Source organism: Lissotriton vulgaris, chromosome 3_2 (genome assembly GCF_964263255.1).
Source record: "Lissotriton vulgaris chromosome 3_2, aLisVul1.2, whole genome shotgun sequence".
Classification (NCBI taxonomy): Eukaryota; Metazoa; Chordata; class Amphibia; order Caudata; family Salamandridae; genus Lissotriton; species Lissotriton vulgaris.
The window spans coordinates 320,929,230-321,001,318 of record NC_141690.1 but is presented as its reverse complement, the minus strand read 5'-3'; positions in this window follow the sequence as shown (position 1 = coordinate 321,001,318).

Below are 72,089 nucleotides of genomic sequence, written 5' to 3'. Positions count from 1 at the left end.
CATTTTATGACTGTTTCTTGTCATGGGTACTATGCCTACCCACACAAGTGAGGTACCATTTTTGTTGGGAGACTTTGGGAATGCTGGGTGGGTGAAAGTTTGAGGCTCCATGAAGGTCCCAGAACATTCCATCACAGAAATGTGAGGAAAATGTGTTTTATTTGACAACGTTTGAGGTTTGCAAGGGATTCTAGGTAATAGAATCTGACGCGAGCCACACAAGTCTCGCCACCCTTGATTACCCTGGATGTCTGGTTTTAAAACAATGCATAGGTTTTCTTAGGTACCAGCAGAGCTAGGATACAAAATATACAGCTAGGCACATTGCAAAAAAAGGGTCAGTTTTCACTGGAAAAATGTGATGTGTCCACATTGCGTTTAGGCTGCTTCCTGTAGGGGTACTAGACCTACCCACACAAGTGAGGTACCAATTGTAATTGGGGACTTTGGTGAATGCTGGGCAGGTGGACATTTGTGGCTCTCCACTGATTACAGAACATTCCAAATGGGTTTCTTTTTACAAAGTTTGAGGTTTGTAAGGTATTCTGGGTAACAGAACCTGGTGCGAGCAACACAGGTCACCCCATCCGGGATTTCTCTGGGAGTCTAGTTTTCAAAAATATACAGGTTTGCTAGGTTTCCCTAGGAGCCGGCTGAGCTAGGGTCCCAAACCCACAGCTAGGCACATTGCAAAAAAAGGATCAGTTTATGAGGAAACATGTGAGGTGTCCATGTTGTATTTTGGGCCATTTCCTGTCTTGTGTACTAGGCCTACCCATAAAAGTGAAGTATCATTGTTATTGGTAGACTTTCTGGAATGCTGGGTGAGGGGAAATTTGAGGCTCCCCAGAGATTCCAGAACTTTCCATCACAGAAATATGTGGAAAATGTGTTTTGTTTTACAAACGTTTGAAGTGTGTAAGAGACTCTGTGTAACAGAACCTGGTGAGAGCCACACAAGGCACCCAGTCCTGGATTTCCCTGGATGATTAGCTTTTAAAAATGTATTGCTTTGCTGGGTTTCCTCACGTGCCGGCAGAGCTAGTGTCCAAAATCCACAGCTAGACACAGCGCGAAAAAAAGGGTCATTTTTCACTGGAAAAATGTGATGTGTGTATGTTTTGTTTTGGGCTGTTTCCTGTCGCGGGTACTAGGCCTACCCACACAAGTGAGGTACCATTTTTTATTGGGAGACTTTGGGGAATGCTGGGTAGGTAGCAGTTTGTGGCCTCCTGCAGATTCCAGAACATTTTATCACAGAAATATGAGGAAAATGTGTTAGATTTCTTTAGCAAAGTTTGCGCTTTGCAAGGGATTCTGGGTAACAGAACCTGGTGAGAGCTACCCAAGCCAACCCATCCTGGTTTGCCCTGCAAATCTAGTTTTAAAACATTTTTGCTAGGGTTCCTTAGGTGCCAGCAGAGCAATGGTCCCAAATCCACAGCTAGGCACATTGCAAAACAAGCATTTACAATGTAACGGTTTTGCCTTTGAAAAAGTTAGAGCTATTGGCATTGTAAATGACAACATTTGTATTTATGTGTTGGTTTTCAAAACAGATAAATAAATGGCACTGTCATTTACAATACCAATAGCTTAATCTCTCGCAAATGCCACACACAAACACACAGACCCACAGAGTCCCACACACATCCATACCTGCAGAGCCACACGCAGAGCCACACACACAGAGCCACACACACACATACACAGAGCCACAGACACACACAGCCCCCCCCCACTCCCCCCCTTTGGGACGCACCATCCAGGGCCAGCATGGACGGGAAGTCCTTGCAGTTTGCATAAAATGGAAAAACGGTGATGTTTCAATTTTTCTAAAAGCAGTGCAATTACCACTCTTTCAACCACACACTGTGTTCCTCTGGCTGGAATTATGCCCGAAAAGCATATTATCGATCAGTTATCTTACAATCACTTTTCATTTGTAGGGATCGTTTTAAGCATGTTCTTATGTGAGGGTGTTGGTTATTGTGAACATAATACTTTGAAGCCTTTAATTTGCATCACAAATATTGCAGAGACCCCAGTTTCATTTGTACAAATAAAAGTCCTAGGGCCAGAGGTCTGCCACTGCAGCTGGCATTAACCACAGCTCCTCCAAATGCCAGTGTCTGTATTACTGTGGCAGCATTACTTACAGAAGCTGACATTTTGCGCAATTCCAGGTCGCCGAGTTTTAGGAAAGGCCCCAAAGTGCTATTTCTATTGATGTTTTTATAGTACATAGCATTGGTTTGCTAAAAAATAGAGAGACAGCGTCGCCTTGTGGTTTACTGTTCTAAATAATTGTTGGTGTTAGGAAACAAGCAACGGTGCCGATTATTGGCAAACACAGCTTTGAGATGCAACGCAGAGGGTGCAAGGGAAAGCGAACAACACCGAGTGAGAGCAACGCGTAGTGACTTGCGCAGAAAAGCAAATGGGGAGAAAGAAAGAGATGTGGAGCTGGGTAGGGACAAAAACAGGCGTGAAAGTTACACAGGGGTGGAAAGCAGACAAGGGTGATCACATCACAGAGTGGCTGGAAGAAGAACGCAGGCAAGAGAGTTCAACACAGAGCGCAGCGGGTGGAGAGAAGTACAAAAAGGGAGACAGCTAGAAAACACATGCACTCTAATGGCGTGCTTAACCAAAAATGAAAAAAGTAGCAATTTAAACGTGAGCAGTGGAAGGACACAAGTAATGCGTCTGTGCTCCAGGGGAGGGACAAACACAAGAAGAGGAAGGAAATGCCACAAAAGGTAACGAATAAGAAAGCCGAAAATGAGTGATAATAAAGCCAACCAAAGGTAAGCAATGGGCGGGCTCTAAATATACTATATGCTGCATGAGCGTAACTACCATTAGCGCACCAAGTGCAGTGGGATTGAGCCCACTAAACCCTGATACTTGCTTGATGCGTTACCCCAAGAACAGTCAAAGGGCCATTTTCCTTGCTTGCACTAGGGCACGTGGCAGCCTTACTACTCTACTGGTAAGCTGACAATAGGTCTTTTGCAGACACACAGCTTACGTTTGATAAGCAAGACCTAAAACCATACACACTCTCCGGGTGTTCCACGTTATTGCTCCTTTTCGTGGGGTGTGATGAGAAGAATATTAACAGAATAAACAACGCCAGTCATTAAAATAATATTGTATTATTTTTGGGATTAAATTCTCACAATGCACAGGTGTTGTATGTCTGCTATACATAAAATTGTATAAATAGACCAAGTTTCTAATTCTGTTCCCATTCATGGACTCTTACATGCTGCTAGAACTATTGAAATATCTCACGTGTCAGTCTAGATTAGAATGTGATGTGTTCATACAGCACTGTGCTGCAGTCGTGCGGCTACGGAGAGGTTTGTGTAACAGTTTACGCTATTTCCCGGGGAAGTGGCAGGAAAGGCAAATATGACCCTTGCGGGATTGGAACCAATGAGCTGCTGGTTGCATCAGAATCCTGCAACCGGCGCACTCACCACACAGGCTACCTTTCCGGCCTTTAAATATGAATTGGATTCACATTTTCTTGCAGAACCAGTCTGCTGCTGGCATCTCATAAACCTTTGTAAGTGAAGTGCGTGCATGAGTTAAAACGTGACTCAAGATACCTGTAAACCACAGGTTGTTACGAAAGAGTAGTTTGAAAGCTTTTCTTCGATACTTCACTAAAAATTACACTTTCTTTTTTTTACACTCCTATAGCATGCCACATCGACTCATCAACATGTTCAGTCACTCAGGAAATTAAACTTTCTATGGCTCCTGATGAACTAGTCTGAAGAACAGCCATTCTTAAAATCAACAACATTTCATCACGGAGTAGTAACAGTCCACTTCCGGGACCCACCCAGGCCTTTAACTGCTCGTTTACTGCTGCGTCCTGCCTTTGGCCATGTAGACACTATACAAATAACACATCGCTGTGCGTCAATGTTTACAACAACAAAAGCCACCCATGTGGTACCCCCCTCTCCGCCCATGCACAGCACCACACAGCTTGCCACACGTGCTTCCTCGGCGTAAGCTAGCATGATAGGCAGACCCAGCCCTGCAGGAAGTGGTGATGTCAGCACATCTGGTGCAGATCCAGGCTCGGAATGAGGTCATGTGTTTACTTCTCTTCCCAGTTTCACAAGCGTGGATGACACAAGGCGAGATTTAGAGCAGGAGGAAGCAAACGGGCGGGGGGGGGCAGGCACGGCGCAGCGCGAGGTAGACAAAGGCCGCATGTGTGTCTAGGATGAGTGAGAATGTCTAAGATATGACACAAGCTGCAGACAGACAACCCCACCCCGGAGTTTGCAGCATTTGTGGCCCCAAACCCTACATTTTGCGGCATTTCTGTTATAGACACAAAATGTGCCTTTCACAAACATACCTCTCGGCCTTTGGTATTTTACTGCTGAAGCCTCTGACAAGTGACACTGTCTGATCAGGCAGAGTCACGGAGAGGTTTGTGTAACAGCTTACGCCCACGCACGCACCACACAGCTTGCCACATGTGCTTCCTCGGCAGAAGCTAGCATGATAGGCAGACCCAGCCCTGCAGGAAGTGGTGATGTCAGCATATCCGGTGCAGATCCAGGCTCGGGATGAGGTCATGTGTTTACTTCTCTTCCCGGTTTCACAAGCGTGGATGACAAGGTGAGATTTAGAGCAGGAGGAAGCAAACGGGCGGGAGGGGGCAGGCACGGCGCAGCGCGAGGGGTAGACACAGGCCGCATGTGTGTCTAGGATGAGTGAGAATGTCTAAGATATGACCCAAGCTGCAGACAGACAACCCCACCCCGGAGTTTGCAGCATTTGTGGCCCCAAACCCTACATTTTGCGACATTTCTGTTAAAGACACAAAATGTGCCTTTCACAAACATACCTCTCGGCCTGTGGTATTTTACTGCTGAAGCCTCTGACAAGTGACACTGTCTGATCAGGCAGAGTCTTCTGCCCAAAGCGCTTAGAAGCCTACTAGCGTGCTGAGAAACAGGGGGCCATGCACACTCCCCCCTCAGACATGCCCCCATATAAACAAATACATTAATTCATACAGGCACTCCCCCACAAACAAATACATTCATTCATACAGGCACTCCCCCATAAACAAATACATTCATTCATACAGGCACTCCCCCACAAACAGGGGGGCAGAGGCTTACCTCCTGTCCTCGGTAGACGCTGCTCGGAAAGCACAGCGCGCCCTGTAGGGATTCGGGTGCGTGTTTTTCGTGCTCTCCCCTTCCCATTGGCTGGAAGGTAAAATTCCAGCCAATGGGAAGAGGAGAGGGCGGTACTTAAAAAAAGACACAGAAACGCCCCCGAATCGCGTTTTCACGGGGAAAACGTGATTGACAGCCAATCTCTTCCAATGGCTAGCCTCCATTTATGGAGCTAGCCAATGGAAGAAGGGGCGGATTCAAGTCCCCCATACTGTAAACAAAAGTTTTCGCCTGGGCGTAGCACTGCTTCGCAGTGCTATGGCCAGGTCGAAACCTAAAAAGGGTCAGTTTTCTTTGGAAAAATGTGATGTGTCCACATTGTGTTTTGAGCCATTTCCTGCCTCAGATACTTGGCCTACCACACAAGTGAGGTACCATTTTTATTGGGAGACTTTCCGGAATGCTGGGTGGGTGGAAGTGTGTGTCTCCCTGTCGATGCAAGTACTTTCAATCACAGAAATGTGAAGAAAATGAGTTTTTTAACAAAGTTTGAGGTTTGCAAGGGGTTTCGGGTAACAGAACCTGGTGAGATCCACACAAGTCACCTCATCCTGGATTTCCCTGAATAATTATTTTAAAAAAATCTATTGGTTCGCTGGGTTTCCTTGGATGCCAGTAGAGCCAGTGTCCAAAATCCACATCTAGGCACATCGTGAAAAATTGTTTTCACTGAAAAAACTGTGATGTGTCCACATTGCGTTTTGGGTTGCTTACTGTTGCGGTTTCTAGGCCTACACAAACAAGTGAGGATCCATTTGTATTGAGAGACATTGGGAATACTGGCTGGGTGGAAGGTTGTTGCTACTGCAGATTCCAGAACTTTTCATCACAGAAATGTGAGGAAATTGTGTTATATTTTCTTTACACAGTTTGGGTTTTACGAGGGATTCTGGGTAACAGAACCCCACACAAGTCACCCCTTCCTGGTTTGCCCAGGATATCTAGTTTTCAAAAATGTATATGCTATTAGGTTTTCTTGGTTGCCGGCAGAGCTATGGTCAAAAATCCACAGCTAGGCACCTGGCGAAAAAATGGTCGGTTCTCACTGGAAAAATGTGATGTGCCTTTGTTGCATTTTGGGCTGTTTCCTGTCGTGAGCACAAGGCCTACCCACACAAGTGAGGTACCATTTTTATTGGGAGACTTTGGGGAATTTTGGGCTGGTAGATGTATGTGGCTCCCCACAGATTCCAGAAGTTTCCATCACAGAAATGTGTGGAAAATGCATTTTATTTTACAAAGTTTGACGTTTGCAAGCGTTTCAGGGTAACAGAACCTGGTGAGGGCTGCACAAGTCACCCCATCATGAATTTTCCTGGATGTCTAGCTTTAAAAAATGAGTACTGTTGCGGGCAATAGCGGATACAGTGATTGCACTCCCCTGCTGTGTTCCCTTCGTGTTTGTTTTAAAGACAATCTGGCTGAGTGTGGACAAAAAAAATGTGTAGGTTTGCTGGGTTACCAAAGGTGCCGGCCGAGGTAGAGTTCAAAATCCACAGTTAGGCACAAAAGATGGTTAGCTTTACCTGGAAAAATGTGATGTGTCGATGTTGCATTTGGGGCTGTTTCCTGTCGTGGTTATTAAGTCTTCAATCTACTCGGAGCCGAGGGGGAAGAAAAGGAGAGGCCGCCCCCACTCACAACATTATAAACAACAAAGGGCCTCACCTAACATCAATGACAAGCCCAGGGTTTTCAATTCTTTTCTCGATTCCCTCGAGTGTGATCCATTCAACTACTCTGATTTGTCTCAATGTGTCACTGACTATCCTTAATGCAAAACAACAAATGCTACCATCCAGGCTCCTCACCTTCCACCACTGGAAAAAATGTGAGGGAAGAGAGAGAGTACCTCACGGTAGAACCGCCAACGGGGTTGCTGACTAACATTCGCCAGTTTACCCACTTCTCATTATCGACATCTCTCTCTCTGTGCAAGAAAGAAAAAAGAAAACAGTGTTTGTTCTCCTCTTCGAGAACCACAACAGAAAAATGTGGTGACACAGGTTAAAGTAAGGAAAAATTACCGTACTTACTATTGTGTATATGTGCCCAGTGAACCCCTGTGAGAAATAATGAACATCATTCTCACCATTGAAAACTGGTAAGGCTTGCTGCCCAACCAACTTTTATTCTGAGCTGCAAGCCCTCCAAATTAAAAAATGGTTCCCATCAAACCATATTTAATTCCATATTGCCAACATGTTTCGTTGCTACACCCTCTCGCAACTTCATCAGGGCCAATGGGGTTTCACCTTCTCAATCTTTACTTCATGTTTACTTAAAACCTGTGATGGTAGACAACAAAACACAACATAGAGCCAGTTGTAAAAATCCATCTGCCTTCTATAATGACATGGTGGATATTGAAATTTTAGCGGCACACAGTTTACTTGCAATATTATGATTAATCATTACATGCAGATTGCGGAATTACAGCTTACCTCCAACCCTCCTCACTGGGACCAACGTGTCAATAGATCACATGTCCCCTGGAAGGCCGTCCAATGTCAGGCCCTCTGTAATGGTATACAAACAAGATTTACATAGGAGATCATTGATAAACCACTACTCATATAACTTTTCTTCCAGGCCATTCATTCTGATTATGTACTCATACTCCTCTGGTTCACCATCCCCTATATTCATCCTAAAACAATGCCCAACTGCCCATATATCTCATTTACCTCAGCGATAGGGCAGCAACGCCTGCAGACTACTTTAGCCGGGGCTGCACACGACCATCAAATAGTACAATCTCCTTGCGCTTTTTTAAAAAAACAACATACTCTCATCCCGATTGTTCCAAAACCCATTGACAAGGCCATCTTCCTGCCCGGCTCGGTCCATCTTACCCGTGCAGCGTCCCTCCAGCGTATTTGGAGCTCCAGCTACGAGCTTCAGCCGCCATGTGTTTTTTACATTCGCAGTGGCCCCACCCTGACGTTGCATCATGGTTCTGGCCAGATAGTTAGAGTCCTGGCAGCCATCTTTTAAAAGGAAATATTCTGTATGAAGTATACTGCAGTACACATAGCCCACATAGCAAGTTCGAGTGGTATGTTCCTACCTGAACTTTGCGCTCATCAGGGGCAAAACTGATTAAAATCCCCAGATTCAAAAAAGTCAGAGCAGGTGGTAGATCCTTTGGGGCTGCAGCTGCAAAGCTCTGGAACACCTCCTCTTGAGCTTAGACAAATCAGTGATCTCCTTCCTTTTAGAAGGAGTTTAAAAACATGGTTGTTTCCTGAGATTTAGGGGTTTGGCTACAGTAGGGTCCAGCGGATGTATGTTATGCCGAGTTACTAGCACCAGGATGCCTGTCAGGTGACAAATCTTGTGTCAGTCATCACACAAGATTCGTATGTGCAGGATAAGACTGATATTTTAAACATCTTGAAGGACGTTGTGTTTGATCCTGAAAATTAATTGCTGGTGACTATTGATATTGAAGCACTTTACACCAGCATCCCCCAGGACGCCACGCTGGTGGCCGCAGCGCGGACACTGGGGGAATTAGAATGGTTTTATGACATACTAACATGTAGTCTTCATTAATCATTAAAATTAAAACACTTGTTAAAAAATGCTATATTTGAATAATATATATGTTTTGTTTGTAGTTACTTTAATGTTAAATTATATATTGTTATAGTTGTAGCTATTTTTAATGACCAACATTGTTTTCCAAGGACTTTTATGTTGAGGCCATACCACCCTACCACCATTATTTGCTATGGTAGGATGTTGCAGTACTAGTGGTTGGCCATGTGAGGTGCTTGACTCATTTCAGCTTTGAAGTGGACTACTTACTGTTTGCTCTTTGTCTCTTTTTGGCTGTAAAACTTTAGAAGTGCAATTTGTGAATAGCAATGGCCTTACTCTTCTGTGGTGCATCCCTCCCTGGACCCCTCAAAAACTCTCCCTTAAGCCATCCTTACTCCTCCGTAAACCTCTCCCATTTCAAGTAAAACTTTATTCGATTGCTATTTCAGACAATCATAAAAGCACACAAAAATACAATTCAATACACAGTAGAATTAGAAATAAACATCAAACTGATAACAGCATATGTGGGTACAAGTTAAAAAGGAGCATGGGCCTGGCCTATTGAAACAAATCAAAAGTTTTACAATCTAGGTTGGTGCTTAGGCTTTTCTCTTCAGGAATTCCAATGTTTGTATACTGGGTCAAATCTATAGCGAGCAAGAGAGCTAGTACCAGTAAGAGTACGAAATCCAGTTCCCATCATATGTTGGTATGCTGAGGTATGTGGTATACTTGGATAGAAATCGTACAGGTCCCAGATGGAAATGGGGCCGTCTCCATCTTTGGGCTGGGAGAGTCGTAACTGTGGGACAATGTTCCGATTCCTAAATTTCACCAGGATTAAATCCCCGGGGATTTCTTTAGGTAAGGACCCCAACCAGGCCACCCTTCTGACACCCATAATCCCACCGTCATGGTTGGGTGGAAGGGGTCTGTTTTTATTTAGCCAAAATGTGACTTTGTTCAAAAGGACCCTATGTCTTTCGGGTTTCCCAGGAGAGGGTGCCGACACTCCCGAAAGGACAAGGACAAAAGGGGCGGCTTCCGGGGGTAAATGAATACGCGTTTCTCTTTTTTGCTCCACTCTAGCCATAGGGAAGTTTGTAGAAACAAATTTGAGGGGAATTTTAAAAGCAGTTTGGGGTGGTATTTTGGAGTTTACACTTTCATTTAAGGTATGTTTCCTGATATTAATTGGCATAGGGGCGTCGGATGCAATCGGTAGGTTGGGATGCTTGAGTGTTGCTGTCTTTATGGGAGGTAAGGAGTTAGTTTTCATAGTTGTCTCTAGGTTTGTCAGCCTATCCCCCAAGATATTTATTTTTTCTATGAGGGGAGCTAGTGTTGATTTTAACATTTGCTCAAACTGAACTAATAGTGGCAACTGGGGCAATTGTACTTGGGCATTCAGACATTCATCACCCCCCTCAGGTACGGCGGAGTTCATAATGGGCGATGTAAGACCTACACCACCAGAAGAGTTCTGTATTTTGCATTCGATAGCCCCGTCGATTTTCCTTTTGATACTTAGACCCTGTGGCTGTACATCATCTTGAGAGTTGACCTCATTGAGTGGTGGGGGTGATTCGCACAGTCTGCCAGAAGGGTTATCGCTACAAAGGTTTTGTACAGGGGAGGGGGATGCTACTGGAACGAAAGTGGTACCACACAAGGCATTTAGTTCCTCCCAATAGGACATGGTTTGCGGGATTTCAGAGGTTAAAGGGGGTGATAGCGTACTATCTAGAGAATAGGCTGTTTTTGTTGGAGGGGTAGGGGTATTCGATCTCAAAGTTTTTTCCCCATTCCCCTTTCCCGAGCCCCTCAGGAGAAAGGAATTCTTTAATGCCTCCTTATACATCATGCTTGACGGGATGTATGCAAAGTGAAAAGGAGTACTTTGTACCTCAAGTAGTCAGGGAACCAAGGGAGGTGGCCCGTCCCGTCCTCATCCGGCCTCTGACGGCCACGGACGGCCTGCCCTCTGCCCGGGCTCAGCCCGGCGCCGCCCGCGCGCGTCCCGCGGGGCGGGAGGCTCTCGGTGCTCTTGTGGCGCCTCCGGGCGCGGGGAGAAGTGTCACGCCCTCTCCGGGGCTGCTGGGAGCGGTAGTCCGCAGGTGGACAGACAGGTGAGTTTGCCTGGAGCCGTTTCCCTCACGGCGGCGTCAGGCTGTGAAAATGCCCCCCAGGAGCGCTCGGCGCTTGGTGCTCTTGTGGCGCCTCCGGGCGCGGGGAGAAGTGTCACGCCCTCTCCGGGGCTGCTGGGAGCGGTAGTCCGCAGGTGGACAGACAGGTGAGTTTGCCTGGAGCCGTTTCCCTCACGGCGGCGTCAGGCTGTGAAAATGCCCCCCAGGAGCGCTCGGCGCTCGGTGCTCTTGTGGCGCCTCCGGGCGCGGGGAGAAGTGTCACGCCCTCTCCGGGGCTGCTGGGAGCGGTAGTCCGCAGGTGGACAGACAGGTGAGTTTGCCTGGAGCCGTTTCCCTCACGGCGGCGTCAGGCTGTGAAAATGCCCCCCAGGAGCGCTCGGCGCTCGGTGCTCTTGTGGCGCCTCCGGGCGCGGGGAGAAGTGTCACGCCCTCTCCGGGGCTGCTGGGAGCGGTAGTCCGCAGGTGGACAGACAGGTGAGTTTGCCTGGAGCCGTTTCCCTCACGGCGGCGTCAGGCTGTGAAAATGCCCCCCTGGAGCGCTCGGCGCTCGGTGCTCTTGTGGCGCCTCCGGGCGCGGGGAGAAGTGTCACGCCCTCTCCGGGGCTGCTGGGAGCGGTAGTCCGCAGGTGGACAGACAGGTGAGTTTGCCTGGAGCCGTTTCCCTCACGGCGGCGTCAGGCTGTGAAAATGCCCCCCAGGAGCGCTCGGCGCTCGGTGCTCTTGTGGCGCCTCCGGGCGCGGGGAGAAGTGTCACGCCCTCTCCGGGGCTGCTGGGAGCGGTAGTCCGCAGGTGGACAGACAGGTGAGTTTGCCTGGAGCCGTTTCCCTCACGGCGGCGTCAGGCTGTGAAAATGCCCTCTCCCATTTAGTTGCCAGAGGGGGAACACCAAGTAGCGTACCTGACTTCTTCGCCGACGAGCAGTGCCGTGAGGGAAACGGCGGAAGCACAGCACGCCGGGAGGCTGCAGGAGGCGTCCAGAGGTAACGGACCACACTCCCCAGCACCCTCTTGGCCGACAGCGCGCCCGTGACGCGCAAAGAGCGCCCGGAGGCGCCAGTAAAAGCCTGACACCCCCTCTCGCCCCGCGAGACGCGCGCGGGAGCGCCTGGGGCTAAGCCCGGGCAAAGGGCGGGCCCTCTGTGGCCCTCAGTGGTCAGCAGTGGTCGGTCGGGCCACCCCCCTTGTTTCTGCTTCACTTTATTTCGTGAGTACTGTTTACATTTAATTAGTTTTTAACTTGTTTCCTTGCACATACAAACCCCACTACCACTTGTATAATGCCTCCAAAGGAAAGTAAAGGGAAGAGTGACACTGTTGCTTTTACGGGAGCTATGGACCAATTTATCAAAAGAATGAACTGTGTGGTGGACGAAAGTATAAATATTATGGAAAGGAGGGTTTCGCGGGAATTGGACATTGCGAGAAGATCCTCTCTTGGGCCAATGGCATACGTTCAGACACCTATTTCTAAAGACAGAACTGAAATAGTAGGAAAGTCTATTGGTTCCAAAAGTAATGAAACCAACGTGGATATAATTACTAATAACGATATATTGAATGCCTCAGAGAGTAGTTCTCTAATTGTCTCAGAATCTATTTTAGAATCACCCAATAACTTACCTAATGTTCGTGCTGCACCGGTACCTGTTGAGCAAGCTAAGGTATATAACACCAGACAGCAGAAAGGGGTGAACGCAGGGGCTATTCCAAAGAGCAAACAATGGCCTATAACCAATATTAGTGGTAAGAGAAAGAAGGGTCCTAAGCATCCTGTGTCACCTAATATTAGTCTGGAAGGGGCTGCTGGTACAAACAAGGATATAGCAGGGATTGGCGCAGAAGGGGTGGATTCTGCTTCCACTGTTATACTTGAAGCACTACGACATATGCTCTGCCCATTAGAGGAGAGACTGAGTAAAATAGAGGTATCATTAAAACGTATAGAAAGGGACATAAAGGAGAGAATAGACAACCAACAGAGTAAGTCTAGTATCAATCCGCAATTAACATTGTCAACAGCTATTCCTGTAAAAACCCCAGATGTTATCCTAGCGCCAAAGGAAAAAGCAGCACCTAAACCAAATGTGGGGGACCCTATAACACCTAGAGATGTACCCAACAACCAACCACAAAAGCAAAGTACACCAAGCACAACAATAGGCAGTAAGGGGGTGATAAAAGGAAATAGACCAAGTAAAGATGAGGTAAAGGATGTACTCAATCTTCCTCCGGAGGTCTGTCCATTTGTGGCTATCTTGACTGGAGTTCCAGAGCTAGGCGAACAGGAGTTGGAAAGCTAATCTTACCTCTGGAAAAGGGTGACTCAATGGCTAAACACCAATAGGCCGCTACCCCCTGGCCTGAGGGGCAATATCCTAAGCATCAGGCGAGTACCCTGGGTGGGCTACTTGACGAAAGACATAGAAGGGGATAGCATAGTTATCAATTTTGACAATCCAAGAATAGTTAACTATATCTGTAATTGGAAGTACCCTAATCCAGACCCAGCCACTACCATACATCCATTTAAACTAACACATTTTTACCCACCCGGCCATTTTCATTCTAGAACTGATGGGTGGACTATGGTAAGACATCGTGGTAGGAAACACCAAGGAGGAGGTTGGTCAGGACAAAACCATCACCCCCACAACTTTTTCTCTTATAACCAATTTGATTGCCTCGAGTCAGTTGATTGACTACAGGTATTTTCACTGACCACTAGACCTGAGGAATCTTTATTAAATTATGTAAACCCCAAACCTAATGTTATACCTTTTAAGGAGAGTGGGGAGGTGAATATACCATTTAATCACCAGGAGATTGGCTGTGAAAAAGTTTGTAATAGTAACAAGATGGCAGGGAATGGCCATGAAGTAAATACGAGACCTCGTGACTCAAAGGAAGGAGAAAGTGATAACAGTGAGTTATTTGTGGATAGGTACGTAAACATCTGTACTACTGTCGATGAAAATCTACCTCCCACTGTTAAACCCAGTACCCATAGTTCAAAAGAGAGACCCTCATTGATAACTTTAGTTTCGTGGAATATCGCTGGAGTTGGTATAAAAATGTGTGATCCTGACTGGAATAGTTATATTAACTCATTTGACATCTGTGTGCTACAGGAAACCTGGGCCACGGATCAGGTCCATAGAATAGGATATAGAACCTACCAAGTGGCGGCCGTCTCTTCAGTAAGAGGGCGAGCCTCGGGAGGGTTGGTAATATGGATCAGTACAACTACCGATGTGGGGATAAAAATGTTAAATACCAATTCCTTAGACATACTTGGACTGAAACTAATCACAAGTGATAAGAGGGTAATAAACCTTATAAATGTGTACAATAGACCATGCCCCGCTAATAGGGAATCACCATGTATTGAGAAATTGGAAATGTTTATGGACACCTTAGATCAAGATGAAAGTATCATTTTATGTGGTGATCTGAATTGCAATTTTGAGCCGATTGTGGGGATGGTTAAACTGTATGAGGATGAGGACGTTGTTAATGGGATACCAGTACTTAATAATGGAACTGTTCCTGGGACCACTTTGGCCCTCCAGATCACTGGGCTGCTCACAGGTCATGGTTTAAGGGCTTGTAATGGGCGCATGCCATCAGACTCGCCGAGAGCATTTATCTTTAGTAGGGGGAACTGTAGGAGCAAGATAGATTATGTTTCTGTTTCTTTTAATTTGTGGCCATATACGAATGATTTAAAGGTTAGAGAACGTTTTGAGAGCGATCACTTCCCGTTGGAAATGAGTTTCTTGTCTAGTATGCTGAATGAACCTGGTGTTACTGAGGGTATCCATAGCTTAGAAGCCCCATTACCTTGGACAATGTCGTAGTAAGTAATAATCGAAGGGCCGTTAAATGGGCATACATTCTTGAAAGAAAAGATCTGTTGGCTAACATTTATTCCACATTTGTGAACACATTTGAATTCTATATTATGGATGAATGCAAACCTGGTGAACTTATTGGACTACATAAATCCTTTTGCAAACAACTGATTGATCTCATTACTAAAAAACCTAGGAAAGGGAACGGGTTGGCGAACGCAAAATCAGTAGGCAAACCTTGGTTTAACAAGGAATGCCGAGTAGCCAAGACCGACCTGATTAATGCGGTAAAAAGCAAAGGCTCTGTAGAACTTAAAGTAAAAAGGAAAATCTACAATAAAACAATAGCTGCTGCCAAATCATCCTGGGATGAGGATCTATGGTCTAGTATGTTATCAGCTGCAAAAACTAAAGATCACAGGCAGTTCTGGGAGTTGGTAGCTAAAGGGAATAAGCCAGATAAAGGCTCAAGGGAGGTTTTCCTAAATGAAGCTACATGGGTTGATCATTTTACATCATTATATGCAGCCCAAATTACAGAGGAAAAGCTTCCGGAAAACCCAAACCATATAATAACCCAGATAGCGAATGATGAAAACCCATTGGTTATCTTTGACATACAAGAGACTGAAACAGCAATTGCTTCTGTGAAGCAAGGGAAGGCACCTGGTCTGGATAAGATCCCTGGTGATCTTTATAAGCACAAAATGGAGATTTGGGCACCTTATCTAAATCATTTGTTTAATGTTATCGCAGCTGGTGACCAAATCCCTGATACATGGGATGGGGCTGAAATTATCACTATTTTTAAAAAGGGGGATAGAGGCGACCCAGCGAACTATCGCCCCATTAGTCTTTTAGATATAACACAGAAAATTTATGCCAGACACATTCTAAACCGCGTAAACACGTGGTTGGAGGAAAACTTGGTTTTATCCAAGTATCAGGCAGGGTTTAGGGAAAAGACCGGGACCATAGACCAGGTATTAAGGCTATGCTGCTTGTACTGGAAATATGTCATCATCCGCAGAGGTAATCTATATGTTACCTTTGTAGATCTACGAGCAGCATTTGACCTTATCCCTCATGATTTATTGTGGAAATCACTGAAAAAGCAGGGGTTCCCAGGTGAACTATTGAAATTAGTGACTGGGTTACACCAGAATAACTACGCTAGGGTAAGATGGGGCCCAAATGGCGAACTCACAGATGCAATCCCTATCAAGAGAGGAGTACGCCAAGGGTGCGTGCTGGCACCTACACTTTTCTCCCTTTATGTCAACGATATTGCAGTTTATATGGAGAATTGTGACAATGACTCTCCTCGCCTGGGGGGGGAACGAGTTCCGTCCCTCCTCTTCGCGGATGACACGATTCTTATTTCTCAAACCCCTCGGGGCCTACAGATTCTATTAGATAGGTTCCAGCAGTATTGTATCACAAAAGGGTTAGAAATTAATGTAAAAAAGACTAAATATATGGCTCTTAATCCCCATAAAAGCTTTAGGAAAAACCTAACACTGAATGGAGAAAAACTTGATTACGAACAAAGTTTTACTTATTTGGGGGTATTATTAGACTCATCTTTAAATTGGAGACCCCAATTAGAAAAATCTAAAATTGTGTTCAAACAAAATTGTCTTCTGATACTGAAAAGACATAATAAATGTGCAAATAAGGCAGTTACCCCAGCGTTAGAACTCTTTAAATGCAAGGTCCAGTCAGCAGTTTTGTATGGGGCAGAACATTCGGGACCTGTGTGTAGAAAGAACTTTGAAATCTTGGAGAATAAGTTTATTAGGGGATTATTAAAGGTTCCTAATAACACTCCTCTATTACCCCTACTCCTCGATATGAACATACGACGCACCGATCTACATGCAATATTAAGACCGTTATTGTTATGGGTCAGGTTGTGGATTACCCCTGAGTTAACTGAATACAAAAATGGATTGGTTGAAGTTTTGTAACTGGACACTAGCAGCAAGATTTCTTGGTTTAAACATGTTAAAATCTGGTTAACAAAATTGGGTTTATCCCATTTTTGGAGCCAGCCAGAATCCTTGACTGTGTCCTCAAAGAAAATAGTCAAACATTCTTTTTGGGCCCTTGTGAGCCATGATGCTGTATACGTTGGAGCACATGGCCCCATAACTGAAAAAATGTTAATGGTAAAAAATGTAGCCCAGTTTGAAATGTTTCTTGATGAGATCCAGCCACCATTGGCGAAAACCCTGTATTTAAAGTATAGGTACGGTACATTAAGAACCCGGGAAACCGAGTCAAAATGGGGGAAAATTAGTAATGACAAATGTACCTTATGCACAAACAATGTAAGAGAAGACATTTTTCACATTCTGTTTTTCTGTTCAAGCTATGTAGAAACAAGAAGGAAATGGATAGTGCCATTGTGCCGTAATATCGGAACTACTTCGCATAAGGAAGCTGGAAGAATATTAATTACGGACACTAGTCAAGCAATAGTGTTTGGCATCAGTAGATTTCTCTTGGCAGTAAAATTTATTAGACAAAAACTGTCTCTGCCATTTTAAGTGTCTGGCTGTTATAACTCAATTTAAAGTTTTTTTAACCTTGTACATATTTTAAATAATCTTTTAACTATATTTATTGATGTGTGTTTCAAGCCCATCCTCACGATTTAGCTGAGAAGAGTTATGGTTAGTATTTGGTCATGCACTAGCACTTTTTCTGACTGTATATTTTTGTACATTGTCGAAAATAATGTGGTCATGTATATTAAGTATTTTGTATGTATATTATGTATTTTGTATATCTTTTATGGTGCAATTGCAACGAAATAAAGATTATTGAATTGAATAGTGGTCAGTATTTCCCCTTTTCCAGCAACTTACACTGGTACCTCCCACATTCACTCCTAGGTAATAAACTCACTAGTGTGTTATCTCCTCATTGAAATGATAAGAGAGGTGGAGATGGAGATTTACATTTGGATTTTGAATATCATGTTGTAGTACTCCAGTCTTATTATCTTGGACTACTAACTGTACTATAAAATACAGTTAGTGAATAGGTCCTGTTGAATCCAGTAAAGGGTGAAAAATATGGGTGACCATACAGAAAACAATTAACAATTTGTCAGTGATCCCACATATTCTTCATCCCAAATTCAAAGATCTTGATGGTTATATCATGTCTAATTAACTAGGTTAAGACTTCTTCATGGGCCACAATATTGCTTGTCACCAGATGGCTAGAAATGCTTTATATTCCAATGGATACAGACTGTCTCACATGTTACCCTCCACACTCCACTATGCGTATCACCTACAGTTTCTGTTTATATACACATAATTCTTGCAAGATACTGATATGGGACATCATATGTACAGTCACTACCACATAGACTGTCACTACCTCATGTACTCAACATCAGGACACGTGGCTGGAAAAGGGGACATACTAGCCATTTAAGGATAGAGGTTTGGAGAGTAGTAATCAGGACTTAAGGGAGAGTTGCAATATAATGTTTCACGAAAAAACATGCCACTTCAGTTCGCACATACCTCACATCGGTTGAGAGTGAGCACACAATTGCACATTTCTGAGTAGGAAAACATATAAAGTATGTCACTTCACCTAAAATACAAATTACCACTCTTCAATTCAAAATTGCAACATAAATGATGCAGGTTATTTGCATTCTGGAATGGTACATGCAACCTTAATTGAACTGTCATGTTTGAAGTACATAAGTCAGATTTGTGGGTTCATCATGGGCCATTACGTATAGCTGTTGTATATGAACTGATGTGCTAACATTTTTGACTGCAATTTAATATGTGTCAGTATAGCCTGATGCATTAATACTTCAATCCAGAAAATATAATTATGCTCATGTGTCATATTGTTGATAGAAAAGTATGTGAATGTACAAATGAGTCAATGGGTGGATAAATGGATACGTCCATTGATGTATTCAGTCACTCATCAAACAGACACACAGTCACTCATCCTTGCACATACAAGTCAGTATAGTTGCCCATTGCTTGATTCTTTTATTAATCCACTCTTCATCCACCGTAAGAAATATAAACTAATGAAGAGACACTTTCACTTTAAAGTCAGATATATTGCTTTTGCCAATGCAAGTTTTAATGATACTTTCTCCAATGTAGAGAATGAAAGCAATTGAATATATGATAAATAATTTTCTCTTCCTCATCTTTGCTGGTGTGCCTTATTAGCCATTTTTCAACCATGTGCATGGCTATGCAAACAAGTTAGAGGGAGATGATAGATTGACAGATACACTGCAGAAAAGTAAAGATTATGCCAATGTGACACATATGCAAATGTTTGCAAATAACATTTGCTCATAGAAAGAGCCTGAAGCATATGCGGCCACTGTAGCAGAGCGCTGTGTACCATGCACCAAGTCGAGCAAGCAAGTGCAAGCAGAGGGTGGCAGAACATAGGCCCCTTCCCTGCCTTTCTGACAACCTTTTATGGTGGGGCCCGCCATAAAATGGTTGTGGGAAAGGCAAGTATTGATCAGCATAGCGGTGGAGGCATTGGCACCGCTACCATTGATCATTGCTTTCCACTCCACTGCTCTGTCAGGATCCAGCCGGTGGTAGCGGTCTTGCGTAGGGCTGGTAGAAGGCTGACTGCCGGCCTTGTCATCAGACTGTCAGATCACAAGGGAGTTGGCAGTCAGACCACCACTGCAGGTACGGTGATCTTGAGACCTCTGTACTTGAAATCATGCCCTAAGTCACAAGATTTAATTACAGCATCCAGCATTCATTTTTACATTCACTACTATGTATATGAAGCAAGACAAGGAGTATTGACTGTTCACAATGTGGATGCTTATGAACTTCTCATAATTGGATTCTTGCAGTAATATGTTTTAGATTCCAGTCAGAGAAGCCACTTTTGAAGGAATTCTTGATTATTTGTACAATTTAGTTGCTGAGTTATCTACTGTAGAACATAGAGAACTGAGTCAAAATAGTTTTCTTTAACAAATCTTTAGCACATCAATGTGTTCTTGCTATGAAAGTTGGATACATGCTAAATGACAGAAATGTGTTTGCTTTTCTGACAGTCGATCATATCTATTTGAATCTTTTTTATATGGTATTTGCTGTAATAACCTAACAAATAAAATAAACCAACTCCAGTATCCCATTTTACATTTAAAAATATGTTCTATTAGTGAATCAGCCATAACAAGAGTGACCTGAAGGAATACCACCAGCGCATAAGAGACACCAAACTGACCTTCATAAGAGACAAAGTCCTGCCCAATGTGACCAACACAGAGGAACAGTTCAACATCATACAGCAGTTCACAAAACCAACCTGCAAATCCACAGACGTCACACCCTCCCAGGAACTCTGCGACAAACTCAGCTCCTACTTCGATCTCAAGATCACTGCCCTCTATGACAATTTCAGCGAACCAACAATGAGTACCACCCCCCTTTCCACCGCCACGACAAGCCGACCATCACGTCCTGGGATTCCGCTACCATCATACTCATCACAGTGACCATGAAGAAAACCTACTCTGGAGCCCTAAAGGACCCCTGCCCACCTCACATCTTCGACAGAGCCGCCACCGTCATCGCACCCATACTAGTACACATTATCAACTCCTCCCTCAGATCAGGCATCTGCCCAGACAACTGGAAGAGGGTGGAGGTAAAACCCCTCCTCAAGAAACCTATGGTCGACCCAACTGACCTGAAAAACTACTGGCCCATCTCTCTCCTCCCCTTTGCAGCCAAAGTCGCTGAGAGACTCATAAACTCCCAGCTGGCTGCCTTCGTGGAAGAGAACTCCATCATGGACGCCTCCCAGTCTGGATTCCGCCGCAACCACAGCACCGAGACTGCCCTCCTCGCCACCACTGACGACATCTGCATGCTACTCGACCAGGTACACACCAAGGCCCTCATCCTTCTACACCTCTCTGCAGCCTTCAACACCGTCTCTCATTGCACTCTCACTGCCAGACTGCACAAAGCCTCTACTAGTTTCAACTGCCTTCACATCCTCTGTAAGTCGTGCAAATGGATCCCCCGACTGCAGAAAGACCGTCACCCATGCACTCATCACCAGCAGACTGAACTACGGCAATGCACTCTATGCCGGAATCAACAAGGCTCTGCTGTACAAGCTCTAGACCATCCAGAACTCCACAGCTAGACTCGTCCTCGGGACTCCACGCCATGAGCACATGACCCAACACCTACGCGGTCTCCACTGGCTCCCCTTCGAGAAGAGGGTCACCTACAAACTCCTCACTCACGCCTACAAATCCATCCACAACATTGGGCCCAAATACCTCAACGAGAGAGTATCCTTCCACGTACCCAAGAGGAACCTCCGTTCCGCCGACCTTGTCCTAGCAGAGGTCCCCCGATTCCGCAGAAACATAATCGGGGTGAAGCTTTCTCCCACATTGAAGCACCAAACCTGGAAAGAGCTCCTTGTGAACATCAGAAACTCCCCAACCCTGCATACGTTCAGGAAGGACCTCAAGACCTGGCTCTTCGACTGATCCGGAGCCGACCTCCTTCCCCCCAGTGCCTTGAGACCCTCATGGGTGGGTAGCGCGCTATACAAACCCCCTGATTGATTGATTGAACTTACAAAGAAGGAAAAGGCAATACAAGAAAGCAAGCACATCTACTGAATGTCTTTATAGCAGATGGGCAAGTACTGAAGCTGTGGACATGAACAGTAAACATTTTAAATAAAGATCTTCACCTTTTCCCTCTTACTGTAGGTTTAATTGTTGATGTATTTGCTCTCTCCACTACAAGCTTTAAATAGGACATATTGTTCATTCTCTTATCTGAAATAGTAAATAGATGAAAGGTTATTTTCTATAACATGATTTTGGAATTACTGGATAGGCACCCTTCACATATAAAGTGCACTCAATACAAATTCATACCAGAGTAATAAAGCATTTTTTTATTTTATAAAGTAACACACACACATGTTAAACTAATTAATAAGTGAATTCCCATTGGACCCCTCACTGCTAGGCCTTCTCCCCACAGTGCTAATCCTTTTTTTGGGGGTTACATGGGGTAGTTCATGCTTAGGCCTCTGTAACGTTTTGTCCACATAAGCTATCCACACCCAATTTACATCAGTTTTTCTAAAAATCCTTGGAATTCTAAAAATGCCCAGAGTTTGAGGATTCCCATGGCGGAGACGAAGAAATTAGCCAAAATATAGCTACATTTTGGGTTTTGGGGAAAAATGGAAAAAAAGTGCTGCTGAAGAAAGCACTTGTTTTTTCCTACAAATGGCATCAATGAAAGGTTTGTGGTGCTAAAATCACCATCTATCCAACTTTCAGGATGGGACAGACTTGAATCCTCAAACTACATTTTTCACTACAGTTTGGCATTTTTGTGGGAGATAGCCCAAATTTTCAATTTTTTGTGCTTTCAACCTCCTTCCAGTTAGTTTTGGAAACAAATGTGAAATCCATCATTGATTCTGGTGAGCTATATGTCTGTGAAAAGTAGATTAAATTCTGAATGAAGCAAGGGGTGATTTGTGTAGATCCATTTGGTTTTCCTATAAAAAGTCATAGTTGAAATAATAAAATAGTGAAATAGAATTGAAAGAAACAGGCATTTGTGTCTACATTTTCGTCTGTAATGTCTTCTTACTATGGCGGATTTTCCAAAGCAATTTTCTTTTACATATGCTGGAACCTTCTGGTTGAAGGGATATATAGGGCTTGTAGTTTCTCCTAAAACCCAACGTACCCAGAGGCAACAACTGAGCTGCACCTTACAATGGTTTCTCATTGTGTACTGATTCAGCAATTCATATAGTAAATTATAAACAACCGAAAAAGGGTATGAAAGAAAACTCTGTATTTCTGAAATGTACACCAGATACTAAATTTAGGAGTAGTGGATGTTTGTACAGATCTTAATGTATTGGTACCATTACAGGCATGTGTTAGATATGGCATTTTGTAAAATGTCTTCTGTGTTATACATTTACATTTGAAATGCACAAAGGTAGACATATTCAATTAGTAATAACAAATCTACAACTATTCCCACATGTCTGTTGATAAAAATGGTACCCTAATGGTTACACCTGTGACACAAAAACACCACAAAACGTGACCTAGTAGACATCCTATTTCCCCCAGCAAAATGCATGTTTTTTCACAAGGTGGTGTGGAGTTTGGTCAACACCTCAGCCAGCACCTAGGGAAACATACCTAACCAGCACATTTTTATAAAACTAGACACCTTAGGTAGTCCAGGTTGAGGTGACTTGAGTGGCTCTCACCAGGTTGTATTTTCCTAGAATCCCCTGCTCAAACTTTGCCTAAAAACACAATTTCCTTGCATTTCTGTGAAGGTCATGCAGGAATCTGCAGGCTGCCACAAATTTGCTACCATACAGCATAGCCCCAGTTCTCCCACTAAAAGTGCCACCTCGCTTGTATGGGTGGGCCAAGTGCCCGCAACACGAACTGGCGCCATACGCAACATGGCACATCAGAATTTTCCACTGAAAAACTAAGGGCTCGATTAGGATGTCGGCGCACTTGAGTCCAAATGACACCATTGCGATATCAGGATAGGCTGACCTCTGGTCAGTGATCCCAACCCAGTTTTATTGCCTGCCCCCCTTTGCAAGCACCTCAAGGTGCCTGCCACAAGGTGCAAGGATCAACCCTTGGCCCCCATCTGGAGGCTCTCTGATAGACTTTTTATGTTGGAATGCCCGCAAAGAAAGCCTGTCAGAAACTGTGCATTGTAATGAGGATGGTGGAAAACGTCATCCATATTGATCACGGGCCAGCTTCCAGCTGGGAGCCCGTCTGAATCCAGCTGGAGTGACCAGCCGGTTTCAATATTGAACCCTACAATCTGGGTCAGAAAGCCTCCGATCTAAGGTCGGAAGCTTTCCAACTGAGATTGTAAGAGGCCTCAATGTGGGTAGCTGTGGATTTTGGGCCCCAGCTCAGCCGGCATCTATGGAAACCAACCTAACAAGCTGTTTCACGCAGAGGTTCAGCAGGATTTTCTGTGGGTTCAGCAGCACGGCCTCTATACCGGACTCCTGGCGCCAAACTAACATTATTCTCTTTAAGAAAAAAAATAAACCGGAGCTTGACCCTTCCTCATATCCCTTATAAATACTGATAGCAAAATTTGTGCTAAAATCTTATCCACTAGATTAGCCTTGGTGATCACTCCCTTGGTGTCACTGCGTCAGCATGGTTTTATCCCGGGTAGGGATACGGCCGATCATGTTCGCCGAGTTATTGCATTACTGGACTGGGCACAGGTTACTGGCTCTCCCTTGGGTGCGATCCTGTTGGACGCCGAGAAGGTTTTCAACAGGGCCGCCTGGGGATTCTTATGGTCAGTTCTTCGATGGAATGGCTTTAGCTTTGAGTTTATTCAGGCGATCCAATCACTGTATACTGCTCCAGTGGCCACTTTATCTATATCTGGGCTAGTATCAAATCCATTTAGTATTAGCAGGGGCACTCGGCAGGGGTGTCCCTGCTCGCCTCTGCTATTTGCCCTATATATTGACCCCTTTTTAAATAAAATTAAGCACTCTTTAGATATCTTGCCAGTTAGGGTAAATTCCATAGATTATAAGGCTTTGGCCAACATGGACAACATCGTCGTACTGACCAATGTTGTTGCATCAGCCTTCTCAGCTTTACAGACCCTAGCAGAACAAACAGACAGCTTTCTGGATATAAACTCAATGTCACCAAAACGCAAGTTATCCATAACATCTTACCAGTGATTGAGTCAGTTAATTCTACCTTGGTAAGACTGGTTAATTTACATCTTTCGCTGTATGGTAGGTGCAACGTTCTAAAGATGCTGGTCCTACCAAAGTTTTTATACCTATTTAGAACTATTCCCCTTGAGTTTTCCCAATCTAGTATGGTCAGGGCAGAGAGGACCTGCAATAGATTTCTCTGGGGATATCATTGCGCTCGCAGGGTAGCAAAGTGGATGAGCCTTCCGAGAGAACGAGGTGGCTGGTCAGTACCTAACCTGTTGCTCTATTTCTGGTATTCACTGATCCAACACTTTGGCACACCACTGTTCGGGGATAGGGCGGTGGTTCCACTGTCTTGTAGGCCCTCAATTTACGAAATAGGACAAGGAAAGTATGCTAAGGGGATTCTGTTGTGAATTCTTGAACCTAGTTATTATAAGAAGACCAAGTTCAAGGTTATCAGAACAATGTTCTCTGTTTGGGGCAAGATCCAACGTAAATGGTCTATCACTAAAATTTATTTTTAAACACCCTTCACAGCTGCTAGACTCTTACCTCTAATTTTTCAAGATCAGACCACTTTTAGATGGACATCGCTCGGGCTGGCAGCTCTAGAGGATTTAGCTTTGGATGGGATTATGGTCCCTTTTTCTTTCTAAAAGGATAAGTTGAATCTTAATATTCATGATTTTTTCAAATATTTACAGATTTGAAGTTTTGTTGATAGAACGACGGCCCAAACAACCAGTATGTTTTTTGTTTTTTTTAATAAAAAAATTCTTTATTTTAAAACTCACATACACAAGTTAAATACAAACACAGTAATCATAGAAACGCAAACAGTCTATAAATATAACACCGGAATGGAACACAAAGTACACATTTGTCTCTAAGACAGATTTGCAGAGGTCAAAAGTTTCTGAATATCATGCGTGGCTATCTCATCTAGTCAGGTTTTTTTTCATTGTTTTTCATGGTTTGTAGTCCTGGTTTTATAAAGTACTGGTAAGCAAAGCAAAATCTTGGACAGGCTTAGCTATTTACATATGGACACAGGGAACTTGGAAGCTCTAGATAGGTACTGTATTCTTGTGTCCCTGTGATAGACGCATGCCCTGTCAATAGCCTTCCACCAGAAAAAGTAACAAATCCACCAGTCATCTCTCACAGTAAAAGTCCAAGTGAAACCCACAGCTCCTTATTAGGAAATTCTTGAAAGAATATGCCAACACTCTGCAACTGCACATGAGGAGAACAGCAACATAGTGAGCAGGTATATACATTCTAATTGATTAATGCCTTCTTGCAGCTGACACTTCTTAATCTTTCGCCCTATGGTATGTGGTGAAAAAGAGCGAGTGTCTATGGTGTAGACATTGACAGGCCTGTATGAATGATGAGGCCCAGCTGACATCACATTTGATCATCCATGCATAGTTCATAACAGCTTCCACTAATGAACTTGAGGTCTCTTCAGATCCTGGAGAATATTTTTTTCCCAGTTGGGCTCCTTCTGTGTGATCAAAATCTTTTCGGCGCTGTAGGAATGTGAAATATTATGTGGTGATGCTGGTCAGGCTCACCATGCGATACCCTTCCAGCACCACAAAGATGGTTCCCGGACTCACACCAGCAAATCCCCAGCTCAGTCCCGGTTGAACGGCAAATAGCAGTCAGGCTTCACCAGAGGAACACGTGTCAAGCATTTCAGGGTACCAACATGAACCATAAGCAAACGACACGACTCAATCGAAATCCAATACCAAGTTATAAAAATAAAGTGTACTTTTATCTTAATTTAGACACCAAAATTAACAAAATAGCATACATATGACCACAGTTATGGATTTTAGAAGAACACATAAATAAAGCAACTTTGCATTGCAGTCAATGGGAAAAAGTGGTAGTGACAATTGGTCACTTGCAGATCGAGTTGCGCGGAACGCACGGAGGGTAAAGGTGATATGGGTCCCCGGACCAGGCCACCACAGTCAGCTACATTCCGCCTTATCCATGGAGCCTGGGTGCATAGTTGATCCGGCTGTCCCTGGTGCCGTACAGGAGCCACACGAGAGATTCCCCTACCGCTAACATGGTGCAGCAGGTAGCAAGAAGCAAAAACAGAATGAGGTTATTGCTGATGTCGGTCGAAGGTGGGATGTAGTTCCCTCCATGTGCAGTATCGAGTGCGGGGGTCGTTTGCCAGATTGCTGACCAACAGCCGGTGGTTCCGGTGAACACTGTAGCTGCCTCAAACTTCATGAAAGGCAAGAGTACAGTTCCCACAATGCCCTAGACCTTCTGGATTTAGGCGATCCCCTGGCAGGCCTGATGGCCAGCGATCCCCCGGATCCGGAGTGTTGCCCTACCTGCCATGTACAGGGGCCAGTGCCATCAGGGGTCTGAGGGTGCTACAGGATCCTACAGAAGCTCCTCAGTCTGGAGGAACTGAGCTTTAGCCTTTGCCAAATATCGATCATGCAGCTCACAGAGTGTTTGCCACAGATACAGAGCGTCCCTCCTTTGGTTTGTGCAAGTTCTGCCATCGCAGACACAGGTCCCCTCCCCGTCCTCCTCCACGCAAATTGAGTCAGAACTGCACTTCTGGTGTCCGGGGTAGCCCCAAAATCCAATTTAGTGGTGTTAAACGATGTACTTATGTTTTCTGAAGATATTGAATCAGCGATCTCTTCTTTTTCTAATATTTTTATTGATTTTTCGGTTGTTTCTGGATATACTCTCAACAAAGAGAAAACTGAATTGTTCCCTCTAAATCCTTTGTGTTTTCCTTCAGGTTTTAAATAGCAATCTACTCACACTACATATCTGGGGATCTGGTTCTGTAAAGCTTTTTCAGATACTGTTACTTATAATGAATTCCACATAATAAATAAAGTTAAGGATCTTTTGTCCTCTTGGTCTCCTAAATATATTTCTTGGTAGGGTAGATTACAAACTCTTAAAATGATGATAACCTCAATCATTAATTTGTTATCTTCTACGCTACCTATAAAGATGTCCTCCTCTTTCTTTCATGAGATTGATGTAAGCACTTTCAGATTCTTATGGAATGGTAAGAGAGCGAGAATTGCTTACAAATATCTTAGGAAGCCTTCTATATTGGGAGGATGTAACCTCCCGGATTGAAATCTATACCAGATTTTTTTTTTTGTGGCTCAGGGAGCAATATCGTTCTTACCAGAATCCCAACATATACCTCCATGGATTCATATTAAATGGGAATTATGCGCTCATTTTTGCAATCTTTCTTTACTCAAAGCCTCAAAACTTACTTTAGTACACTCTCAGCATATTACATCAACTACAGTTAGTGCGTTGAAATATCTTAATAATAAAGTTTTGAAACCTGTTCATAAATCAAGATGGTCAACTTTTTCGTTTAATTCTAAGCTTGTTACTGACATTGAACCTAACACTGCTCTTTTGTGGGCTGCCAATGGTCTCAAACTAGTGAAAGACCTCTATAATACTAATCATGATCTCTTTCTTTTTCTTCTTCTTCCTTTTTCTTTGCATTCTTTTTTTAAGTTAAAAGTCAAACTTTCTAAGGTGACCCTTTCCACAGATCTGCATATTGTCTCACTTCTTTTTATGTGGGTACACTGAGACCATACAGCTTCTAAAATGTATAAATTTCTATCTGCTCCATTGCCTTCACAATATACTATGTTTGATAGGATTATTTTGTTCGACTTGATTTCGAGGGAGTCTAAAATTGGTGTTGTCTATCAACAATAATTATCTGGCTCACAGAAGACATTCCTTTACAGAATGCTAAATGGGAGGCTAAGCTGGGGGTGTCAGGTGTGGACATTACATAGGCACTTGAACTGTCCAGTAAGGTTTTAATTTCTGGAAGCTTACGCTCTCAATGCTATATGGCCTTATTTGATTTATATTACACCCCGGCTAAAATCTCTAAATGGGGGGGGCAATGGGGTAAATTCATGCCAGAGATGCGGATTTTTAGCCGCAAATTATATACATATGTTTTTTGATTGAACTAAATTGGGGCCCTTTCTTTTGGAGGTAGAGTAGTTTATTAATTCCAGGCCTAGGATATCAGTTATTCTCTCACCAGAGGTGGTTGTCTGCAGGTTTGAAAACAACAGACCGCCAGGGAGATCCCGACATGCCTCAGCCCTCCTGCTTATTGCAATGTCCTTAGTCCGCCTCTGTATTACATCAGAATGGATCAGCCTAGACGTGCCGACTTGTATCAATTGTAGAGCGAGGATCCTGGCTCTTTATAATTTGGAGTCAGCAGTTTGGCGGAGTTGGGGTAGAAGGAGGTGGAAATGGGGCCAGAAGATCTGGGCTCCATTGGTGGAGTGGCTTAGTGAATAGAAGTCATTTGTTTTTTTTTTGACTCTTTAAAAATTGTCTGGTTATCTGTTTCTGTTCTTGTTATATTGATTTCTCTGTCTTGCTACTTGTTTAAGGTCATGTTTGGATTTAAGGCGCCTACTACCTATGTTTATTTATATGTTTATTTGATTGTATATAAGCACCTTTGCATATTTGTTTTTGGAATGTTCCTTTTTGTGCACGGTTATTATGTTGCTATTTTATGCTTGCTGTTTATCAAGCTTTAATTAAAAACAAAACAAAAAAAAAGAAATGTAATCAGGATGGTGTAAAACGTCATCCATATTGATCACAGGCCAGCTTCCAGCTGGGAGCCCGTCGGAATCCAGTTGGATGGACCAGACCGTTTCAATATTTAACCCTACAACCTTGGTCAGAAAGCCTCCGACCTTGTAATAGGCCTCAATGTGGGTAGCTGTGGATTTTGGGCCCTAGCTCAGCCGCCATCTATGGAAACCGACCTGGCCAGCACATTTATGAAAACTAGACACCCAGAGGAGTCCAGGGTGGGGTATTGTGCATGACTGTCACCAGACTATTGACCCCAGAATCCTCTTCAGAGCTCAAACTTTGCCCAAAAACACATTTTCCTTGCATTTCTGTGAAGAAAAGTCCTGGAATTTTGCAAACAGCCACAATTTCCTTACCACCCAGCATTCCCTCAGGTCTCCCCACAGAAATGCACAGCAGGCAAGGGCCCAAATGTATTGTGGATACATAAATATGATCTATCACAGATGTAACAGTTTTTTGCAAATGGTCACCTGTGTTTTTGTCCCGGACTCGGCAGCCATCTAGGGAAACCTACCAAATCCTGATATTTCTGAAAACTAGAGACCCAGGGAAATCCAGTGAGGTGTAGCTTGTGTGAATCCCTCAATGTTTTCGAAACTAGAATCGCCTGCAAACCTCACATTTAGCTAAAAATTCAAATATCCCTCACATTTCTCTGTGGGAAAGATGTGGGATCACTGGGCTGGGACAAATTTTCTATTACGCATCGTTCCTCCAGATCTCCCAATAAAACTGCTACCTCACGTGTGGATGTGCTAAGTGCCCCCAACAGGGATGGGCCCAAAATGTATTGTGGACATATTAAAATTATCTGACACGAAACAGATGCAAGAGGATAAGGGAGGAAACTGCGTTTTTATTCCGGAGTTTGGCACCATCTAGGGAAACCTAGCAAACCCAGACTTTTCTGAAAACTAGACACTCAGGGGAGTCCAACCGCCAGGGAGAGGCGGGGCTTGCAAAGGGTTGTTCCCCCAACACAAAATAAATCCCTGGTGGTCCAGTGGTAGGATTCCTGCTCCACTATCACTGCCCTCTCTCTTTTCCCCTATGTCTGTATTCCCTCCTCAGAGAAGGACTCACCTGCACGAACCCTCTCTCATGATGTGCTGGAAGCAAATGGTTTCTAGTGTGTCTCCAGCTGCAATCGATGACGTCATTATGCCATACACGAGCCAATGTCATCAGATTGCTGAGAGGGCTTTGGGAGTGGAGCAGAAGAGCTTCTGCCACCATCCCTGATGGGAAGTGGTAGAGGGGAGCCCCCTGGGGGGGAGTGTCAGCGCTTCCCCTGTGCCTGGGTGTGAGGATGAGTTGAAGCCATCCTCAACACATGTCCACAGTCTGCAAGGGTGTCTTCAAGCTGTCCAGAAGCACACAAGGGTGTTAATATTTATATCAAGTTATGCAATGATAAAAAGATATTAAAAAAACCAGATCAAATCACTGTTTCCCAAGATGACCTCTCCCTCAACCCTCAGTAAGATATATGTGTCCAGGCAGACCCTGCAACCTAGGTCTGAGGCTACTGATTGACAGATCACAGATGGAGTGGCACATAACAAGCTGGACAAACATGCAATTAGGAAAACCCCAGATTATTCTCAGACAGGCAGCAACACGACAATGATCCCAGTTGATTGGCCCCAATAAAGCACATATGGCCTGAGGGGTGCATGCATTCCCAAAACACCATAAAGTTAGATGCCACAGGAAACTAGGAACACTCACCCAATCAGTGCACAGTACACACTGTGCATGTCTTGATCACACGCTCCAAATGCCAGACATCTGGACACTTCATCCACTGGAACTCAATGTGTCCATGCAAGGTCAAGACCCACCTGCATTCACTATCCGGTAGCCTGATTTACAACCCCATGACTAGGCCCACATTTCTTGCTCTAAAACGAGATCTAAATATTTTTATGATACTCCAAAAACTGTATATAATAGCATTCATTACCAATGTATTTCAAGACAGCCCTCCGACCCATTTCTGTGGATGCTTCCTGACCTAAGAGTGTCCTGTTCCTGTTTTGCCAAACACCTCCTGTATTTAGTTTTTTCATTGTAAATTCATATTCGAGCACCAATGCATTAATGTAAATCAAACAAAGTTGTATCCTTTTCCTTCCTGTGCTCATGCTCTAATACCAGAACTTTAATCATAACTGCCAGTTGTATGTTTATAATGAAGATGTTTAATTGGTGCATGGATTTATAAAGGAACAATATTTTCCTGGGATCTTCTTATCCATTCACCAATGGAAACTGTAAACCTGCAAAATACTCCTCTGGGCGAATACTACATGTGAATCACACATATGGACTGATGAAATCAAGCTAATTGAACTGACCCAAAGATCCACACTAAATATTTTTTTTTAGAACTCATTACATGAGCTCTGGAAGACATGGAAAGCTCTATTTAGTTGGAATGACATAACAACTTTTACACATCTAAAACTCAATTTCAGGTTACCTGTACACATGCTGCATATATGCCTGCCACTCCCAAGTATGTGTGATCTTTCTACACAGGCTAAATGTATCTCTTGCCAGAAAAACAAGCATTTGCAATGCAATCAGTCTCACCTTTGGGACCTTATAAGTATTTTTTTCCCTGCAGCACATTATCAGGGGTGCTGAAACCTCTGGCTTAAATTAAGCAGAGGGGAGGGGAGTAATGAGGAAGGGGCGAGAAGCCTGGAGGGAGAGGGGAGAAACGAAGGACGGACTAGAAGACTAGAGGGAGAGTGCAGGGTTCAGAGGATTGGAGGGAGAGGAGTGCAGCAGAGGAGGGACGAGAAGCCTGGAGGGAGAAGAAAGCAGCATTGGAGGGACGAGATACATGAAGGGAGGGGAAGCATTTAGGAGTGAGAAGCACAATGTCAGCCCCTTGAACTTGAGAGCATCCTTAACTCGCGCACATGTGACCCCTGTGCGTCAGCTTCGGCAAATGTTGCAGGTCACAAAAGACATCACGACAAATAAAGATATGAATAAAACACAGGTAGTTTGTCGTTAGTTGGGGGTGGGTGTATGCAACCCTCGAATTTCTGTGCCAGGCAAGGCTCAGCTCTCCGCGAGCCCTGCCTCAAGCGTATCTCTGAGAATGGCTAACAGCAGGAGGGATGGAGGGGGCACCGTGCCCCATCAGTGCATGTGCTGCCAAGCGACATGCCAACACTGCTGCCACCCTAGGCAGCGCCAACTCAAATCTGCATTTCTCACCTGAGGGGCAAACAATTCAGAGTGTAAATGGAGGGAGAGGGGAGCAATGAGGGAGGGACGAGAGGCCTGCAGGGAGAGGAGAGCAGCAGAGAAGGGACGAGAGGCCTGGAGGAAGAAGAGAGCAGCATGGGCGGGACAAGACGCCTGGAGGGAGAGGGGAGCAACGAGAGACGAGAAACCTGGAGGGGGAGAGGAGCAACAAGGGAGGGACAAGAAGCCTAAAGGGAGAGGGTGGGGATAAGAAGCCTGGTGGGAGAGCAGCAGCGGAGGGAGAGGATTAGAGGATAGAGGAGAGCAGCAGAGGAGGGATGAGAGGCCTGAAGGGAGTGAAGAGCAATGAGGGAGGGATGACATAGTCACATAGTTTTGACATTCAAGAGTGAGAAGCACGTCAGCCCCTTGCACTTGAGAGTCTCCTTGACTCGTGCAGATGCTACCCCATTCATGTCAGCTTCAGCAAAAGTCGCAGGTCACACAACACATCATGAAAAATAACGAAATGAATACAACACAGGTAGTTTGGCGTTAGATGGGGGTAGGAGAATGCAACCCTCGAGTTTCTTTGCCAGCCGAGGCTCAGCTCTCCACGAGCTCTGCCTCGAGCGTATCTCTGAGAATGGCTCAAAGCTGGAGGGGTGGAGGTGGTGCCGTGCCTGAGCAGTGTATGTGCTGTCAAGGGACATGCCAACGCCGCTGCCACCCTAGGTTGCGCCAACTCAGATTTGCATTATGGCCAGGGACTGCCGGAGGACCCCCCCACCCGTTCCATTAACAAACATTATTAACAAGGACATGAGAGAGATTTCGTTGGAAGGCGGGGGTCATACAACCCCGACCGTATTTATTAAAACATACAAATAAATAGAAAATTTTAAAAAACGATATTTACACAATTACACAGAAAACGTTCCATGACATCCGATTACAATTCATATAAACAGATATCAGATGGCTAACCTTAACATAATTCTAGTACAAGGTATTTCCTATCCGAAACAAACATATCAATTTTACAATACTTAATTTTCTGCGTATCCTATTTGGGCCTACGGCAAGGTCACTTAACTGGTGTCAGATCCTTATCACTTAAACCAGGCCGCTTACCGAGAGGGTACTTCCCCCCCCGGTAGCCCTCATACGCCCTATGAACCACATCCTTCCGTCGAAGTGCGCATGCGTAGAGGGCCCGTTTACAGTGAGGGTACTTCCCCCCCCCCCGGTTACCCCCGTACGCTCCATTAACTCCATTAAGGGGGGCCCTTGCATCTCTGCGCCGTTTACTGCTGTCATTGTGCACGTGCGGGGTGGCCAACCAGCCTAGAGAAAGTGTGATTTCCCTCTCCCCCGCACCCAGGTAGCCAACAGGCTGTACCTGCCCCGGGAGTTCTAGGAGAGACCACTTGTCCCTCCCCTTGGGCGACCCCATTCAAGAATGGCACCGCCCTCTAAGGACCTTAAATTTACTTCTCACTAATCATGACCTTACCGCCTGACCAAGGAATAGCAATAAATACGATGATTGATGACCTGTAAACGGGATAAAGTTCTAAGGAACAAAACCTGTTAGAACAACACACCTGTCATCTATATGCATTTGGAACAAACCTGTGAAACCTTCATAAAACTCAATACCAATCATCTGCTTCTGGGGATGGTGGGTGGGAAAAAGGAATTACAGCCTCCTAGAGGCTGAAGGGGCAGGCCGTGGAGCGTGGAGTCAAAGAGGCAGACTCCCTCGCTCCCAGGCCTTTTAACCCCTCATGCGCCAGGCCGGATCTAACCGGCCTGGCCTCCGTTCCTTGGTGACCCGGAAGTGATTAGATCACTTCGAGGTCACTAGGGGACCCGGGGACCAATCTATGTTGAGTTGTGCCCGTCGCGTCACGGTGGATTTACAAAAGGGGGTGGTGATGAACAGAGTGTCTGAATTGAGCAGACCACTCTTACCCAGTCCAAAGATCAGGGCTTGATCCATCACCGTTATTTATCTTACTGCCCCATCCCAGCTCAGAACCTGGCTATATGCAAATCAGTCTGTCCCTGGCCCAGTGCATCATGGGAACAGGGCAGACTAAACTACCAAGCCAATTCTTTACCAGAAAGGAGACAAGCTACCGGGGACCGGTTTCTGGCATTTCAGCCGTCTTCGGCCCGGCTTGCTTGAATCCTGATGGAGCAGTGAGAAAGGGACTCATGTCTGAGTATACCCTGCCACACCTATAGTGGCCAAAATCGATTTACAAAAGGGGGTGGTGATGAACAGAGTGTCTGAATTGAGCAGACCACTCTTACCCAGTCCAAAGATCAGGGCTTGATCCATCACCGTTATTTATCTCACTGCCCCATCCCAGCTCAGAACCTGGCTATATGCAAATCAGTCTGTCCCTGGCCCAGTGCATCATGGGAACAGGGCAGACTAAACTACCAAGCCAATTCTTTACCAGAAAGGAGACAAGCTACCGGGGACCGGTTTCTGGCATTTCAGCCGTCTTCGGCCCGGCTTGCTTGAATCCTGATGGAGCAGTGAGAAAGGGACTCATGTCTGAGTATACCCTGCCACACCTATAGTGGCCAAAATCGATTTACAAAAGGGGGTGGTGATGAACAGAGTGTCTGAATTGAGCAGACCACTCTTACCCAGTCCAAAGATCAGGGCTTGATCCATCACCGTTATTTATCTCACTGCCCCATCCCAGCTCAGAACCTGGCTATATGCAAATCAGTCTGTCCCTGGCCCAGTGCATCATGGGAACAGGGCAGACTAAACTACCAAGCCAATTCTTTACCAGAAAGGAGACAAGCTACCGGGGACCGGTTTCTGGCATTTCAGCCGTCTTCGGCCCGGCTTGCTTGAATCCTGATGGAGCAGTGAGAAAGGGACTCATGTCTGAGTATACCCTGCCACACCTATAGTGGCCAAAATCGATTTACAAAAGGGGGTGGTGATGAACAGAGTGTCTGAATTGAGCAGACCACTCTTACCCAGTCCAAAGATCAGGGCTTGATCCATCACCGTTATTTATCTCACTGCCCCATCCCAGCTCAGAACCTGGCTATATGCAAATCAGTCTGACCCTTGCTCATTGCACCATCAGGACTCAAGCAAACCGGGCCGAAGACGGCTGTAATGCCAGAAACCGGTCCCCGGGAGCTTGTTTCCTTCCCAGTGTAAGAATTGGCTTTTGTAGTTTGGTTTGCCCTGTTCCCATCATGCACTGGGACAGGAACAGACTAATTTGCATACAGCCAGGTTCTGAAACTGGGATGGTGCAGTGAGCTAAAAAACGGTGTTGGATCTAGCCCTGATCTCTTGACTGGGTGAGAGCTTTCTGCTTAATTCAGAGACTCTGTCCCTCACCACCCCTTGTTGTAAATATTTTTGTCCACCCTAAGCGTGGAAGGGTATTCTCAGATGTGAGACCCTTGCTCATTGCACCATCAGGATTCAAGCAAACCGGGCCGAAGACGGCTGTAATGCCAGAAACCGGTCCCCGGGAGCTTGTTTCCTTCCCAGTGTAAGAATTGGCTTTTGTAGTTTGGTTTGCCCTGTTCCCATCATGCACTGGGACAGGAACAGACTAATTTGCATACAGCCAGGTTCTGAAACTGGGATGGTGCAGTGAGCTAAAAAACGGTGTTGGATCTAGCCCTGATCTCTTGACTGGGTGAGAGCTTTCTGCTTAATTCAGAGACTCTGTCCCGCACCACCCCTTGTTGTAAATATTTTTGTCCACCCTAAGCGTGGAAGGGTATTCTCAGATGTGAGACCCTTGCTCATTGCACCATCAGGATTCAAGCAAACCGGGCCGAAGACGGCTGTAATGCCAGAAACCGGTCCCCGGGAGCTTGTTTCCTTCCCAGTGTAAGAATTGGCTTTTGTAGTTTGGTTTGCCCTGTTCCCATCATGCACTGGGACAGGAACAGACTAATTTGCATACAGCCAGGTTCTGAAACTGGGATGGTGCAGTGAGCTAAAAAACGGTGTTGGATCTAGCCCTGATCTCTTGACTGGGTGAGAGCTTTCTGCTTAATTCAGAGACTCTGTCCCTCACCACCCCTTGTTGTAAATATTTTTGTCCACCCTAAGCGTGGAAGGGTATTCTCAGATGTGAGACCCTTGCTCATTGCACCATCAGGATTCAAGCAAACCGGGCCGAAGACGGCTGTAATGCCAGAAACCGGTCCCCGGGAGCTTGTTTCCTTCCCAGTGTAAGAATTGGCTTTTGTAGTTTGGTTTGCCCTGTTCCCATCATGCACTGGGACAGGAACAGACTAATTTGCATACAGCCAGGTTCTGAAACTGGGATGGTGCAGTGAGCTAAAAAACGGTGTTGGATCTAGCCCTGATCTCTTGACTGGGTGAGAGCTTTCTGCTTAATTCAGAGACTCTGTCCCTCACCACATCTTGTTGTAAATATTTTTGTCCACCCTAAGCGTGGAAGGGTATTCTCAGATGTGAGACCCTTGCTCATTGCACCATCAGGATTCAAGCAAACCGGGCCGAAGACGGCTGTAATGCCAGAAACCGGTCCCCGGGAGCTTGTTTCCTTCCCAGTGTAAGAATTGGCTTTTGTAGTTTGGTTTGCCCTGTTCCCATCATGCACTGGGACAGGAACAGACTAATTTGCATACAGCCAGGTTCTGAAACTGGGATGGTGCAGTGAGCTAAAAAACGGTGTTGGATCTAGCCCTGATCTCTTGACTGGGTGAGAGCTTTCTGCTTAATTCAGAGACTCTGTCCCTCACCACCCCTTGTTGTAAATATTTTTGTCCACCCTAAGCGTGGAAGGGTATTCTCAGATGTGAGACCCTTGCTCATTGCACCATCAGGATTCAAGCAAACCGGGCCGAAGACGGCTGTAATGCCAGAAACCGGTCCCCGGGAGCTTGTTTCCTTCCCAGTGTAAGAATTGGCTTTTGTAGTTTGGTTTGCCCTGTTCCCATCATGCACTGGGACAGGAACAGACTAATTTGCATACAGCCAGGTTCTGAAACTGGGATGGTGCAGTGAGCTAAAAAACGGTGTTGGATCTAGCCCTGATCTCTTGACTGGGTGAGAGCTTTCTGCTTAATTCAGAGACTCTGTCCCTCACCACCCCTTGTTGTAAATATATACGTCGCGTCACGGTGACACGATGGGGGCACGCCTCACTATCGAGAGTGGGTTGGGGCCGGTGAGCCCCACCATAACTGTATCGCGGCTGATGTCGGCCCCGCCTTTATCTTCTCAGGGGAGGGCCAAACAATTCGGAGTGCAAATGGAAGCAGAGGGGAGCAATGATGGAGGGACGAGAAGCCTGGAGGGAGAGGGGTGCAATGAGGGAGGAACAAGAGGCCTAGAGGGAGAGGGGAACAGTAGAAAAGGGGGGTGGGAGAAGAGGGGGCCACCGAGCAAGCACAAGTGAAAGATAAAGCACGGTGTCCATGAATCATGCATAGAGCTGAGATGCTCATAAAAAGTGGCATTGCGGGTCCCCGAAGGATTACAAGTAACAAGCAGGGATAGAGGGTGAGGCACAGGGTAATTTCTCTAAAGAAGATTTAAGGGCTTCAGACCAATCCATGAAACACAGCATTTTTATGCATGTTTACGATCGGTGCACACAAGGCAATGTGGAAATCTACCACCAAATCCAGTTAGTTTATTTTATCATTTAGCTGGTGCCAGGTCTGCTCTGGTGCAGGGAAGGCGGCGAGAACCTACCGGATGTGCAGTGCGACTGTCTTAATAAATCCCAGTGCTATGCATTATGAGGTGGTGGTGAGGGGAGGGGACTGCACAGGGATATTAAGTGACAGCAATGGGCAATGAGAAGGATTAAGAAGCAAAAGTAAAACAACAGGAAAGAAGGAAGGAAGGAAGGAAGGAAGGAAGGAAGGAAGGAAGGAAGGAAGGAAGGAAGGAAGGAAGGAAGGAAGGGAGGGAGGGAGAGATGGAGGGAGGGAGGGAGGGAGGGAAAGATGGAGAGAGAGAGAGAGACTGTGGGGTAATCTCCAGAGCTGCTGACTTCAGACCTGGGGAACGAGGTTTGAGTCTCTGCAGTGGTAAAATTGTGCATTTAAAAATAAAAAAATACATGATGATTGTCACTAAAACATTGGCAGGAATGCTGATAAACCAAAAACAGATATATATTGTTAAAACACCTAGGAGGAACCCTGAAGGCAGAGGGAAAGTGGTGAGCAGAGACTCTGCATCTCAACCAGCTCTGACGCCAACCTCGCCAACTCCGAACACCTTCACTTCCAGATCCACATCGACCCAAAGACCACACTCAGAGGCACCCTCCTCTACAGACCACCAGGACCCCGCGCAAAATTCAGTGAAGACATCACGGACTTCATCACTCCACACGCCCTCCCCTCCAAAGACTACATCCTTCTGGGAGACCTCAACTTTCACCTTGAAAAGATCAACGACCGCAACACCACCACCCTCTTGGACAACCTCGCCAACCTAGGACTTAAACAACTAGTCACTTCCCCCACCCACATCGCAGGTCACACACTCGACCCCATCTTCACATCCAGCAATCATGTCTCCTTCAGCCACACTACGGATCTCCTATGGACCGACCACAGCTGCGTTCACTTCACCTACAACAAGCCGAAACCCATCAACCACTCTCAACCTACCCTGCAAAGAAACTGGAACAAAATCACCACGGACCAAATCTCCGCATCGCTCCTTCGAAGCTCCCCAGCCCTCTCTTCTAACGCCAACGAAGCCGCCGCCAACCTCACCCTATGGCTATCCAACACCGCCGACACCTTAGCTCCACTGAAAAAACGTCAAAGCAAACCTGGCAGCAAGAAGGCCTCATGGTTCAACGATGATCTCAAGAAGTCCAAGAAACTCTGCCGCTCCCTCGAAAAGACCTGGAAAAAAGACCCAACCACCAGCACCAAGGACGCCTTCAAAAGCGCCACCCGCACTCACCACCAACTGATCCGAAAAGCCAAGAAAACAGCATTCAAGGATCGACTTGACAACAACGCCCACAACAGCAAGGAACTTTTCAACATCGTCAAGGAATTTTCCAATCCCTCGGCCAACTCCAACAACATCACCCTCTCTCAAACCCTCTGCGACTCCCTAGCCTCTTTTTTCCACAACAAGATTGCAGACATCCACAACAGCTTTGACAACCAACCCAGAAACCAACCCACCCTACCATCTGCTGACCCTCTTCCCCCCGTGAACACTCTTAACGCTTGGAACCCAATCTCCACTGAGGACACCATCCACATGATGAACTCCATCCATTCAGGATCCCCCACAGACCCATGCCCTCACCACATCTTCAACAAAGCAGACTCCGTCATAGCACCGCACCTCCGAGACGTCATCAACTGCTCCTTCAACTCCGCCACCTTCCCTGAAGACTGGAAACACGCTGAACTCACCGCCCTTCTGAAAAAACCAACAGCGGACCCCACCGAACTCAAAAATTACCGCCCCATCTCGCTTCTTCCATTCCCGGCCAAAGTCATCGAGAAAGCCGTCAACAACCAGCTCGCCGCCTTCCTCGAAGCCAACAAATCCCTCGACCCCTCACAATCTGGCTTCCGAGCAAAACACAGGACTGAGACCGCCCTCATCGCAGCAACAGACGACATTCGAACTCTACTGGACAATGGAGAAACAGTCGCCCTCATCCTCCTCGACCTCTCTGCAGCATTCGACACAGTCTGCCACAGCACCCTTCTACAACGCCTCAATAACATCGGAATTCAAGGAAAAGCACTTGAATGGATCACCTCGTTCCTCACCGGAAGAACCCAGAGAGTCCGCCTTCCTCCATTCAAGTCCGAGGCCTCTGAAGTCATTTGCGGCGTACCCCAAGGATCCTCACTCAGTCCCACCCTCTTCAACGTATACATGAGCCCCCTCGCGGCCATCGCACGCCAACACAACCTCAACATCATCTCCTACTCGGATGACACTCAACTGATCCTTTCTCTCACCAATGACCCCAGCACCGCCAAAACTAACCTACACGAAGGAATGAAAGAAGTTGCCGAATGGATGAAACAAAGCCGTCTGAAACTGAACTCAGACAAAACAGAAGTCCTCATCTTAGGTACATCCCCCTCTGCATGGGACGACTCTTGGTGGCCGGAAGCCCTTGGAAAAGCACCCATCCCGACAGACCACGCACGGAACCTTGGCGTCATCCTGGATTCTTCACTCTCAATGAACAGACAAGTCAGCGCCGTATCCTCTTCCTGCTTCAACATTCTTCGCATGCTCAGAAAAACATTTCGCTGGATCCCCTCCGAAACAAGGAAAATAGTCACCCACTCTCTGGTCACGAGCCGACTGGACTACGGAAACACCCTCTACGCAGGCACCACCGCTAAACTCCAGAAGAAACTCCAACGAATCCAAAACGCCTCAGCCAGACTCATATTAGACATCCCACGCAACGAACACATCTCTGGTCACCTTAAAGACCTCCACTGGCTACCCGTCAATAAGAGGATCACTTTCCGTCTGCTTACCCACGCACACAAATCACTCTACGACATCGGACCAGATTGCCTCAACTCTCGACTGTCCTTCTACACCCCCTCCCGCCAACTACGTTCTTCCAGCCAAGCCCTCGCCACGGTACCTCGCATTAACAAGACCACCATGGGAGGCAGATCCTTTTCTTACCTGGCTGCTAAGACATGGAACTCACTCCCCGCTTACCTTCGCCTCACCCAGAACCACCTAGCGTTCAGAAAGCAGCTTAAAACGTGGATATTTGACAAATAATCCTCCTCCCCTCCTAAGCGCCTTGAAACCCTCTGGGTATGTAGTGCGCTATACAAATTTTTATGACTTGACTTGACTTGACTTGACTTGACTTGAGGAAGTACCAAAACCAAAACCATGTACTGGCCTCCTCCTGCAGGCCAACCAAGAGAAACGATTAGTGAAATCGCCATGGGAGGAAGGAGCCACACAAAGAAGGAACAATTGAAGTAATAGACCAATAAGAAACCAGCCGTTCTGAACGCCGCAGCCAACAGGCAATGGGTGGGTTTGCCAAAGCCCCAGGGAGAGAGACAACAGGTCTGCGCTAATGCTTGTCCTAAAAATGTTAGGGTGCAATTGTATGGTACATATAAATGCAAACGGATTAGCAGCGAAGGAAATATCAGCCCAGTTGACATTAGGCATACACACATAAATGTATGTTTTTACTAATTAGGTTTATATGTACAAAAATCCTGTCGGAAACTACTGGATACAAATTGCAATCAGCATTTTTGCAAATAGAAAATAATTTTACGAACCGACCTAGGTATTAATAGGTCGGTCATAAAATTCTGAATTGTAGTGGGTAATAATCTGACCTATCTCATTAATATTGATGTGGTTGGTCATAAATTCACACCATGTCTATTATCGCTTTTTCCGTGAAAAGAAACAGAGCTGCATTTGAAAACAAAGGGCCAGATTACAATGGCGGGGAGAATGCCACAGACAGCCTGTCGGTGGTATTCTCTCCGCCATTTTCAACAACTTCACCCGGCCACATTTGGATGGCAGGTGGCTGTGTGGAGGTCACAAAGACCGACTGCCACTGATCCGATGGGTAGAGGCAGAGTAATGCCTTCAATGATGACGGTGCTCCTTTCCGTTGGCCCTTACACAGCGGTGAACCTGCCATGAAAAGGAAAGTGGAAAAGGACTTTGGGGGCCCATAGTTAGCCCCCTTACACCATGGCTGCCAGGCACGGGACCTGGGGCACCTATGGTACTCCCCTACATAAACCTGCACCATGTGGCACGCACCGCATGGTGCCTGCCACGTAGTGCAGGGATATGTGTGGTGTGTCTGTTGTAGCACGCGCAATAGCGACTTACCGGGATTCTGCATTCGCTGCTGAGTTTTCCGATCTGTTCCCGTGCGCCACGAGATTTTGGTAGCCAGCCGCGTGATCCTCAGATTGACATTGTGCTGTCCTTTTTTGTCAATTTCTTTTAGGAGGAGAGGGAGGAAGTGCCACAGGGTCTCCTACTTCCTGTTCCTGTCCAGCAGGGTCCTCCCAGTTCTTTGTCGATCTCCTGGTCATTTTTTATTTGGATTTGAGCTAGAAGGATCACTCTTTGTGTGTGCTGCATCATTATCATTATCATTATCATTGGATTTTAGGACTTTTTGATTTGAGATTTTACAAGTAAGTTGGTGTTGTTTTTTTTTAATGTGCGTTCCTTTGCTGTGTGATGTATTTATTTCAAACATCATTTAGGGCATGAATGGCATTGGATTGAATTTCAAAATGTGTATTTTTGGGTGTATTTCAGTTTTTGCCTTAGTTGTGTGTGTTGTGTTGCAGACCTTGTTTAGCCCTGTGGATTTTCATTTTTGCATTTTAGTGCATAACAGGCAAAGCAGTGTGGTTTAGCATGCAGCCTTTGCCTGGCTATTATAGGCCTGTTTTCAGTACATTGTTTTCCAGGCCTCCTGTTTGTTGCTTGTGGTTTGTGAGTGTCCATGTGGCTGGTGGCCATTTCTGGTGGGTGTTATAAGAGTGCTACTTCTACCATTTGGGCCTGCATGGTTTTCCTCTTGGCTTACTGCTTCCATCCATCCCCTTTGCCAGCTTCAGCTCCCTGAATGTTGTGATGGGCAAATAATTTAATGCCAAACAAGGTCCACTTCCATTACATTTGTATTTTTGTTGTTGTTCCTCTTCTTTCCTATCCTTCGTGAGAGTGTACACAGTATTGTGTTGGGATCTATGCTTCTTAGAATTGTGGGGATGTTGCTAGGAGGTTAGAATGTTATGATGTGAATAGCAGACAGTACAGAGAAAGCTGTGGAAGGAGCTGGAGGTCTCTTCACTTCTGACTAATAAAGACTTACTTCAACTATATAACCTGGATTGAAGATATCTTCTTTACATTGGCGACGAGGGAACCCTATACTCTGGCAGGGGCAGAGATTGGAATTGACCTCCACCCCTGGATGATACTACAACTGAATTGGACTGTGGTATACAATTTACTCCTCCAACTTTGTTTCTTGCTTTTCTTCTCAAGGCAGCAGCAACCCTGTGGTATGTACATTTCAGCTTATATACTCTCTCTATCTAAATCCTGGAGGTGGATAGATAGATTGAATTCAATTTTCTAATTCTTTGACTGGCAACTGTGCGACAAGATTTTCATTTCATTATCTTGCCACCTTTGCACTTTAGTAGAAACCTTCTACTCTTGTTTAAAAAGCCTTCTTTCTATTGCTGCAAGAGCCTACAACTATTTTTATTGTGCCATTTCAAGCTATCTGCTTAAGCGTCATTGTCTGGATATTCTGACAATTGCCCGTAGCTGTGCTTCTGGATTTATTCGGATTTACCCTTAACTTGCCGATTTTCCTTTATTTTGAAAAAATTGTCAAACTTTCTTCACAACGCGATCAGCGCTTCTAGTGCATTATTTGAACTCTTCAACTGCCTACCTGTGTGCGCTGTTTACCGACGGAAAGACTTGAATTAATGAGCAAAATTCGAGCTACCATGGAACAATAGAAAGAAGAGTCAGGGACCAAGGATATTTCTTGACAACAAAAGTATTTTGTCATCTTGGTGATGTAAAAGTGAAGACATCGTTTTTGATGCTCTATTTTCAAATACTGTGGTGAATATTGTGTGCATTATTTTTTTTTGACATACTATTAATAGTTTACAAAGGTGCTATTGATTATTGACAAGGGTGCTATCAATTATTTACCATGGGTGATCAAAGCTTTGCTACCCCCCCTTCCTTTCTCCCTACTCCTGGTGAACCCCCAATACCTTGGAAAGAATGGAAGAAATTGTTCCTCACATATGTTTTAGCATCTGGTGCGGACAAATATGGCCCTGTTCGCAAACAAGCCATTCTTCTTCATAATTTGGGGGTGGAAGGTAGAAGATTATACGAAGATTTGCCTGAGATATCTTTAGGTGTGGGAGATGGTCATGCTGCTAATGTCTATGACATGAGTATGTTAATGCTAGAAAAAAGGTTCATCACAAAAATTAATACCCTTTTAGAAAGGCATAAGTTCTTTTGTAGGGTTCAAAAAGCAGATGAAGATGTTGCAACTTATGTGGCAGCCTTGCGGGGATTGTCACTTAATTGTCAGTTTAAAGATTTGACAGATTCTCTGATCCGTGATCAAATCGTCAGGTGCACTAATAATAAAAGGGTGCGAGAGAAGTTACTTAGTAAAGATTGTAACTTAGAAGAAGCTATTGAGATCGTTAAAGCTATAGAAAATACCAACTTATGGATAAAAGAAATGGATAAATGTTCTGGTTCTATATCTAAAGATAGTGTGGCAAAGGAATTAGAGTCTAGTGCAAAATCTCAAACACAAGCATCTGTTGATGAAACTAAAGTTGTTAAGAAGTTTGATTCTAAAAACAATAAGTTATCTAACTACCATTCTCCAATTTATCGTCCTCCAAATTTTGTGCAACAAGGGAATTCACGTCTTGTAAAATGTTATAGATGCGGATCTCCAGGACACATTGCATCGAGTCCTCGTTGTACAGCTAGAAATGCTATTTGCAGAGGATGTGGAAAGAGGGGTCACGTAGTTAAAGCTTGTAATGCTAAGACTCAACATGTTAATGAAATTGATGACTCTTGTGAAAATATTGATAATTTGATGCTCTGTGTAGATGGGCTGGTTTTAAGTGAAAATTGTCCTTGCGTACAAGATCCTATCTGTCTTGTTGATGTGGCTACTGAGAGTACTGATAAGCTTGAAAAGCCACACTGTCTAATCAATTTTGATTCTAGGGATCCTATGCATCCTCAAACCAGAAATGTTAACATGCTGGTAGATTCTGGAAGCCTCTATACCCTGTTGTCCAAAGATATGTATGTTGAGATTTGGGATGGTGATGTGGATCTCAACTCTTGGACCTCTCCGGATATAAGAGCAGTGGGATATGGTGGAAAGACCATTGACATCTTAGGTCTCAAATGGATGGTAATCACATTTCAAAGTAAAAAAGTATTTGGAAGAGTGTACCTCACTAAGCAGGGGTCTAACCTGCTTGGTTGGCGTCACCAGAAAGATCTAGGAATTGTACTGAATCCCAATGCTTCTGAACCTGTTTCTTCATTCTCTGTTCTTAGTGTAGATATTTTTGAAACAGATGTGATGAAGAAGTTTCCTAATGTTTTTACAGAAAAGTTAGGAAAATTGAAGGGATTTTCTCATAAAATCATTCTTAAGAAAAATGCGGTGGCTGTGGTTCATAAAGTAAGAAATTTACCACACTTGATGAGAGAACCCCTGAAAATAGAATTGGACAAATTGTTAGACCTAAAGATTATAGAGCCTATTGAGGCGTCTGAATGGCTCGCCCCCATTGTAGTCGCGCCCAAGGATGGTGGAACCAAAATTCGTCTCTGTGTAGACTTACGCGATTTAAATAAGAATATATGGGTTGATAGGCAACCACTGCCTAATATTTCTGAAATGTTAAGTGCCATGGGTGGTGGTGTGATATTCAGTGTAATTGACATGTCTGCAGCCTACCACCAAATTGACTTAGACGAAGAATCAAGGCACCTTACCTCGTTTGTAACACCACTGGGGGCATTTCGATATTGCAGGATGCCATTTGGGTTGGCTTCAGCGTCAGCAGTGTTTCAGAGAGTAATGGAGAGGGTTTTAAAGGGGATTGAGAATGTATTATGTTTTCAGGACGACGTGTTGGTAGTTGGAAAGGATTGTCAACATCATGATAGGATTTTAACACAAGTTTTGGAGCGTATGGAAGTTAATGGTTTGACCATAAAAAAGGAAAAATGTCAACTGAAGAGAGATTGTGTGACGTATCTGGGTCATGAAATTTCAGGTTTAGGTATTAAGCCAAAAAAAAGTATAATTTCTGCAATTAATGATGCTCCTACGCCAACGACTAAAGATCAGCTAAGGTCCTTTTTAGGGTTAGCTGAGTATTGTTCAAAATTCATTAGAAATTTTTCAGATGTTGTCGAGCCTTTAAGGCGCTTGATGAAGAATGGTGTGGTTTTTGAATGGGATCAAGTGTGTGAGGATGCTTTTAAGCGTGTGAAAGTAGGAATTATTCATGCACCTACCTTAGGTCATTTTGACGTTAAGGCCAAAACTTTTGTTACCACTGATGCTAGTGCTGTGGGACTTGGGGCTGTGCTCTCTCAGTTATCTGGTGGTGTGGAAAGGATTATAGGTTTCGCCTCTAGAAGATTACAGGGTGCAGAAGTATCTTACTCGGTTATTGAGAGGGAGGCTCTCGCTTGCACGTGGGGGATTAAACACTTTAGATATTTTCTTTGGGGTTTGCCCTTCAGAATGCGCACAGACCATAAGCCTCTCGTGCATTTATTTAAAGGAGGTAGAGGTTTGGAGGGTAATGTCACCCCTAGGATATCGAAATGGATTTTATCAGTACTTGAGTACAATTTTCAGATGGAATATGTGAAAGGAGAGAAAAATATTATTGCGGATTGTTTGTCCAGGATGCCTGTAGACTTAGTAGATTTGGTAGAAGTTGAAGACCCTGCAATTAGTTGTGATGAGATTCTTGCTTTTGATAAAAGTGATTGGGAATCTGCCATGGCTGATGATCAAATAATTCCTTTGGTTATGAAACTTGTCTCTGGGGGGTGGTCTAAGGAATCCTCCAATGACACTCGCTTGAAGGGTTATTCTAATGTGGAAGCTGAATTGAGTGTATCTGAGGGCAAGTTGTGGAGGAGAAACCGTTTGGTGCCACCGTGTAATCTTAGATCAAAGATCATGAATATTGCTCATGAGGGTCATTTGGGGAGGAACATGACCAAGAGAAGGATTCGCGAATCCTATTGGTGGCCAGGGATGGATGGTGAGATTGATGAGTTAGTCAGGAATTGTCATGCATGTGCTGCTAGCGATAAAACGAAAGTCATTAGGCAGCCTTCTCTCTCCTGTGTTGAATTTCCAGTAAGGCCCTGGGAGAAATTAGCGATTGATTTCTTGGGACCAATTTCTAAATTAGGCACTCGGAATAGGTTCATAATGGTTCTTGTGGACTATCACTCTAAGTGGTTTGTAATGGAGTCCACTGAAAATATTGACACTAAGAGAGTGATAAACTTTTTGGAAAGAACATTTTTAAATGAAGGTATTCCAAAAACTTTGGTATCAGATAATGGTGTGCAGCTGGTATCAAGACAAATGAAGGAGTTTTTGGATGGCATGGGGATTTGTCATGAGAAGGTTGCATTGTTTAGGCCACAGGCCAATGGCCTTGTGGAAAGGATCAATAGATTATTGATGGAGAACATTCAGCTGTCATTAGCGAATGGTTTGGTGTGGGCTGAGGAGCTTAAGAAAATGGTCTGGTCTTATAGAATAACTCCACATTCAGTCACCGGTGTCTCTCCTTTTGTCTCCCTAAAAGGGCGTGAGCCTGGTTTGAAGGAAGTTCCGGGTTGGCTGAAGAACAAAGAATGTGTGTGGGTTGACCGATCTAGTGTGAAAGATTGTGTTGTCAGTAGGCAGCGTGATTCTACAGATTCATACAATCTCAGAATGAGGGTGAAAGATCCGAATATATATGTTGGTGATTGGGTAGTGACAAAGAAATGTGGTATTGTAACTAAAGGTGAAAGCAAATATTCTCAACCCAAACAAGTAAAGTTTGTGAAGAAAAATGTTCTCATTCTAAATGATGGTTCTGCTTGGAGCTGTGGCAATGTTGCAAAGTGTAATGCTCCATAGACTTTTGTTTGTTCCTGTATGCCTTATTTTTCTTTATATATTTCATTTGTACATTTCTTCTGTTATTGTAATGGGGGAGATGTGTTGGGATCTATGCTTCTTAGAATTATGGGGATGTTGCTAGGAGGTTAGAATGTTATGATGTGAATAGCAGACAGTACAGAGAAAGCTGTGGAAGGAGCTGGAGGTCTCTTCACTTCTGACTAATAAAGACTTACTTCAACTATATAACCTGGATTGAAGATATCTTCTTTACATATACCATGAAAGCTCTTGTTGACAAAGTATCACAAAGGGCTACACTAAGTTATATATTTTATTTGTTTGTTTTTACAAGTAGCAATTGAACCACAACAACAAATTCAACATTTCACTAATGTTCTTCTCCTGGCTTCTTTGCTTTTAGGTGAACAAAAAGACAGAGGAGGAGGTGTCATCATCATCATCACCCATTGTACTGCCAGACAGAAGTCCTGCTGCGCACCATGCACGTCCACGTGTGACCACAGACATCTCTGCAACTTGTGCACCTGCGTCCTGCTGACATCTGAAGAAGATGGCCCCAAAGAAAGGTAATAGGTCCTCCAGTACCAAGAAAGTTGCTAGTGAGAAGAAGAAGGAACAGAAGAAGGAAGTGTCACTTGCAAAGACTGGTGAGTCGGCTGAGTTGCTTTTTGGGAAAAAAAACTTACGCCTGCAGCAGCGGTGTCCGGCGGGGACCAAGCTTGGAGCAGCACCTCCGCATCAGCGGGCCCACCCTACCAACCTAGGTCCAAGCCCATGAATGTGGCAGAGGTAGTCAGTCTACTAACGAGCAGTGATGTTGAAATGTCATTATTGCAAAGTAGTACCCAATCACTGCACTCGCAGGTGGAAACTCAGCAGATAAGTGGGCAACCACAGCCACAACCACAGCCGCAACCACAGCCGCAACCAAAGCCGCAAGCACAGCTGCAACCACAGCTGCAACCAGAGTCCAACCACAGCTACAACAACAGCCGCAACTACAGCCCACAATAGTAGTTGTTCCACCTGAAGTAGGGGCAGTTCAGGAAATCAAGCTTTTTGCAGATGAAGAGGAGCAAGCCATTGTTTCAGAAGATCCATTGTCTTCCAGCCCCCCAGCAAGGAAAAGGAGGGTTAGTCCATAAACGTTTTCTTCAAGCCCCGCTCCTGATGATCAAGATGCCACTTGGAAGCCACCAGCTCAGTCTGACGGTGATGCACGCCACAAGACAAGGCTAGTGAAAAGGAAGGTTCAGAATGCCTTAGAGTTATTGAGGTAGATGTCGACAAGGGGGTGATGATGATGACGAGCCAGTCATCATGACTATTACTCCTGGCCCAGAGGAGAGAGAGACCAACTTTATTAGACTTTCCAAAATCTCTGCGAGGTATGTAGCACGGATACCACCAACACAGGTAACACCAACACGCCCTCCAGCTTCCATATTTGCCTTTGCAAAGGCCCAGCAGGGACCTACATCCAGCTCAACCACCTCAGTAGGTAGTGGTAGTGTAAATGCTTAGAGTCAAATACCAGGCCCACCCTTCAGTTTCATATGGTATTGAAAGTGGCATTCAGCAGCACCAGAAATTTCTCCTCCCCAGTTTGGCACTTCTTTTCGGTTAGCAGTAAGGAGGAGAACATTGCTATATGCTCAATTTGTCGACTGTTAGGCGGGGTAAGCTTGGTACAAACTATGGTACGGGAGGCCAAACAAGTCTTCTAAAAAAAACACTCTATTATTCAGTGGGAGGCTCACCTACTTCACTTAGTAAAACTGAAGCCATTGCTGTTGTTGGGGAAAAAGAAGTAGGGGAAGATATCATCATGGTGGGAGGTCAACAAGAGGGAGACGTTTCTAGCCCTGTCCCCAGCAGTGTAGTGGTACTGCCCACATCATCAGCAAAATCTCAGTGGCACCGTAGTAAGAGTCAGGCTGGGACACCAAGGCAACAGAGTACTGCAATGAGAAAAAGTGCGTTGTCGTTGTACCTAACTGTGTTCAAGAAGAGGCTAAAAGCTGCACCACGAATGAAAATTATCCAGCCTACCATTGACGGTATGCTTAGGTCGGAGGGGCAGTACCAACGCAACCACCCAACGGCACAGTTGAACAATGCAAAGCTGGCTAAAATGTTAGCACTGGACCTTCTCCTTTTTTCATTTGTGGAAGGGGTGGGTTTCCTTCAAATTGTGTCAGCCATCTGCCCTAAATGGAAGGTTCCCAGCCGGTCCTATTTCGCCAGAGTTGCTGTTCCAGCACTACATCACAATGTGTTGGAATTGGTGCTGTTCACAATATCCACCTGACAACAGACATGTGGACCAGTTGCCAAGCCACTGATTACATGTGGATCACTGCACACTGTGTATTTTTTGTGGGGGTTAGAGAAAAGCTATCTGTAGTAGGTGCTGTTGACACAGCTGAGACTTTTAATGCTACTTGAAAACATGCAACTGTAGCCATGTTCACCATGGAGAAATCTCATACTGCTGCAAACATTTTGGAAGAGTTTAATAGCAATGTCTTTGAATGGCTGCACCCAAGAGGGCTTAACATTGGTTTTGTTGCCACAAATAATGGCAGTCATGTACTAAAGGCCATGGCGCCTAGTTCCTATTTCAGGGTCCAGTGTTCGGCACACTGCATTAACATTATAGTTCAAGACTTTCTGAAAAAAGAACCCATAGGCAGCAACTTACTGACCACCTGCCGCAGAATATGCACTAATTTCAGCCATTCTTCTAAAGCCCGGCAGCAGCTGAGGATCATTCAACATGACTATAGAATGCCAGTCAAAGCACTCATCTAGGAGATTGCAACACGTTGGAACTCAACGTATTACCTGCTTAACTGTCTGTTTGAGGAGTACAGACCAATCAATGAATATATCATGCAAAGGTCGGGTGCTACTGTGAAAGGCATGATCTTTCAGATGGACCAAGTGTGCCTAGTTAAATGCCTGACAGAGATGCTTCTTCCTTGTGAGGTTTTCACACATGAAGCCAGCAAGGAGGACAGTACTATGGGCCAAGCTATCCCATTGTTGCACATGCTAGAGCAACAGCTGAATGAGTTGTCTGAAGCGTACATAGGTGTGGAGGAAAAAAAAGAGTTGGTGGAGAGCTTATGTCGCTTAACTGAAAATGTAAGGGTGCAAACTAAGATTTTGTTACAAGAACATTACATTTGTGCCATAATTCTGGATCCACAGTACAAATCTGCACTGAACAGTAAGACATTACTCCCTTTTTCAGAAGTGGATGGTGCCCAGTACAAAACTTGGATAGCTGAGGCAGCCAGTAAATTGGAAAATGAACGGATTGTAATTAAAGGCACACTACTGAAACCCACAACAACAAGTTCTGCAGCAGGTCATCCGGCTTCCAGTTCAACGTCAGAGCATGAGGGCAGTGCATTTGGTTCACAGCTGTCACCAACACTAACAACAACAACAAGAACCGGATCATCAGCCCCAGGAAAAACAGCACAGGATTGGTATTTACAGCAAGGACTTGCTAGGTCCAGTGCTGATGCAAAGACAAAAGAGGTCAAACAAAGTGTAGCACCCCTGAACATTGAGCGGATGGTCCAGGCCTACATGGATGACCCAACAGAGGTCTACATTGATCAAGACCCATTGCGGTATTGGTATAGCTAAAGGGGCCAATGGCCAGTCCTCAGCAGGCTGGTGATAAACTATCTGGCTTGCTCTGTCGCAAGTGTCTCTTCTACACTTGTTTTCAGTGCTGCTGGTTCCATTGTAACAGTGAAAAGGACTAGTGCCTCACCCACAAATGTGGAGAGGTTAACCATGATCAAAATGAATCAGTAATTTATACCACAGAATTAAACAATGCATGAATCAATGCAGGAAGATGAGGACAGCGGCTCAGGTGATGGAAGTAGCATGTTAGATGATGAGTACCTACTTCTGGTTGAACCATCAGAGTATGCGGACAAACTATACTTCCCGGATAATTAGGCTTCCACTTCTTACTGTCTTCTTCCCTTATTTACTTTTATTTGTGTGTCGGTCTTTCTGGTTGGAACATGATGAATGATGATTACTATAGCTATCCTCCTTTCTGAACCGAGAGAGGCTGCCCATTAACTGAAGATGAGAAGGAACAGGTAGTGAATGGTGACATGCATTGGACGCTGACTGAGTGATTTGTGTTGTTGTTGTTTGTAGTGCATTAAGTTAATTCATTGTGTACTATTATCTAATCTGCACACTAAAAGTAACTCAAGGCAATGTTTGTTTCCCTTCTTGTTTTTTTATAAAACATTTGTAGTTCTACTGCAGGCCGATCCATTGCATTTTGAATATGGGAATCAGACTCAATCTATACTGTACACTGCACACTGAGTTGGACAACACCATGTTGATGACCACAGTGACATAATATCTTCGCAGTAACTCAGTAGGATCTGAGATGATTGATGGAATAACTCAAGGCATTTCATGAGTGGCATAAAAGGTAAACAAGTCAACAACAACCACTGCAGACCTATATGTCTGTGTAGTGGTTGAGTCGAATGTGGTGGTATGACTGAGAACGGTGCATTAATTAGGCACTTATTTTGTAAAATGCTATGTTGTTGTAAATGTGCTTTGCTTGCCTCTGTCAAAAAAAGTACACTTAATTGAGGATGGGTCACTGGTGGCGTGGGACTGCTCTGTCCTGTTGTTTAAGGTTAATGCTGAAAACAGACTTGAGTAGACATGATGTATCCTTGCCGCCTCTGAAAGTGTTCTTGTTGCACTCCATCGTAATTTATGCATTTTTTTTCTACTTGCTTTTTCAATATCCCTATTGTTTTTCCATCTACAATTACAGGCCAGCCCTTACCCTGTGCTATACTGGGAAAAACAACTCACACTGACCTTACCAATGAATCTGCATCTGCCAGCGCGGCAGTGGCGTCACCCAAGATTGATGGCTGGAGCGTCCATGGAAGAGAGGACCAAGAGGAATACCAAGATGAACCTCCCCATTTTGACCAGGATAACATACAGTAACAGTATCAACTTTCATCCTCTTTTAAATAATTTGATTCATTTTTTGTCTTCAATCATTACTACTGTGTGTTGTAATATTATGTTTGCTCTCTGCTTATATAATTCCATTCATCCCTACAGCTATTTTTGAATTTTCTTTGCTATCTTTAATAGTAAGCCAGGGCCGGTACAACAGAACAGAAACTATATGCAATTTGGGTCTCTTGGAGGGCAGACAGGCAAGGTAAATTACATTACATACTGCTGCCCTGTACTGTCTAATTGTCTAATAGTAGTTATTAAGTACTACTTATTATTACCCATCAAGTTATCATCATCAATCATGCATGCATTTCCTTTTTCTCCCATAACAGATTTATGGATATGGTTGTCTGCTAAGATTGTGTTTTCTTTTGTTGTCCATGCATACTGTTTTTCTTTGTCAAACCTTTCCCCAAACCCCCCTTCCCAACCATTCATCAAACCCTAACCCTCTTCCCCCGGGCTGTGTGACTTATTGAGGTGTGACTAAATCAAATGTACACTAATAATTTATCACACTCTTGCTGGGGCTGATGTGGCAAAAGAAACACTAATTGAATTTGAAGGAAAGGCGAGGATCTTCTTCTGAGCAGTATATTTGCGAGGTAATTTTTTTACCAAAGGAACCTAAACCATCAGCATTAATTGCTGGCATCGATTGGATTTGCTGTCATCCTCCTACACAGCACTAATGGTTATGTTTGTGTCGAGTGTACTGTAGGCCTAGTCGAGTGACTCGCGACACAACTAGAGTTTGTTGTAACTCTCTGTACTAGGCTATCCCCGCCACCATTCCGTTTTATTGTATTTTGGCATATTATTGTTTGGCAGTACTTTCTGTACTGTACTTCGTTCTACTACTACTCCCACGGTCTCTCTCCCATGCGACTTACTGTCTCATTTTCTTTTTTTGCAAATGCTACTGCCAGTGTCTACTACTACTACCACCACAACCATGGCATGTTGGGAAAGAAAAGCATCATCACCATGCAGCCATCGCTGTGCCTAAATTAAATATTAAGCACAGGTAAGAGAAGAAGTTTGGGGAAGGCATAATTAATAATTGAAAGGTTTTCATTAATTCAATTTCACACACCCCTTTGAGTCCAGTTGCAGAATGCATAAACTAGGAGGAAAGACTGACAGTACTAGTAGGACAAGTCACTCAGTGAGGGGTACCGCATTTATCTGTTTTTGAGTTACAAAATAGGCAGATTATTAAATCCAACACTGGGTGTGGCCCAGCCTGCAGCAATAAGGAAACCATGTTTGTGACGTAAAACTGTACCCCCCACAATACATTAACAACATATTGGTATGTTTAAGTAGAAATATAATTTAATACCCTAACAAAAATAAACTATGTAAAAAAATCCCACAACACCCGATACACCCCTCTCCCTAACCCCAACCAATATCCAAAATGATAAAGTCCAAGCAATGTCCTAAATGTCTACAAACCCCAACGCAACGCCCAATTCCCACCGACCCAAAAAAAGGATTTAAAAAGGGGCAATGCAACAGGGTCAAAGTTATTGGTTGAACTTCGGTTTGCCTTCTCCAGGACTTTTAGCCTCTTCGTCACCTCATCTAACTGCCCCTCTAGCTGCACATTCCGGAGGAGCATGCGGCATGCATATGCCCTGCAATTGCATGCGTGGGGAGGCAGCAGTGCTGGAAATTGAAGGGCGGCGGCGGCTGCCTGGCTGTGGCGCCATTCAGCTGGAGGGGCCTAGCTGGGGCCGGGGGCATTGGAGTAGGCTACAGCTGCCACCGCCTCCTCCTCCACCAGAGCCACCAGCCGCCGGTATTCTTGGCAGATGGCCTCCAGCTTCCGGCGCCAGGCCTTGACTGCCAATTCCTTCCTGGATGGTTTTGCTTGGGAAGGAGTAGCTATATCAAGAAAAAGAAAAAAACTATTAACCAATACTCTTAGCAAAACAGTAACACAAATTAATTCAACATATAGTGGCACAGTAGCACTAGGAAGCACCGTACATAACATTTGTGGTATGTATCTATCCTCCCACTTCCTTGGCCTCTAACATTTGTGGGAGTTTCTGGCATTATACTAACACTATGTATGAACTTGAGTACATAGTACACCAGTCTTCTTCTTCTCTCTCGTTTTGCCAAATTAACGTAACTTTGTTTTAGCTGGCATGCCAGCTCAGTCAGCCTGCGCCCAAGACAAACATACTAGAGTCATGACGCAGACTCATGTTAGTTTTATTTACTACTGTCTGCAGGTGAGGAAGCTGGTATTTTGTCTGTTGCAGGTGGCACTAGCCATACTCTGTTACATAAAGGGCAACTGCTTAATTTCACTTTCACCCTGTCCTGACTACTAGAAAAAGGCTGATGATATCTGATCCAATGATCATTGCTTATATATGGGACGACATGAGGTACTTTGTTTTGATTGATTGTGTAACCAGCCGATAGGCCACACATGGCAGGCTGGCTGACACAGTCGAAAAAAATAACATAGGTATGGAGTTGTCCTCTGAGTTAGAGGCAGGTGCTTGATAATAACTACTACATACATACACCATATATATGCTGTGCTTTCAAACTACTGTGAGTCAAGGGAGTATTCTGAAAAAACAACTTAGATTCTCCTCGGCTATGCTACTCTGGGGCGATTTCTTTCATAGTCTCTTCAAACTAAGACTCTTCAGCCAGTGACAGTCTCCACCTATGCTATCTATGATGATACCATCCAGGTAGCCATCCATTCAAAGTAAACGTCTATCATTCTTCTTAATCTCTCAAAAAAAATTAGTTTGTTTCACGAACAAACATGCCTTCATTTTTTTTTTAACCTCCACCCATGCATCCTTTCCTTCCTTGCTTGCCTTGGCTTAGAGTTTGACCCAACCACCACTGAGGATTCCTGCTACCCTCCACCCATACACTTTCACCCACCCAGGCAGTCATTGATTCTTTCACCTTCCACCCATCCTTCAACCACCCATGCATCTGATTCCAATCGGCCACCTATGTATGCATCCCACGTATCCTTCTCTGCTAGTCATAAATATGATATCTCGCCCATCCTTCCACCTTCCACGCTTCTTTCCCTTTCGTTCAACACACTCATCAAGGTCATCTGATCTGAATTTTAGTCTTCTCCATGAACAGCTGAGTTGAAGTCAGATAGAGGAGGCCATTGGTTACTCAACTCCCGCCGCTATTGCTAATGCTAAGTAAAGGGTGTCTTCTTCAACCGTTGTTCACAAAAACGTCTTTCTTACTGAGTCTCAACAGTACAGTGTACTGTAGACCCTTGCAGTGGCTGTAATGTCAATAAGTAAGGATAACTTACCACCGCCCGGCACTGCTGCTGTCTCACTCCCTGCTCACTAACAGATACTTCACCGCCCTGATACCGGGAGAGTAATTGCAGACTCTTTACCCCACGCCTCGCGGCCCCCGCTCCGCGGGAGCCGCTCGAGGCTTTAGCAGTCCTGGTTCCAGATTGCCTGCCTTCAACAGAGGTATCGCCGAGGGATTTCCACGTCAACAGGGACTGCGAGGACCAGCGGGCGCTGGGTGCAAAATCGCCACAGCTGGTCCTCTTCCCGCCCCCTCCCTGCTGATCTTAAAGTAAGGAGGGCTGAGCTCACTCCGTGTGCTCACTAACAGATACTTCACCGCCCAGATACTGGGAGAGTAATTGCAGACTCTTTACCCCACGCCTCGCGGCCCCCGCTACGCGGGTGCCGCTCGAGGCTTTAGCAGTCCTGGTTCCAGATTGCCTGCCTTCAACAGAGGTATCACCGAGGGATTTCCACGTCAACAGGGACTGTGAGGACCAGCGGGCGCTGCGTGCAAAATAGCAACAGCTGGTCCTCTTCCCGCCCTCTCTCCCTATATAACCCCGACCACCAACGCGCTAGCGGGACGCGCGCGGGGCAAAGCGCAGTGCTAAGCCCGGGCAAAGGGCAGGCCCTCTGTGGCCCTCCGGGGACCGAGGAGCCGGGCCGGGGCCACACCCCTTTCGTCCCTCACTGCGCACTGCTCACCGCTTGTTCGAGTATCTTCTGAATACGTGAGTGAAATCCTATTTTCTACATAATTACATCTTGTATTAACTAAGCTTGGAACTATCAGTCACTATGACCACTAAAGTGGTTACTATGGACAATTTCCTTATCAAAAAGGTAGCGCAAATCAACAGCAACAGAAGGGCGTCTTTGGGATTGGAACCTTCGCCTACAATCACTATCACACCTGAGCCCCCAGTCACTGTTTCTGACACATCCGTGGTAAAGGAACACCCGGTCCTTGCAGGCAAAGTAACTACTGCAACAGCTATGGTCCATGCGGGGCAGCATGATGAAGTTCCTCATGTTCAAGCCCCCATAGGGTTGGGCATATCCTCTACAGGAATAAATGAGCCTGCAACTAAAGAATCCCCTAGAAGATTCAAGAAAGCCTGAGTGAGACGAAGGGGGAAGCAAAGGAAGGCAAGCCATAAAACTATACAAGGAGGGGGGAGTGAGCCTGGAACTGTACCTCTATTCTCTGAGTTGAGGTCTCCCAACTTAGGAGGAATGGGGGATGCAACTTCGCTGAGTCGCCTTACAGACTCTGTGATGCTTATTGATTTTTCACAACCAGGGATTACAGACAATATTGATAATCTTCCTGTTGATTCCATTATAATGAGCAAACATCTTCTGTCTAGTACACCAACTAGCTCATCATTACTGGATTCATCTACAGGGAATGATAATGGCAGGCTATCAGGTTCCCCAAAAATTCCTATTGAATCATCTTCTAGGTCTTCTATTTCTCCCCTTGCTACGAGAACCAGTAAAAAAAGGGGGGGGGAGCCACTGTGTAATCGAGCACAGAAGATAAGGAAAGGGGCAGCCCATTCCCCACAGTTACAAACTGGCCAAATTTCATTAGCTGACGAGGCCATGATGGCCAAAATTGTAGAACTTATCAGGGGTGTGATGCAACCGATCCTGGATAAGACCAATATGATGTGTACACATTTAGACATAATAGAGAAAAAGGTTGAACAGAATTCCCTCCTTTTACATGACCTAATAAAGGGCCCGGGAAAATCTAAGATGAATCCTATAGCAAAGACTAACCTACCTGCAAAATCTAATGTAATAGCCTCCCCCTTAACACCAGCACCTATAATACCAGTAACTACAGCACCAGCATCTGTGCTAAAAAAGAAACCAGTGCAAGAGAGGGTAAGATCTGGTAGCCCCACGATCACGCTATTAACTCCCACACCACAATTGCCTACAACTCAGCTGGCGGCCCCAGTAATTAAGGAGCAAACCCTTAAATCTGGGGGACCTCAGAACCAAGGTGGTAGTAAGGATATATTAACAACTAACTCGAGAAATGGGAATCCAGCGACTATTGCCCCAGAAAAGACGAGCCGTACTATAGACTTACCCCCAGACTCTGCCCCTTTTGTTATTGTAATGGCAGGGGTCCCAGAACTGCCTGCAGGTAAATGGGAAGATCATGTAGCATTACGGAACAAGGTTACCTTTTGGCTCCGAGACAACAGACCGTTACCTGCATCCATCAATGGTGAAATTATAAGTGTAAGGCGTGCCAATTGGGTGGGAGCTAGACCGAAGGATAGAAGGGGTGATGTTATAATCATTAATTTTAAGGATTATAGGGCCGTGAGGCACATTGGAGATTGGTTCGATACCAGCAGCAGCGATGCCATCTCCACACATCTTTTATCCTATTTCTATCCCTATGCACCATCAAAAGACTATAATAAACGGGGCTGGGATAGGCAGCTATTTAAGAAGCCAACCCATCAACAACGGGGGTTTAGAAATGTGAGATCATGGGATAGGGCCGGTCCAAGGGGGCCACCACCTTTGTTGGGCAGTCCTGTTTATGTAAATGCCCAGGACCCCCATATTTACATGCAAAGGCCGGAGGTCTTTTATCCCAGATATCAGTTACAAGATCATCAATACCCCCCTTCAAATAATCAATACCCACCATATCTGGAGCCTAACCCCCCTCAAGGTAGACCATGGAATAACAGAGAATTTTTCCCACACATGTATAATCTACCAACCCAAAATCGCTTCCAGATTTTCTCTGGTCTGGAAGGGGTTGATTGACAGCAAGCTCAGATATCCCAAGAAAATCTGGCCGGGGAAAACTTTTCTCCCCCAGTTTTTCACGCTTTCACCAAGGGTAGGGTTCCCCCTAAAAGTATTGAGACTTTGAGCGAGTTACCTCAAGAATTGCCCACTTTACAGAAGGCCCTTACTTTCGATAGATTGACACCATCCGACAGTGATATCCTGGAGCAGATGCAACCTATCGTTGATGCTAAAAATGGGAGTGGGGAACAGATAGGAGATGGCCCAATCCAGATAAAGAGCGATCCATGTGCACTGTTGTTTTGGAATATAGCAGGGTTTAGGCAAAAAATCACTAACCCAGCCTGGGAGTCTGTAATAAATGGCCAGGACATAGTGGCCCTGCAAGAAACATGGACTCAGGAATCAATCCATGTAAATGGTTACAGAACCTTCTTTACACCAGCTGTTGGAGGTCATTTTGGTAGAGCAAAGGGTGGATTGACCACGCTTGTTTCAAATCAACTTAAAATTAAACAAGCCCACTGCCATTTATATTCCAGTTATTTTCAGCTTATAACTTTAAGGAATTTTAAAGGAGCCGGGGTGTTAATTATCAATTTCTATAATAATGTCCCGAGAGAAGAAATTCTGGTTGTAATGAAGCAGCTTAAGGAGGAAGTTCAGTTAGAGGTAGATAAAAATGATAGAGAGTTGGTAATTTTATGGGGGGGGGATTTTAATTGCTCATTATGTACTAAAGGGAATCAGGGCCTATGCGGCCTAATGACAGAGAGAGATATGCATTTGACACATTTCGATCATACTCTGATGGGGGACCTGCTTAATGAATTATTATTTATGTTTGATTTAGGGTTTGCTAATGAATCTGCCCTAAAACCCACACCCTTCGTACCGACCTTTGTTGGTAGAGGCTTAGCGTCAACCATTGACTTTGTTATCGCCTCCAGTAATCTCAATCATAGACTGTTGGGGGTTACGAATATCCAATTACCCATAAGTGACCATCTTCCACAATGCCTTAAGGTAGTAGATTTGTTCCCAGACCCATCGACGGCCGCGCCTCTAGCTGAGACAGCGGTTGATGTTGTCCTTGGGAGACAAAATGGGTACACACTTAAATGGAGCAAAGTAATCCCCGCAACCTTTTTCAAGGAACTCTGGGAGGTGTGCTCAAATAGTTTTAGGATTTGTCTGAGTGACAACTCCAATAATGATCAAATCATTGAGCACTTTGGAATAATAGCTACAAATATAAAAAGTAGCCTAAGGGTGGAGGGAAAACGTAGAGGTAAGGGACCCAAGAGTTGGTTCAATAACGCATGCACCAGGGCACTGAAAAATCTAAAACAGGCAGTACAGAGATGCCCCAGGGATATAGGTGAAATAAGAGAGTGCATGTCCGCATATAATCAGGCCCTGAAAGTAAGGAAAACTGCACTAAATAAGGAGGCAATAGATTTCCTCTGTGAGGCCTCGCAATCTAAAGATTCCGCTGCATTCTGGAAAGTAATTAACACTCCTTTCCCATATGAAACCCATACGGCGCGAATCGAGATTGCAATAGACGAGGATAAATGGGTAGATAATTTTGCTAATCTTTATAAGGCACAGGAAGATATCCATAGTGGGGGTCCTAACATTAGTTTGGATTTACAACAGAGTTATAACCTGGTTGTAACACTTGATGAGGTACTTCTTGCCTTGAGATCCACCAAAGGCGGTAAGGCTGCTGGACCTGATGGGATTCCGGCAGACCTATTTAAAGCTAATACTGAAATCTGGGGACCAATGCTGGTACAACTCTTTAATGCAGCTCTCTCTAGGGGCCTGAAAGAATCCTGGTTCACCTCTGTCATTGTCCCGATTTACAAGAAGGGGGATAGGAACAGTTGTGCCTGTTATAGACCAATCTCCCTTCTTGACTCATCAGTAAAAATTCTGGGACGTATTGTGTTGGCAAGACTCCAAAGCTGGGCAGAGGAAAATGATATCATCAGTGATTTGCAATTTGGTTTTCAAAAAGGGATTGGCACAATTGAGCAAGGTTTAAACCTAATGCTTTTGCAGCACAAATATATAAGGATAAAATCGGAACGTTTGTATTTTACTTTTGTGGACCTTTCGTCAGCGTTCGATTGTGTATCACACTCTAAATTGTGGGGAATAATGAAAGGTTTGGGAGTGGACAATAACATCATCTGTTTCCTGAGGGAACTTTACAGTGGAGCCACAGCTTCTGTTCGCTACGGCAGGGGGGGCGAATGCTCCAGACAATTTAGTGTAGGCCGCGGAGTGCGGCAAGGTTGCGTATTGGCACCTTTTCTATTTCTCCTTTATATTAATGGGCTCGAGCGTCACCTGCTGCAGGAGTGCAGGGATATGCCCAGGGTGGGGAGGAGGGCAATCCCTGCGCTCATGTACGCGGATGATGCAGTGCTCATGGCACGCACTCCTCGGGCTCTGCAAAAACTAGTAGTTAGTTTTGAGAAATTCATGTTGAACTTAGATCTACTAGTAAACTGTAGCAAGACTTTTACAATGAACTGTGGCCCAAAACCAGGTAAACCGATGAAGCGGATGTTTTTAAACAATGTGCCACTGGATAACACCCCAACCTTTTCTTATTTGGGCATTTTATTCCATGAGTCAGGTTCTTGGACAAGTGCAATCAAGGCTAGAACTCTTTTATTTATGAAAACGATCATGGCCCTACAGAATTTTGTCAGAATATTGGGCAGGAAGCCGATAAAAGAAATGTTAACCATATATAAAGCTACATGCTTGTCTGTGGCTATGTATGGCTCAGGTTTGTGGGGATACGCAAATGTAGACCAAATCCAGTTGGTAGAGAACAAATTTTTGAGGGGAGTCCTAGCAGTTCCACAGTGTGCTGCCACATTTAACTGTCACGCTGAACTTGGCCAACCTTACATAACGGACATTATCAAAATTCAACCTATCCTATTGTGGCACAGGGTATGGACCACAAATGAATGCGTTATGAATCGGGCCTTGTTACAGGACACCCTCAGTTTGGACCATGTGGACAGAGCGGAATGGCTGGGATATCTAAAGTGTTTCCTGACCGAGATTGGATGCTATTCATATTATTCGGATCCATCCTCAATGGATAGCATTTCTAGGAGTACACTAAAAACCATTTGCCTGGACCATCTTGTGGATAAGAGGAAGAGAGTGGAAATTTTGAAACCCTCAGTATACTCTCACCTTCCTACTCTCTGTGAGACTAACTCTGTACAGCCATATTTATCCCTGCCCATGACAAACTATGATCGTTTTCTTTTAACTCGTTTTAGATTTTGTATATTTTTTAGATTAGTGTCTTTTCCACGCATGAACTCCTGGAATCATATTTTGCCCACTTGTTTGTGTGATGGTACGTCACAACAATCAGATATTCATATCCTTTTTTTCTGCAGATTTTATAGTGCCTCCCGTAGAAAAATTATTGTCCCTTTTTTAAAAAATATGAATTTAACCAGATGTCGCCCAGCTTTTTTAGAAGTCCAGAAAATGGATACGGTCTTAACTGTTACTGTGGTTTTAAATTATTTAAAAAGTGTTTTTAAATTTAGGAAACAAATGCTAACTGAAACGGCCTAGATTCCCTATTGATCTACCTCACTGCACTGATAATCATGAGATGTAATTATTGTAATTATTGTAACCATTGTAATTTGTTTTATGTCTGCTACTTTTATGGTTATTTGTTTTTAACCGAATAAAGTTTATTGAACTGAACTGAACACTCCCTGCAGCCCCTGCAGGTGCTCTATCTCCTGCCCCCTCTGGAATGGCCGCATCGCCATCGCGGCTGGCCCTGGCACTGGTGGTTGGTAGTACGCCTAAAAAAAACATTACACATTTTTTAGATGCCATAAAAACCTCCCCCTATTTATTAATTTTACACTAGCAAGATTCAAACAAAAGTTAAATACAGACATATACAACAGACATTACCAGTACAAATCTGATACTACTAGAGTAGGATAGACACTAGTAGTGTTATAGTCTATAGGGTCATGCTAGTCTCTTTGCTAAATTAGCCTGAGCCCCGCAACCATTTTAGATTTGTGTCTTTTATTTTTGGGCATGTTACCTCACAGCTTGTTGTGTAAGAACTAATAAGCCTTTGAGCCCACATCTGCTCATACTGCTACTGTCTGAGCGCTGCGTACAAGTTCGAAAAACAAGCAACTTTGTTATTGAGTTCTGGTGGTCAGTCAGTATTGCTTAGCCATAACCTGGTTCACTTTTGGCACGACTGAGAAATGTTTGCAATATACTAATGCGCACCATTTTCTCATTACAGACGGAAGATTCCCTTCTACAAAACAGAGCTTTGCAGAGCTTATGATGTAACCAGTACTTCTAGGTTCTTCTACGATGAGGGGTCTCCCAGAATTCGCTTAGAGATCTTCATTTATAATTTTATATAAACTACATTCGTGCTAAGGGGAGGATGGTTCTTCAACCACCGTTCAGTTATCATGATTTCCCCTTTTGTCTTCTCTGGACTTGTAGTTGTGAAAATGTTTATTGTTTTAATCTTATGCATTTTGCTGTTGGTGCTGGCTCTTATAGTTAGTATACTGCATTATAGAACAACGTACAGAGCTTGTTTTTTTAAAAGAAACCTAGTGAACTTACATAGACTCTGTGGTATTTGGTGAGGATTGTGGACGAGTGAGTGAGCGAAAGGGTGTGCATAGCGTCCATGACTCTGAGAAGTCGGGAGTGTAGTGTTATGTTCTGTGTTGCCTAATCATTGGGTTTCTTTGGAGGTTCGGGGAGCTAATGGGACACTATAGCTAGTCGGTCAGTGGATTGTAGGTGAGGTATGAGGAAGGTCCAACCTCCTATCAACAACGTCCCGTGCATAGTTCTGTATGTGCAGAATCCCTGCAACAGTAGTAGTATATACCAGTATCTTATCAAAAAAAGTTAAATATCTTGTTGGTGGGAATTTTCAAAAAGCCTCAAGATTAAGAAGACTAGAAGAGGATTACCCAAAGAGCTGGACTCAGGGGCTAAAGTGATTGATGAATCAGAGTTTTATTTAAAATCTTTAAAAGAAAGAGTGGTCAGCTGGGCAAGCTTAGCTGCAGACCGACTAATAGTAATAGTAATAGAGTCATAGCAGAGGCAGTTAGAGGCAGGGATAGCAAGAATTTCAAAACTGATTGTCTAGACTGAACATTGAAGAAGATTTTGTAAAAAATCGAATTAGGAGGACTTACTGGGGCCTGCAGCAGAACCCTCGGCAGAGGAGCATTCCTGGCCCTGGGAGGCATCTTCCCCAGCTCCTGCTGACTCCGACCCTGTCTTCCTGCCCCTGGGTGCTGATCATGAAAGATATCAGAAAGAAAGAGACAAACATGGATGACTGGTGTGAAACAAATAAAATATTTTTAAAAACACTCGAATAAACATTTATGGAAACAATGGCAATAAAATTGACCTATCTAAATCTGGTCGACCAGTATTGCGGGATTCACAGTTCATCTTGTTATTATTTAATATATTTATGAACACTATTCCAGTGTTCCATTCCGATTCCAAAATACTAACTAAACCTAAGTACTACCTGACCTGACCTAGCCCACCTATTCCAGATGGGCCAATTGTTCACTAAGTCTGCAAAAATGCAATGGAGGACACATGCATACATTTTTGTATACACCAAATTGTAGATTTGGTTGGTTTCTGCTGATGTTTTGCTAGTGATAATAAGCCTATATTACCACCACTCAATAAACAAACTACAACATGTTCTACTAAGGACTGGGGTAAGCAGCACTCAGCAACATGTGACTTGACAGAAGATGCGTCACGCAGACCACTAAAAAACATACCTACTAAAATCAAGTAACTAAACTAAACCTATCAATCCACCACTATCTCTTCTTAGTGGCAGGAGGATAAAGGAAGGTCTAGATTCTCTCTAGCATTACCTAACTTAAGTTCTCTAAAGTAAACTCTTACATAATCATGCCAAGCTAGCACAAAGTTCCAAACAAGTAAGATTAGTAGCGCAGAGCGCCTGTGTCATAACAATCACAGAAGATTTTTAAACGTAATTTACCTGCAATGTAAGCAGCAGCAGTCTTGCTGTTCTGGGAAAGAAATTAAGTTGCAATATCTAACACAGATTAGAGGAACACAAAGTAGTAATATTGAATAGCTTCTCACCAAGACCCAGGACCTCCATTCGAAGCAAGTCCAGCAGGTCCTGCTCCCGGTCCAGGATAGCAGGTCGCCGGTGCGTCAGCTGGTTACTGATGCGCCAGACACCAGAGCAGCAAAACACTGCCCGGTGCACCTTTCCCCACCTCTGCCAATGCTCCTGGAGCCCGTACCCGGACCCAGGCCTGCTGCCAGGTTTACGGGGAGGTGGCGCAGGACAAAAAAAAACAAGTGCGGCCACCTCCGCCTCACCAAATAAGGCCTGTGCATGCATCCCATGTGGGCACCGCCTTCCGCAGGGAAGGTGGTTGTGGCTGTGGCTGCAAGCAGCCCTGCCCTTGCCCTTGGCCTTGCCCTCTCCCTTGGCCATGGCTTCGGGACTCTGGGGGGAATTGGAAAAGTAGATAAAAGAAGAAGCAACTTATAGCAAAAGAGTAAACAAGTAGTAGAAAAAGTAACAAAAATATAGAATCAGGAAAATAGAGAGATAGATAATAAATGAAAAAGATCCCCAAAAAACTTACAGAAACAAAGGATTGCAGAGCTAGAGGAAGGATAGAAAACCAGCCCCAAAACCATAGAATACCATAGAATAGAATGAAAAACAAGATGGGCGCGACCGTTGCGACCGAGTGGGCAAGCTTGCACAATAGTTCCCCCCGAACATGCAAAAAGCGTGACGAACACGTAATGCACAGTCCCGAACAGGAAATACTCATCACGAACGGGTGGAAGCATGCAATATGTGACCCGGAACAGGAAATAGGCATCGCAAACAGGCGGGACAAGTAAAAAACAAGATGGCAGCGCCCATTAGCGGCCACATGGGCAAGTTGGTGACATATTTCAATGCGATGACGCAAAAACACATCGCGAGCAGGCGGGCCAAGCAACTCTGCATGTTCGCGGAATTTCTGAATGCTCGTGGAGATTTTGTGTGGTTTTGCAGAGATTTGCATAGCATGACTATACAAATTTCGCCCACCCCTACTTTTGACATGTGAAACCACTCAAGATTTCTATCTTTGGAATCAATGGCAGATTTACTAAGGACTTGCGCTGTCCTTGTCTAATGTAAGTCATTGCAAGCAACCCATGTCCTTAACTGGGTTTTATTAAGCCATGCAAAGTAACTTTGTGCAGCTTTGTGTGGTTTTGTAAGTACAAAGTAACACAATGCAGCACATAGCACTGCCTTTCAATACTTTTTGGCAATTAAGCTTGACATGGGTGGAGCATGGGTGTTGCATGCATCCACCCATGTATTTTGAAGCAAACACAGATTTACAAAGACTGGTACTGATGGGATTGTGCCAAAATGGTGTGCTTACCCGACCGAGGCATTCAGAGAAGAAATTGGGCTTGGAATTTTCCAAGCTGCCCTTGCTCAGCGATATGTGTCAAGTGCATCACACTGTGGTATCGGGTTCTCCAGACCTACAAATTCTGTAAAACTGCTTAACACCATAAACAGAAGTTGGCACGGAAACTGGAAGTGCAAAAGACAAGTTTATTAGGACCCCATGGGGTGGTGGTACATTCCTACAGCACCCTTCGGCAATGCAAGAAGTATCACACCGAACATCGGTGCGAGACCTCTTTTATACAGTTTTACAGTAATAAAAGAGTAGGCGGAACACATTTACTCAGTTTAGGTACATATAAGGACATTTTTGGAACACAGCCAGCTCATGGGAGGAGTTATAACGCTACTGGTCAGTTTTTGGGGAACATTCCTAAGTAATGACTGTCCACTAGTGCAGAGGGTTTGACTACGCATGTGCAAGCTTGACCAGTCCTAAAAATAGCTTGTTGCTGGGCAAGTTAGGTGGTCAGTGGTACAGAGATAGGACAAAAGGGCATAGTGACCACGAGGCAGCGCGTTCATGTAAAATGGACGCCAGTGTTCTCAAAATGGCCCCCGAACATCATAGTCAAGATAAGGGGAAATTTGTGTAGCAAAGCTGAACGCTAACTCGATCGCTGTCAAATTACGACAACACCCGACCCATCCTTGTCACCACCCTGGGGTTTCACACCCCATTAGGATGAAGCACTGAGAGGCAGCTGCTGCCAAGCTCATGCAAATTAGCTTCTAGGAACATCAGGCAATGAAAAGGTACTTTTCTAAAAGTTATTTTTCCTAAATGTAAAATATTACTTCGCCTTTGAAATGGATTTTTAATAAATATTAAAAATATTTGATTCTATAGCTTACCCCAAATCAGCGATAGCAAAATCAAGCTGAGCTCTAGTTTTCCACGTAGGACAGCCAAAACCATCCAGAGTGGATAGAGCTTTTGGGTTCTTGTTTCTCTAGGTGCATTGCCATATTAACTCCACATTAAGCCCTGTAGTATTGGGGGAAGCTTTTATATATGCCCAATGCTTTTCTGATGCTCTCCGTGTACCACAAATTGTAGAGGGCCGGCACCAGATGCACTGATCAAACACTCAAGAGTGAATATATTATATTTGGTTGATGTCCCTTCCTTTGTGGCAGATATGGTCTAAAAGTGGGGTGTGATCGAACCCCCAGGGTAGGGAAATTATGGCTGCCTTTTTTTAAGTCTATGCGCCTAGTGTTTTTGGCACTCACGGAAACACAGTTTAGGGTGCAGGAGGTCAGCCTAGCTTTCATAAGTCAAATTTCCTTTCCTGGGCGGGGTCCTCAGTTGCCAATCCCAAGAAATATGGCAACTATTTCTATTGTACTGCTGCCTTGTGGCTTTTAGGTGCTCTTTTCCTGGGCAGCCGTGTCAACCCATATCAGCCACTGCAAAAATAAAGGTGGTATTAGTGGACCCAAGTGGGAAAATTACCGGACCTCATACAAAAACCTATGTATATCAGATTGCCAGTGAGAACAACGTGCAATAGGATTATATAAATGAAGAGGTGCTTTCGCAGTTCTGCCATTTTTAGGGAAAACAACCGACACTTTGTTGTGCAGCACTTTTTCACATATTTTGCTGAAAAAACTACAATTAACTATATTTTGGGAATTTTGGGGAATCCACAAACCCAAGATTCCTTTAGAATTCCTATAATGTTGGGGGAAAAAAGGATGCATATTGGATGTGGATACCTTCAGCAGCTTAGTGGTTAAACGTCTATATGTCTGAAATTTCAAAGCAATGCGCCCTACCTTGTGGGCTACAAGGTACGGTGGCCTATTACTATTTAAACCAGATGTTTTTCTCTTGTGGGGAGATATGTAACTTTCCATGCCATGTATGTTTTTCTACCTAAACACTATAGCATTATACACAAGTTAAAGATGGCAATTAGGAGTTTGTCAATTGTGCCATGTTTTACGGGTCAGAACCCATGGAGTGAAGCCTGATAAGCAGTGTCCCAGTGCCTAGAAAAACAAATCGAAAGAGTCAATCCACAAAAAGGTGATAAAAGATAAAAAGGGCACTTTCTCACACAAGTTCCTTGATATGTTTTGAATCATATTCAACTTGCAAATCTACTAAATGGTCTTTGCTGACCTACAAGTACCAGCTTTATGTGTTTCATAAATATCTTCCTGAATTGTGTCGTTTTAGAATGATATTACAATTATAAAAATAGACATAACTTTGTGTAAAACGATGACTGCTGTGATTACCGATTCTTTTGTGAATCAACCCCAGAATAAGTCAAAATGAATATTTAGTGAAAATCATTTTGGAAACATATGCTTTGAAAGATGTTTCGATAGTTTTGTGTTGTTATGAATCGATTTGCATATTTACTTTGGGGTGCACTGGGCTTTCCTATTCCTAAGAGGCGATGCTCAGTTCAGTGTGTACATGCAATGTTTTATGAAAGAGAAGAGAAATAAAGCAAGAAGATTGCTCATTAAATACAGTGAGATGAGAAGACGAGATCAGAAAGCCTTGGAGGAATAATATTAAAACATAGCGAAGGGGACGTCTTTAATGCAGACAATCTCATTTTTATTACCTTATCTTTTTATAATCCATTTTTTCTTTAGCATGAGATTGACACCTGGAATAGTTTGGAAATAAATTAACTAGCTGTCTCTTGGAAGATAGTGATACTAATATTGTAATGTGAAGAAATGAAAATGGCAACGTTTAAATCAAATATGTTAACAATCTCTACCTAAAACAGGAATCAGGTGAGAAGGGTGTACTAAAGAGGATGAGAAGAACAACAAAGCAGTAATACTGTTTAGTTGCAAACAATTGTATTGATCTTTATTTTTGCTGTTTTTATATGAGTCAAACCTGGCCCAAGGGCACTAGAGCCATTTTAATGACCATTAGATTACATTACACAAGGTAAGGTTCACGTGATTGTTTCTTTTATTGCTTTAGTCATGGGGAGGTTAATGGGCAGATTTGGTGCAACTCAACACAGAACGACACCTTGCTGCACTGCGTCAAATGGAGAGGGCAGGAATGCGCCATATCTACTTAGATATACCATGTGGCTACCATGCCCCATGGAACACCTTTCCTATGCAGAGCAGCTCAAGGCAGCGACTTGTACTGCCTTGCGTTATTCGTCATTCATCATTTGCTTTGCCAAGCAGAGCAATGCAAGGTTGCAAATCTGACTTAAGAGCTTGCACTGTCTTGTGTCGCCTTGAGTGACGCAAGGGCAACTCAAGGCCCTTGATAAATATGCCCTAACATGCATAACAATGACTTAAAAAACAATGGCTAGGTAACAATATCAATATGCCAGTTTTAATATTCTATAACAATATAAATTAGGTTAATGGTATTTGAATTTGCGTGCAGTGAAGCCTGTTCTCAGTATTTCTATCAGTTGTGCAAATTTATGTTGCCTGAAATACCACTGTCAAAAATGAACAAAACATTATATGAAGAGATATAATACTAACATCAAAGGTTATTTATTTAAATTATTTAAATTATTTAAAATCTTATATAGCGCGCAGCTACCCTTGGGCATCCCGGCGCTTCCAGACAACATCAGATGGTAGAGGGGACAGCATTGAGGCGTTATGCCGGAAACAGAAAGGTTTTAAGACCTTTACGGAAACGCAGTGTACAGGGTTCAGCTCGAAGTTTTAGGGGGAGCGAGTTCCAAAGCTTTGCCGTATTAAATGAGAATCTTCTCCCACCAGTGCGGGCCTTTTTGACTCTAGGCACCATCAAGAGATGTTTCGTGTCTGATCGCAGCGTTCTGCCAGCTTTATAGGGAGTCACTAGATTTTTTTAAATAAGGGGGCCTTTACCTGCGAGAATTTTATGCGCGGTGCAAAGTGCCTTAAAGGTCACTCTCTCCCGCACGGGGAGCCAATGCAATGCCTTCAATGCCGGTTTCGCTGATTGCGTCCTCGGAATGTCCATAAGCAGCCTTGCCGCTGCATTTTGGACCTGTTGAAGGGTCTTAAAGGTTGATTCAGGGGCGCCCAAAAAGATGGCGTTACTATAATCGAGTCTAGATGTTATAAGACCCTGAATCAGCAGCTTCCTCGATGTTACCGGTAGTAGAGGGAAGATTTTCCGAGCCGACCTGAGCAGGGCATAACATACTCCTGCTGTTTTCTTGGCTTGGGTGCGGAAAGACAAGTCTGGTTCTAGCCAGACTCCAAGGCTTTTAATCGCATCTTTGGGGGCCGGGGGATCGCCCATACATCCCGGCCAGCTGAGCGGCGGGAGAAGGGTAGTTTTACTCCCCAGCAGCATTATTTCCGTCTTTGAGCCGTTTAACTTGAGGGAGGAATCTCCCATCCAAGTGTGAACATCTGCCAGGCAGGAGTTCAAGATGTCAGGATTGTCGGCCAGCTGTGATAAGGAAACCACTAGCTGCGTATCGTCAGCGTAGCTGACGATTTTGATGTCATATGGGGATACTACGTCCTCCAGGGGGGCCATATATACATTAAATAATGTGGGGCTCAATGACGAGCCCTGTGGCACTCCACACTGGAGGGGAATGGATTTGGATCTCTCAGGGCCATTCCACACCTGGTAGGAACGATTCGAGAGAAAAGATCTCAGCCACTGCAGGGCCACCCCGGAGACCCCTACCTCAGCCAGCCGTCGAATCAACACCTGATGGTTCACGGTGTCAAACGCCGCGCTGAGGTCCAGGAGGATCACCGCCACTGACCCTCCTGAGTCCAGGATGCATCTTGCTTCCTCGACAACTGCCAAGAGGGCCGTGTCTGTGCCCTGACCTGGGCGGAATCCAGTTTGTGATGGTCGAAGGAGTCCATTCGACTCCAAAAAGGCTGACAGCTGCCTGTTGACCAACCGTTCAGCAACTTTGCCGAGACCTGGCAAGAGCGAGATAGGTCTAAAGTTCGCCAGATCATTAGGGTCCAAATTGGTCTTTTTTAAAAGAGCCTTAACAACAGCCATTTTCCAAGTGGGTGGCACCACACCCTGGACAAAAGAGGCGTTCATAAGGTCTGTTACGGGAGCTGCAATGGACGCTGTTACCTGCTTGAGAAACTTCATGGGGACCGGGTCCATGGGAGAACCACTT